The sequence below is a fragment of the Juglans microcarpa x Juglans regia genome, chromosome 3S (assembly GCF_004785595.1).
Source record: "Juglans microcarpa x Juglans regia isolate MS1-56 chromosome 3S, Jm3101_v1.0, whole genome shotgun sequence".
Classification (NCBI taxonomy): Eukaryota; Viridiplantae; Streptophyta; class Magnoliopsida; order Fagales; family Juglandaceae; genus Juglans; species Juglans microcarpa x Juglans regia.
The window spans coordinates 17115083-17176030 of record NC_054599.1 but is presented as its reverse complement, the minus strand read 5'-3'; the positions used below and the strand labels follow the sequence as shown (position 1 = coordinate 17176030).

The following is a 60948-nucleotide window of genomic DNA, read 5'->3' as shown; positions in this document are numbered from 1 at the left end:
TACCACCTCAAAACAACTATATATTAATGTATTAAGCAAAATAGACTCACCCGTAATATCTGACTCTGAAATAAGTAATATTGAAAACTAATTTAAAAATCTAGATCTATAGATAAACAAGATTAGAGGAGATCATATTAATAATTTTTCGGCTATAGATTCAAAACAGCATGTCTCTATTACTTGTAATTAGTATCCCAGACCTACTCCACCGTATATGCAATTCGAGGAAAGAGAACATATAGTAAGATCAGCCTTCGCACCAGATGTATTATACGAATGGAATATAGACGGATTATCTGAATATGTAATACTAAATAATTTTCAAGAAATGATTATGGTAGCCAACGTCTATAAAAGTAACAGAAAAACTGATCATCAGGTAGTACACATTATTGTTACAGGATTTACTGGCCAACTAAAGGGTTGGTGGGATCATTACCTTTCATATGATGAAAGGTCACGAATATTAACAGCTTATAAATATGATGAAAATATGCAAATAATTAAAACAGAAAATGATTTACCCCTAGAAGATGCTGTCAATACATTAATATATGCATTAACTAAACACTTTATTGGTGATCCCGTTCAATTTAAAGAAAGAACTAGTGATTTATTGATTAATCTTAAATGCCCTCAATTATCTGATTTTCGTTAGTATAAAGATGTATTTCTAACTAAAGTTATGATCATAAATGATTGCCAACAGCCATACTGGAAGGAAAAGTTCATAGTCGGACTTCCATATTACTTCGCCCAAAAGGTACGAGAATCATTATTAAGATCAGACGGTACTATTGATTTTTATAATCTCACATATGATGATATAATAAGTAAAATTAACGATTAACTATGTGCAACGATTTAAGATTAAAAAAGCAAATAGAAAAAGAAAAGAAGTTTGCTAGAAAGGAATTAGGTACTTTTTGTGAACAATTTGGTTATACTCCTTTATTAGCCCCCTCAAGAAGACACAAAAAAGGAAAAAGAGTTTATAAGAATTATTTCAATGAAAAATGAAAATACAGAAAATCTTATAAAAAGACAAAAGACAAACCAATATATAATAAGCCACTAAAAAGTCCTAAAAAGACTAATAAAAAGAAAAAGCAGATTGTTTGTTATAAATGCAGAAAAATAGGATATTATAAATCAAATTGTAAAGTCAAACAACAAATTAATGAATTAGATATATTCGAAACACTAAAAGACAAATTAATAGACATTTTTATAATACATTCAAGTGAAGATGAGGTTAGTTCTTCTTCAGAAAAAGAAATTTATCAATTAAAAGAATCAAGTTTTTCAGAACAATCTTCTGATAGTGAATTAGAAGAAAATGAAGTACCTATTTGTAATTGTCTAGATAAGGATAATTGCATTTGTAACAAAACTATTAATGTACTTTCAAAATAAGAAGACATTATACTAGAATTAATAGACAAAATCAACAACCCTCAAGAAAGAAAAGATTATTTAGAAAAATTAAAAGATACATTTAATTATCAAAATACTACAATAACTTCACCCTCAATACCTTACAATTTTTCAGAAATAATAGGAAGATTTAAAACTGACAAACAGAAAATTACGATTCAAGATATACAACAAGAAATCAGTGAGATAAAACAAGAAATTAGAAATTTAAAAACATCCAATCTTAAATTAGAAGTTTCAAACGAACAACTACTACAAGAAATTATATTATTAAAAATAGAAAAAAATGGAAAGAATCTTCAGGATGAAAAACATAAAATTGAACAGGGAGAATGTTCAACATTAGATGAAACGGACAATTTCATTAATATTCTTGATAAGATAAATTTTTAAAAATGGTATGTTGAAGTAACAGTTTCAATTAATCAAGAATTCTCTTTCACTACAATTGCCCTATTAGATATAGGAGCGGACTTAAATTGTATACAAGAGGGATTAATACCTTCTAAATATTTTGAAAAAATAAAAGAAACATTATCTCAAGCTAATGGAACAAAATTGAATATAAATTATAAATTATCCAATAAACATAACTGTATAATGGACTTTGCTTTAAAACAATATTCATTTTAGTAAAAAATATTAATACCAAAGTAATATTAGGAAATCCCTTTCTTGCACTACTTTACCCTTTCTCTGTAACAGAAGAAGAAATTTCTACTAAAATACTTGGACAAGAGATATAATTTAAATTCCTATTTCCCCCGGTACCAAAAAAATTAACTTTTTAAAGAAAATTTCATTAATCAGATAGGTTAATTTTTTAACAAAAAATAGAATTAGAATAAAGGAAAACCAAATAAACTTCTTAAAATAAGAATTAAAATATAAAAGAATTCGAGAACAGTTAAAAGACTCATTATTAACCCAAAAAATTGATAATTTCAAAATTACAATTGAAAATGAAATATGCTCTAATCTGCCCAATGCCTTCTGGAACAGAAACAACACATAGTTGAATTACCCTATAAAAAAGAGTTTTCTGAGAAAAACATTCCAACCAAGGCTAGACCTATCCAAATGAATAATGAATTACTAGAATATTGTAAAAAAGAAATTAATGATTTAAAAACAAAAGGATTATTATGGAAAAGTAAATTACCATGGAGTTGTGCTGTCTTTTATATCCAAAAACAGGCAGAATTAGAAAGAGGAGTTCCTCGTTTAGTAATAAATTATAAACCCTTAAATAAGGTATTACAATGGATTAGATACCCAATTCCTAATAAAAAAGATTTATTATCCCGATTATATAATGTTACAGTATTCTCAAAATTCGACATGAAAAGTGATTTTTGGCAAATCCAAATTGCTGAAAAGGATCGATATAAAACAGTCTTCACAGTCCCCTTTGGACATTTTGAATGGAATGTTATGCCATTTGGATTAAAAAATGCCCCTAGTGAATTTCAAAATATTATGAACGAAATATTTACTCCTTTTACTTATTTTTCAATAGTTTATATAGATGATGTATTAATATTTTCTTCATCTATTGAACAATATTGGAAACATTTAAATATTTTTGTTCAAGTTATCAAACAAAATGGATTAGTTGTCTTATCATCAAAAATAAAACTATTTCAAGAAAAAATTCGATTCCTTGGGCATGTAATTTATCAAGGAACTATTACACCAATTAGTAGAGCAATAGAATTTGCTGATAAATTTTCAGATGAAATAAAAGACAAATCAATTACAGAGATTTCTAAGAAGTCTCAACTATGTTACAGATTTTTACCAATCTCTCAGACTATTATGTAAACCATTATTTAAAAGATTAAAAAAGAATCCACCTCTTTAGACAGAAAAACATACTAATATCATAAAACAAATTAAAGCCCATATTAAGAAATTACCATACTTAGGACTTCCATCTCCTCATACTTTTAAAATTGTTGAAACAGATGCCTCTGATATTGGATACGGAGGAATTATGAAACAAAAATTATCATCCAACTTGGAACAAATAGTTTGATTCCATTCAGGATGTTGGAATCCTACTCAAAAGAATTATAGTACTATTAAAAAATAAATTTTAGCTATTGTATTATGTATTTCCAAATTTCAAGATGATTTGTTGAACCAAAATTTTTTACTTAGAATAGATTGTAAATCAGCCAAGAAAGTTTTAATTAAAGATGTGAAAAATATGGCTGCCAAGCAAATATTTGCCAGATGGCAAGCTATATTAAGTATTTTTTATTTTGATATTGAGCATATTAAAGGAGAATCTAATTTTCTTCCTGATTTTCTATCCCGAGAATTCTTACAGGGAAAATCATGTCATCTTCAAAGTCCAAAATAAAGTCCAAATCCTCATACGCACGCTCGCCATCTCCTCCTTATCCTTCACTTTATCTTTCTTCAACTCCAAGACCTTATACGGTATTGGGGTCATTACCACAAAATATTAGACCTTCTTACAATCCATTTTCACTACTAGCCTCTCCAAAATTACCAACCTACTCCAAAACTGTTTCTCCTTCTTCTCATTCTCCTTCCCAAATTATTAATCCCCCATTATTATCTCAGCCTTCTTCATCTCCTATTATTATCAAATCTCATTGGCATCCAGTCTTTCCTATTGAATCTGAAATTCAACATCTGTTTGAACCTCAGAAATTACTTGATGCCTTTCTCCTATCAAACTGGCATTATGTTCCACAAAACATTAAGAAAACCCAGCATTTTTATGAATTTATATTAGTAGATACTGACTCAATTATTCTCTCAGAAATTCCTTGTTCCCTTCAAACTCAACCTTCTCCACCTGCGTCTCCAATTATTGCTTTTCATAAAGTCACTATCAAACAAGTTCTCACCCTAGAACAATGGAAAAAATCACTATTTAACAAGAAAATTCTCTCATCCCTATGATCCTCCTTATTATGATTATTACGATTATCATCAAGCATGAACAAAAATATTTTTAAAACAAAACAAAAATTTGCATCATTCATGGTTCCTTCATTTTGATAAATTATAGGAAATTAAAACACTTCCGAAATGGTTTTCACTATGGTGGGAATATTATGGATCCGAGCCTCTTCTCCTTCCTCTTCCCCTTCAAGAAAGTCTCCAAAATTTTATTTCACAAAATGACATCCACTAGCATTAAACCGTTGTTCACCCATTTTGCTCTTCTTTCTCAAAACAAAATGAAATTGGATTATGAAATGAGAATACGTTATCAAACCTCATCCCTCTCTCAAAACCATTATGTTCCTAGCCCGCCAAGTTTCCATCAAATGGTGGGAAAAATACAATTATGATCATGTATTGAAGATGTTTTCAAAAGTTACCAAAACTCCGGAAGTCCTAGTCCAACGAAGCAGATTTAAAGCACAATTAGCATCCATTACAAACAAGAAAGATTTGAAAAAATTAGTTGATGTAATGTCACAAATATCAGACAGTGATGATGAAGAAGAATCACAACCAAGATTATCTCCACTACAGCAACCCGCATTATCACCAGCCCATCAGGCCTCTCCTTCTCAACAGGCCTCTCAATTTCAGGGTAATGAAGCTGCATCTCATTCTTAAGATTATTCACCTTACCATTCGGTACAACTGATGGATTCTCAAGATCCGTTTGAACTGGAATCAACAAATTATGATCCTTAGAATATGTGATTCCAAAAGATTATTATCTGACTAACCAGCATGACATGCAGAAATTGTCAGAATATTATCCCTCTAGAAAGTTATTCGTGACAGATTATTGCCCAGCAAAGCGACAAATAATTCTGTACAAAATTACGTGTTCTGTACTATGTTTGTTTTTAGCGTCGGTTGATACTGTTCTTGTCTTTAATGTCGGCCGGTACTGTGTTTGTCTTTAGCGTCGGCTGATACTGTTCTTATGACGGCTGGTACTGTTCATGTATTATTAAAATTACTGTTTTAGTGTCTATATAAAGGGGTTCACGAGGCAAGAAGGGCATTTAGAATTTCTAATCTGAAACCCCTTCCTTTCTCGCCTAAACCTCTCCAGTCTAGTCCTGTCCTCATCTCTTTATAAATCTTTCAATTGTCATTCCCTTATGTCTTCAGCTTCCAACTTTTTTGAGAATTAATCTCTTTGTAAGTATTATATTCTTAATAAAGAAGTTTATTTCATATCTCTTTTCTTCAATTTTTATATCCTCATGCATATGGTCGGTTATACCGCCTGCCTTCTTTGCTATCATGCATATGGCCGGTCTTACCGCCTATTATTTTAATATCATATTATTCTAAATTAATATCATATTATACTAAATTAATATCATATTCTTCTACATGGGAAATACGTCTTTGGTATCAGAGCCATTGGTGATAGTATTGTTATTGCTATAGTTATTGATAATATATAATATACTAGTTTAATATATAATATATTATAGATTATTAATATATTATTATAATTATCTATAATATATAATATATACTATAGCAACTAATTAAAAGTATAGATTACAATTTACTTATATGCTATATACTATACTAACTTTATAGATCACTAACTATATACTATAGATAACTATACTATATTATATATACTATAATAACTATATATACTATACTAAAAGTTTATATATTTATAAATATATATTTAGTATTATTATATATTAGTATTAGTAATATAATTAGAAATATATTAGTATAATCACTGTTTGAACCGATTTCTTGTCGGTTCAAACAACATTTGTGAGTATAATAACCATTCGAACATAGTTTTTTATTGTTCGAACGAGACGTTATGGACATCATATGCCCAGTTCAAATAGATTGTCATTTATGTTTCCAGTTCGAACAAATATCCCTCAAGAGCTCAGATCGCCCCTTCACAGCTTTGCCACTCATCCGCCACTCATCCATCGTAGCAAGCCCACATTTAAACTTCTAAGAGGTATGGGTCAAGTCTCTACATCTATTGTTTTATTTTTTGTTCAAATGGGTTGTGTTTTGGGGGGTATGGATTTCAAATCCGAAATCTCTCATTTTGGTGTTTCCTGTAGAACTAACACCAAAATAATCGGTAGAAATGATGGGGATTCAATCCTTAATCATTTTTACCGATTAAAACCAAGGATCCTCACTAGATTGCATTTTTTCGTTTGGGGCTAAGTCAACTCAGCCATGGATGTTTGTCGTGTTCCCTTTCAAACGGACTCTAAACCATTTGAACGCTCAATTGCCAAACATATATATTTCTGTTTGAACAAATTAATTTCATTCAAATGAACTCAAATTTCCTGTTCGAATGAACAGAACATTCCGTTCGAATAGAGATTTTTTTAGTTCGAACTATGAAGTTACAATTTAGATGGTTAGTTTGAAAAGATTATGTTTTGTTCGAACGAATTATTTCAATTCAGTTCAATATAGTATAATTCTTCAATAATATAATTACACAATTATTTTAATTATATTCTTACTTTCCTTGTGGTTAAACAGTATACTAATGGCAACAAGTGGAAGAAAACGTGGGAGAGATCAGACCAGCCAAAGTAGTGGAGCAGTTCATGCTCAAGAGACGAGGCCTATACTTGTTGAGCGGGAGATCATTCTGGATGACTTTTACGATCTTGCATGGAAGGGACGAAGCATATAGTCCATCATCATCGACCGAAGATGGACATCGATCTGTCAGCAGAGAGGGACTACATATCCGGAGATGGTCGGTGAGTTTTACCGTGCCATGAGAGAGCATGACGTTGAAGCTCTGTGTTACAGCTTAACGGGTCTGGGGAATGACTATTACTTTATCTCCCCGCATTATTGCTGAGTTTCTTGATCCTCCACAAATGGCCGACACATATCCTGTAGCAGTTGCAATGGCTACACCGGGAGCATCGGCTACATCATCTAATTCGGGCATACCGGCCGCATCCTAATCGCTAGCGCAGAATGTAGAGCTAGATGCTAGTTCGAATGATAGTGAGGACGAGAATCTACCTGATAATGGTCTCACAAACAATCAGGTTCGTCAGCTAGTGCAAGACCTTTCGACTCCTCCATATGATGGGAGCAAGGTGATCCGATAGGTCGACTGTATAGCATTTTTCATAATGCTTAATTTGATTATTGGGTATAACATCGATCCGAAAAAACACAAGACTAATTTTGAAATCGAGCGAGTTAGATTTTTGTTGCGGATAGCACAGGGGAAGTCGATTGATCTTGCATTGTATTTCTTCCTCTACATTCGATTGGAGTCACGCTATTCCAGTGGAAGTAGTCTATCATTTGCACTGCTGATATCTAACCTCCTATACTTCGATCGGGGGTTATAGTGTCTAGGACTAAACGGAGGTCGCCACAGATGGGGCCCTTTAACAAGATAACATTCATCAAGAGCAATGAGCACTTGCAGAAGACTGCAGCAGAACAACTTAGTGGCACGTCGACCGATCCAGTTTCTAGTAGTACTGTTGGTGTTGAGAGACAGCCTACTGGGGCTATTTTGGATCAGGTACGAGCTCTGTTTGTGCAATTTATTGAGCTCATCATGGAGAAACTTAGGGATCTAGATGGATGCATTAAAATGTTATAAGATGATTTTGATCTACTTAGCAAATAGATCGTTTTAGTTATTATTTTACTTTTTTATGTTGTATCGAACATTATATATTTGAGATGATAATGTATGGTTTTTATTTTTAGTGTTTGCTACCTTGTTTATTTTTTTCATTTTACTTACCGTTTATGATAATATAACAAATGACATTATCTTTAAAGTTATATTTATATAAATTTAACATAAAATAAATCACTATCAAATTTTGAAATTAATTACATAAAATTAATTTATGAATTTATAAATATTTTAACTTACCTTAAATAATAATATATAATATATACATGTCTTATATTTTGAAAATGATAACAATTTAATGGAGAAAATATTTATTACTTTAATGAAAAAAATATATACACAAATTAATGATGATAAACAATTTTTATATAATTTCCAACCAAATTAGTCATTCAAATGAATAAATGTGGTGTTCGAACTGGTTCGAATGATATTTTTTTGTTCAAACAATCCAGCAACCTTTCCATCACATTTTCCCACCAAATCTCTTTCATTCGAACAAATAAATGTAAGGTCGAATGGTTATGAACTTTCCCTAAGAAAAATAAATTAATTTTCCGCCAAGATTATTATTCGAATAGATTATATACTGTTCGGATAAACATTAATTCCCTGTTCGAATCTATTTTGTCATGTTCGAACGGTTTTTCATTTTTGAAATGATCTTGTTCGTCACAAAATATCTAATCCGAATGGATTTTTATCTGATCGAACAAATTTACAAACTCAACCAAGTTTTGAGATGAAATTCAATAATTACTTTTAGGAATGAAATCTAATTCGTTCCTAACAAATTTCATCCCTGAAAGTGAAATTTCTTGTAGTGATAATACATGGAATTGAACAAAATTTGTATCCATTTTCAACAACTATAGCAAGACTTGTTCTAGAACACATGCATGCATGCAGTTTCATCCGATCGAAACTTCCAATTTCAACCCAAGCGACCAACTAGTTCTATATTGGGTTCTAATATTATTCCTAGATATATATTTGTTTTAATATGATCATGACCATTCATTTCTCTCATGTAAAGTATATTATATTTCTTGTAAAATATATATCCCTGATCTGGTCTTCCATATGGAGCTCATGGAAAGATAAAATAGAAGTCTCATTCAAAAGTTAAATCCTAGAGCGCAGTGCGTTGATCATCAGACGGTCTAATTGAATTCTCTCAATGACCATATATATATATATGGTGACCGAACCATATTCTAGATTAGGCTATGAATGTAAATTAAAGTAGTACCTACTGCGCGCACTCGCGCGCAGCTGCTATGTATTCCGGCCTGTACGTACGTACGTACGTACTCAATGAAGCTAGATTCAACCAGCACTAACATATATACGTTATACAGATCAAGTTAATAATTTGTTATGGAAAATATTTCTCGAACCGAAAAAATTAGGACTGTTCATCTAGATTTCAACCTGAAAATTTAGGTATATCTGGACCAGAACCCGAGTTTCAAACTTGAGCTAGAATCCGGATTAAAATCGGTTTTTAAAAATCTAGAACTCGGGTTTCTTGCACATTTTTTTTTAAAAATCAAAGCTTACATATTATGAATATTTTTCTCATAAAAAAATGCTAATGTGGCATTCAAGCTCTATTTATTTAATTTTTTAAAATAAAATTATTTATAAAATAATATTACATTGTTTATATGAAAACCACATATTACATTAATGTTTATATGCATTTTGAATCTTCAATTAAATGATCATCATCTATTAGTTTTAGGACTGATATTTAATTTCCAAGAATCCCAATTAGTAAATAATTCTAACCGAATTTAATTTTTTTACTTCCATAGCCCATCATCCCCAAGACCATGTACAGCTAGAAGCACAATATATATATATATATATATATATATATATATATATAGTAATTCACATGATGGTATGCATGCTGTTGAAAAGTAATAGAGAAGTAGTGACATATTGCCAATACTTTAGGTTAAACATGATTTTAACTCATCTTTCGATTAATGGATATAATGATCTCACTTACACTATTTTTTGCTTCTAAAATTACTAAAAAAAAAAAGAGGTTTTTATGGAGAACATACTTGAATTACAGTCTTTAATTAACACAATGTGAAAAGTAAAACCACATCCTTTAAATGCATCAAAACAGTATTGTAAAATCCCTTTACAGGTTGTACCCACGTCTCCTCATTCCATTATAATGCATGTAAGGCTTGAAAGAAAATTGGTAAGAAAACAGGCAATGGGTCAAAGTACATGTTCATGTTCCTTGACCACTAATAAAAAGTTACATGGAGAAGAGAGCGAAAAAAAAAAAAAGAACCATAAAATAGATGATTAATTTGACATAATATACATTTTCCTTTGGAGTTTCTATCCATTTAGTTGCTAGAAAGGAACAAAAAAAAAAAAAAAAAAAGAAACATAAAAACATTCAAACCAAAAAAAAGGTACTGGGTTGTAAACCTAGGTTCTGACTTTAAAATCCAGTACCCGGACCGAGTGTACCCAAGTTTTTCTATGTGGGTACTGGCCTGAATTTGTTCTGAACCGGAACCCGTGATCGAAACCAGGTTATCCAAGTTTTGGACCGGACCAAGAAAAACCTCGGCCCGGATGAACATGCCTACCTCCTGCAGGGGTGAAGACATTAAGATTTTGCCCCAATGGTTTCAATGTTATAAAAAATTACGCGCACTAGATATATGAAAGAATGTGTAGCCCTAGAATCAAATAGTACAACATCATATCTAGAAAATAGTTGTAAGTTACAGTGACCACATCTGCATTTTCCTCCATTTTGCTTGGGGTGAGATAAATACTCGTTGCTTGATTGTCTCTATGAGGCGCCCTCGGCCCTCAATAGTTCCTTGGTAAGGAACTGTGGTCCCCGAGATGCCAACAAGTTAGCTAGAACCCTCGTCTCCTCGAACAAGGTGCACGCCTATAAGCTATGCCCTCATGAGTAACAATGGATCACAACGAAATTATTGTCGGGGGGATTTGTTAGAGACTAATCTATCAGTACCAAAGATGTACAAATAAAATCTCTATTAATAATAATAACTATAAATCACTATCATTTCATCCAAAATAAAGTTACAGACCATCATAAGTTCCTAACTTATATCAACATGCATTGAACCATAGAAGGTTTGTCTCCTAATTATAATAATCATCTTAAGTTACAAGATAAGCACTAATAGAGACATGCCTCCATAGTTACTTCTTAGGGTGGGTTGGTCTTTCTTCCTTGGAATAATTCTCCTGGACTATATTTGCATCAAGGCCCATGACTCCAATGAATGAAATTGTATGTGGGACCACAACAATGAAATTTCTATAAAACCTCAATAAGATAAAATCCACGACAGTATTAATAATGAGAGACATTGGCGATGAATATGCATATACCATTTCATACGAATAAAGTTGAGGACACACATATTTTGCCTATGGCGAGGAATCATCCTCTGAGTGGCCAAGTTGGGAGCTACAAGGGAGACAAAGATTTATAGTTGTTGGTCGGATGTTCCATAGAAAGGGCGAGGGTAATAAAACAAGGCAAAATAGGTCTACCATATTTTCGTTGTAAATGATCAATCAGTGGATAATATTTTTTTATAGTTTTGGTCGAGGTGTAACCTTTAAGTGATATTTGATACTACAATTTTTCTCCACCACAAATGATGTAATTTTATATATATTAATTTATTTAAAAAATAATCACACTCTAAGCAAATGACACGTATACATAAGCATGACGAGGAATCATCCTATTAAGCAAAACACTTATATTACCAAGTACTCATAATAGTTTTATCAACAGAGAATCACTCCTCCCATTCGGCATGGGAAATCTCTTTACCTGGCTAATACGTGAACTCATTCACCAAAACTGATAGAGAATCACTTCACCCATCCAACATGAGGAATCTCTCTACCCGATCCATATGTGGAACACCAGACACCCACTTGGTCAACATGGGGACTCTCTCTCTACTTGTGGTATCACGTGAGGTTAATACGGATCACACCCCGATCATCACAGGAAATCCCTCTACTGGTATAAAATTAGTGGCAACAGGCCGCTAGAATGGTAAATGGAATCCTCAAATCCATCCTATGAATTTAGAATGCTTTGAAAAACCCATCTCTTCAAATCACCTAATCTCAATTCGCATCTTAAAGTCATATCTTTAAGATAACCAATAAATATAATGGAAAAAGATGCACTTTCATGCAAGAAAATGATGTGATATAAAATATGCAAATCCTGAACATACCTACAAATATTTACCCCACATTCCTACTGTAGTTGTAGGAGTGAACCTACATACATGGTATTTCTAATACTAAAGCTGCATTGACACCGGTCCTTCAGTTGTGAAGTTCTTTAGTTCCTTGCTTCTTTGAAGACTTCGAGGAGAAATGCTTTATGATCTCAAAGTGAGATGTTGACTCTTGTCCAATGCCTTTTATACGACGAAATTGCCAGTTACAGTCCTGACTTTCATCTAACCTATGTCTTACTTGAATGAGAGATTTTCAATCTCGACCGTCAATTTTCCCTCTAGATTTGAAGAATTGTAGAGATCGAGTGATTAACGGGACAAGACATACACGACCCTACAACTTGCCTTCAGTCCAATCTTGTAGTCATTTTCTTAGCAAGGGTCTCTCACGTGGCATTGTATCATAGTTCTAAGGTAAGATAATATGGCTTGCAGGTCCATATTTTGACTTCCCTAGGCGTACTCCAGATATGGCGTCTTTGATGGAGCATGGGCTTTGGGTACGACACCTGTTGCCCGCTAAGCATCTCCATGTTATCTCGAAGGGTTTCCATCTCTACATCGAGCTTGTCCTCGCCCTTTCCTCGCATTTGTACAGTCAGCACATCCTTTACTCGCATGTGTAGGTCAAACCTTCATTTGTCTCCTTGTGTTCTTCTGTATTTTCCAGGCTCTCTACAACATGTTGCTCTTCTTACTCCTTGTTCGGCTACATGTTGCCCACATAGCTGCCACCTTATCGCTAGTATTTTGCCCGTTGGAGGGAATCCCTTTCCTTGGTTTGGCACAGTCCTTGTCCTCCACGTACAAGTGGTGCTAGATCCAGAAGCCTTCCTTGTTGAGTAGTTTCCATAGTTAGGCTGTGTGCCAAGTTTTTAGGGTATTCTCTAGAATAATGCCCTAGCTTGTGACACTAGTAGCAAATAGGGTCGTCGTTCTAACACTCACATATATGGGCCTTGTTGCATTTGGGGCAACTGGGCTTCTTGTTTCCTAAGTTTGAGTTGAAGAAATTCCCTCCTCGCCATGAACTTTTACCCTTGTTAGACATCTATCCGTGATGGAATGCATGCGTTTTCTTGTTTTGAGCAAAGAATGTTGAATTCCTTGTCATGCACTTTTTCAGGATCATACACCGTTACACCAATTCCGTATAGTCCCTCAGTCGCAAGCTACATATGCAATCATGACTTCGCGAGTTCAATCCTTTTTCAAATCTCATGGTCCCTTGCTCCTCGTTTGGAATTAGGTAGAGTGTGAATCTAGATAGTTCTAAAATTTTGGCTGCATATTCTTCCAACTTGATAGATCCTTGTTTTAGATTGGAAGATACTGCCCATGAATTATTAGAGAGAATTAGGAATGCTAAAAAAAAATAAAAGAATTTTTTTATTGTCCATGAGATGTTCCCTCCCATCAGGGTACACACCAACTGCTTTTTTCTAGAGATCCACCACCTCTTTGCTTCTCCCAAGAGCTCGACAGTGGCAAAGTTGGTCTTTTGCACCTTAGCACAATTTAGTATCGTGAATATTTCTTCTATGCTAAGGATCCAATTTTCAGTAGCTAACCATACATACAGAAAACCATTTGGTAAAATAAGTAAATACATATTAATGTAAACCTTGTCTAGGAATTATGCTCTAATACCATAAAAACATTCACCTACCAAACAAGCTCTATCCCTATGCATGTTCCTCACCAAGATGGTGAGTACTATCATTCTCTACATTGTTCGCCGAGTGGCAAGTAACGGAACCTCGTAATGCTCACCTATTGGTAGGCACTTTACCTGCAATATTTCTTTACAACACACACTCTATTCCTTGCCAAGATGGCTAGCACTATCACTCCCTAAGTTACTCATCAATTGGCAAGTAACTGAACTCCGTAATGTTCGCCTACGAGCCGAGCACTATCCCTCCTTATATTTTAGCATTTCTTCGTCTGGCAATTGGATGTGGTTTTCTATAACAATCATGATTGGTGTACTTATAAAGTTTTCAATTGTTGTCCTAATGTATAGTGGAATCTAAAAACTAATTAGGTGAACGAGTTGGATTAGTAACTTAGTAAGAGAAAAAAAAATACCGGTAGTGTGAACAAATGAGCATATTATAATGAGCAGTTTATAATAAACACAAATTAGTGTACAAATAATATAATGGTGCCACGATGGACATATAGGTATTTAGTATGTAGAAATGAGCTTTGATCCAAATGAATTATTACTAATAATTGCATCAATTGTTAACCCAAAATTGGATATACCTGAGCCATAGTCATTTGTAGAAGACATCAAATAATCCAACATTTATCAACGGGCTCATTTTTTTTTTCTTTATCTTATCTTATTCTAATTTTTCACATTTATCATTATTCACTATTCACGACATCTTGTAACATGCATGCATGGTTTCACCCCCCAAGTGGGTTGTGCATGCCTTTACTCCTCTTCATCACATAGGGTTGTTTGTCCTCTCACAGAACTGTCCCGTTTGGATAGTGAAAGTGTTTCATTTCATTTCATTTCATTTCATCTTATCTCATCATTATAATTTTTCTAAATTTTCATATAAAATATAATAAACAATTCAACTTTTTCAAATCTCAAAACAACAATAATATTAAAAAATAATATTCTAACAATATTTTATTCATCTAAAACCATCTCATATCATCTCACCATCCAAACTGCACCTTAGTGGTCTCTTGCCATGGGGTTGCATTCCCCAAGGACTACATCTATCAACATTGAATGTATTGCATTGTCCCATAATCAGATTTGATACCAATCTCTGGATCGGAACATCTCTGGTTGAGTCTTTTAATTATAAAAATTGACTGACATTGTCTCCACAATTCCATGAGCTTGTTATAGAGATATGCTTAAAGTAATATCATTTTGTCTCATGGAGTGCCTCTTAATAGTTGAACATCCATTCAAATAAATAATGTCATTCAAATGTTATGGATGGAGTACACGTCTATGAACTCTAAAATCAACATCACAATGATGAGGTTGCTGAACTTTGTCCCAAATATAAGGCATCGAGGTTGCCAAAGGATACCCAATTTGAGTTTATTGAGGAGAAAACATGGATCAAAGAAGCTGATGGACTTGGGCTTACAATTCATTCAAATATAGCATATTACAAAGCATGCGAGTGAATGCTATAGAAATTGCCAACAATAAGATCACATTTTTCTTGTACATCTATATCATTGAGTAACTGTCTCATATATCCAAATCAATGCTTAAACTTAAAAAGCTTATCACTTACAAAATAAGAATCAATGAGATGTGTCAGCAAGAAATCTTTTGGCACATCTATTTTCCATGTTTTGATGCCTGAGTTAGGGTATTTTATATATATTTGTGAACCCTAGGTATCGGATTTTGTAACCAAGGTTTTCCTTTGCCACAAGTGAGGATAATTAATAAACTTGGGGTACCATCATTTTCTTTTAAAAAATAATAAATAAAAGCTTACTTTTTAACGGTGATAATACACGGTGTTGATGCGTGTTTTGTAGTTGCCGGCAGCGACGATTCTCTTACCTCTATGTTGAAGAGCCATTTCAAGTAGTGGGCTTCCCGGATGAAGCCCATGGTCAGTAGCCAGTCGACCTCCTTTACTATCGTGGGATACTTCTCCGTGCTGAAGCTTCATCTCTTTTGCCAAAATTTCCTCACGTCAGGACTCACACTTAGGCGGTGCTCAATTATGTTCCTATCGATCCTGAGCATATCTGTGCGATGCAAAGCAAATACTTCCTAGTGCTCAACAAGGAGCCTTATTAATTGAGACCTTGTTTCATTACTTATCCTCATTCCTATTCTCAGTCTCATCTCCGAATGAGCGATACCCAAGGATACCAATTCAAGGATCTTGTCAGTTTCTCCCTGTTTCAGGTTATGTTTGTCAAGAGTCTCCACTTCTTGATCAATGAGCTCAGGGGGCGGGGGTAGAGCTTTCGGTGCAGTACAAGTCATTTTTGCCACCCACTCCCCCAACCCAGTGTCTCTAAGCTCTTTTGCACTTAGGGGCTGCCTCGACGCTCACTCCCTAATCTCGGTATCGGGTCTGCCGCTTGCTCTTCGGCATCTTTAGGTACATCCTCTTGATTAGCCGATGTGGTCTCTCAGTCGTTGGCCATTCAGAAGCAGGCCACGACTAGCGTACACATGCTAATGCTATTAGACCAAAGTCATATTGGATCACATAGATAGCTCCAACTGTTGATGCATGTTTTGTAGCCACCAGTAGTGACGATGCTCCTATACCTATGGAAGAAAGGGTGGTAGGTGGTAGCCGTGTCACCTCCGATGCCAAATTCAAATTCTCTCGAAGGAAGCAAGAAATTATCCAAAAAGGTAGAGAAAGTGCAATAGTATGTAATCTGCATTTTTTCGTCTCCAGTTCTCCCCTTTTGGGTCCTCTCTCCCCAGACTGCTATGTTGTCGCATTTAATGGGACAACGTCCTTGTTGGCAACAGAATCTCCTGTCAGGATTACTGCTCGTATACCTTGCTGGCGCATTTAATGCAACAGACCCTCCTCACAGGAGGTCTAGGCTGGGGCCTCGCCTGCATCTGCTATGACCGGATCCTTTCTTGCAATAGGTTGGGTCGAGTTGGGCTCATTCAGGCCTCGGGCCCTAAGGCTTTTAGGTTGGAGGCTAGGCCACCAAAGAGGGAGAAATATCCCTTCCACTTGGTGATAATACTTGGAATTTCTTGTCCACAACATAAGGATATTCTTGACCTTGATGGTTGATTTGAAACTTGTTTGTTGTATACGTGCATGTTTCATGTTGGATCCATTATTGGATTGATATATTTTTAAAGGATAGGCTGCATCATTATGTCAAAATATTACATGGATTCCATTAACCTTACTCAGATTGGTGTTAGACTAGTCTCACAAATCTTTAATTTAATTTGTTTTCTAAAAGCAAAACATAAATATCTAAATTGTCGTCCCCTGTTTCACGTGTGTCTACCATAACTTGAGAAAATCGCTCCAAACAATAAGTTTAAAGATGCAGATTTCTCAGTTGCAACAGTTAAAGATAAACATGACCAAAGATAAGATGATAAGGATAGAGGCAAGTTGTTGTAGAGATAGCTCCTTATCTTATATTAGGATCAATCTAAAACCTCTATATGTAGAGATGGAGTTTATGTAACCACTGTAACAATCCAATACTCGTGTACTTCTATTTATATCAATCAAATATATACAAAGCAGCAAGCTGCTACATTTCTCTTCAGCATTATTTTATTAGATCTTCCATGGTACCAAAGCTCTCCTTGGGTGAACACCTCTTTTAATCCAACCATGCTTTCCTAAGATGCAATCTCTATCACCACTACATTGAATGCACAAACTTTAGCCCCACTTATCATAATAAAACTTGAACACACCAATTATCATATCTGGGTATTGAAGTTCGCACCCGTACTATGCAACCTTCATTTGTTTGGCATTGTTGATGGATCTAAATCTTATCCTCCCAAGTCTGTATTTGATTCCGAGGGCAAGGAGACCACAACCATCAATCCTAACTTTGCCTTATGGTAATGGAAGGATCAGTATATTCTCAGCTAGTAGAATGCCACTTTCTTCGAGATAGTTTTGTCCTCAGTCTATGGCCTTACCACTTCGAAGCAAGTTTGGATGCTCCTTGCCTCACGGTTTGCCTCTCAATCTAAGTCTAGAGAGGCTCATCACAAGAGGCAACAACAATCTCTGCACCAAGGAGCCAAAACCTGTAGCGAATTCTTGTAGACTACCAAGTCATTGGCTGATCAATTGGCAATTGTTGGAAAGCCAGTTCATGAAGATGACTTGACATCCTAATTGATCAGTGGCTTAAATCCCTATTTTACTGCATTTGTTACTTCTTATTCTTTTGCAACTAATCAAATTCAACTCTCTTTTGATGAATTTCAGAAAGAGTTGCTCAACTATGAGATGATGATCAATAGCCACAATTATGCCCAAGATTCAGGTGGCTTTGCTTTATATTCTCAACAAGAGAAATACAACTCCAACTCAAACAGAAGAAATTCATTTGCTAGTTCATTCAAGCAAAGTCAACACTCTCAATCCACTGAAAAGAAAACTGACACACAATGAGTATCTCAAACTGAGTCTTCCACCTTCTCCAATCAAAATAGACCTCAATATAAGATTTCTACCAAGTTGGGCCACCAAGCTCTTAATTGCTAGCACAAGGTGGATTTTTTCATACAAGGGACGCCATCCACCAGCTCAACTTGCTGCCATGGCTACTACAAGTGGCTACTACAAGTTAAGATGTTATCCCTGATAATCAAACTTGGCTAGCTAACAGTGGTGCCAATAATGATATTACAACTGGCTTAGGTAATCTTCATATTAGTGAACCTTACCTAGGTGAAAGTGAAGTTGCAGTAGGTAATAGCTCAGGTTTACACATCTCAGACACTGTTTCCACTCATATCAAGTCACATTCTTTACCCTTGCACTTGAACAATATCCTATACTACCCCTAATACTGCTTCCAACCTTCTTGCAATTCAAAAATTTTGTAGAGACAATAGGTGCTAGTTGAAACTCAATTCTAATTACTTTGTTGTGAAGGAGAACCTCGTGGGGCATATTCTTTTACAAGGGCTAAGGAAAGATGGACTCTACCCTATTGATCTTGCCACATCTCTCAATAAAGTAGCAAAAAATAAAACTCATGCCTTTACTGCCAAACTGGTGTTACAGCAGACCTCTCCACTAGGCATCTTCGCTTGGGTCATCCACACAGTGGCTCCATTTATGAACCATGTCCATTGGCCTAAAGTAAAAAATTGTTTTTCCTATTTCTAATTGAATGTATCATTGTCCTCTTGAAACAATACATAGTGATTTGTGGTGTTGTCTTATTCCTTCTATTAGTGGTTGTCATTAGGATATCATATTTATTGATGATTACACTAGGTTTTCATTGCTTTATCCATTATATACTAAATCAAAGCATTTTCTTGCTTTCTTCAATTCAAAAGCTATGCTGAGAACCTACTCAATAAGAAAATCAAATGTCTTCTATCTGATGGAGGTGGTGAATTCACCTCTCATCGGTCTCAAGATTTTCTTCAAACCAGTGGTATAATCCACCACATGTCATGCCACATACTACTCAGCAAAATGGTGTTGCTAAGAGGAAACATAAATATGTGACTAAAACTGGTTTAGCAATGTTGGCACATTCTATCCTTCCTCTAACTTTTTGGGTTAAAGCTTTTAATACTGCAATTTTGCTCATTAGCAGGCTTCCTACAGCAGTGCTCAACAACATGGCTCCATTCCAATGCTTGCTTAGTAAACCTCTTGACTACTCCTTTATCAAAGTTTTTGGGCATACATGTTGACCCCTACTCAGACCCTACAACCATCACAAGCTCCTTTATCAATCCAAGAAGTATATATTTCTTCGATATAGTTCCAACCATAAGGGGCATCAATATCTTGATCCTACCACAAATCTAGTTTACCTTAGTCGACATGTCATCTTTGATGAGGCTCAGTTTCCAGCTAGCTCCATAGTCGCATCTTTATCTCAGTCGAATGAGAAAAATATTATCTTGCTACGAGGAACTTCCTCCCCAACATCATTAGCAATGGTCCAAGTACCTCCTCTCTCCCCTTCTCTTTATGTTAATTACCCTATGATGACACTTTCTCACCCATGCAAACTACTACTCCCATTTCCTCCCCTAGTTCTAGCGATGACATACTTGAGAATCCACCCCCATTACTAGATAATTCACTTGCCTCCACCCACTCTCATACAATAGATTCACCAAACACCCACCCTATGCTCACATGTCATAAAACAGGCACCTTTCAGCCCAAGGCCTTCCCTGGCTTCCATCTTTACTATTCCACCAAAATCCCTCTTTGTGCAATCATCTCACATGTCATACCTAATGCACCTTCTACCTTTCACCAAGCTGTGAAGGTTCCTGCATGGTGTGTTGCCATGAGGGAAGAATTTCAGGCACTACAAGCTAATGGTACATGGTTACTATGTCCAAGGCCAAGCAACCACAATGTGATTCAAAATAAATGGGTTTATAAGGTCAAACAAGGGGTAGATGGGTCAGTTGAAAGACTTAAGGCTCATCTTGTCGCCAACAGCTTCCAACAATTAGATGGGTTGGACTATTCAAAGACCTTTAGCCTTGTCATCAAACCTTCCACCATCAAAATTATCTTGGCACTTGCTATTCACAACAACTGACACCTTAGGCAATTAGATGTATCTAATGCCTTCTTACATGGGACTTTGGAGGATGAAGTCTTTATGGAACATCCACCTAGTTTCATTGATGCATCATTTCCCAACTATGTGTATAAATTGTATAAGTCTATTTATGCCTTGAAACAAACACCTAGAGCCTAGTTTCATCGCCTCTCTAAGATTTTACTTCAATTTGGTTTCCGCGAATCTCATGTAAACTACTCTTTGTTCACTTACCACAAACCCTAAGTGTATATATTTATACTTGTTTATAGGGACAACTTGATATTGATAGACACACGCTTATCTCAGATTATGAATCTCATTTCTTACTTAAAGAAAGATTTTGCTATGAAAGATTTGGGACCACTCCATTACTTCCTGGGCATTAAAGTCACTAGGGATTAGTTCGGTCTTATTTATCACAATCCAAATATATTTCAAATGTGCTACATTGGGCCAATATGGCTAGTGCTAAACCCTGCTCTACTCCTTTAGCCACTAGCTCTAAGCGTTCACAAACCAAAGGTGATTCCTTACAAGATGTCACCAGCTATAGACAAGTTGTGAGTGCTCTTCAGTATTGTACACTCACATGTCCTGAGCTAGCTTTTGTGGTTAATCAACTCTGCCAATTCATGCATGCACGCACCTCTCTTATTGGTTTGCAGAAAAGTGTGTGTTGTGCTATTAAAGGGCACTCTTCATCATAGCCCCACTTTGCAAAAGGATCCTTGCAACTTCAGGCCTTCAGTGACTCTGATTGGGCAGTTGATATGATTGACCATCATTCTATAACAGGTTATGCAATGTTACATTTTCCCTACCTAGTGTCATGGAGTGCCAAAAAGAAACCTATAGTCTCTCGCTCTAGTACAGAATCATAGTACCGAGCCATGCCTTTGCACCTACATAACCTTATTGGATTCGCATGCTTCTCACTGATCTCCAAGTTCCACTCACTTCTCATTGAATTTTATTCTTTGGTGTGACCATCTTGGAGCCCTCTCTCTTGCAGCAAATCCAATTTTCCATGCAAAAACAAAACACATTGAAGTGGATTATTACTTGATTCATGAAAAAGTTGCTCAAAAAGACATCATTCTTAGATATCTATCCACTTACGTTCAAATGGCCGACATATTCACCAAAGGACTTACTTCCTCATGCTTTCTCTATCTTTGGGACAAGCTTTCAGTCTATGAACTTCTTATCAGCTTGAAGGGGGATGTTAAGGTAGTAACAGAAATCCTAACAGATCACACTATAGTAAACAATAAGTTTAAAGATGCATATCCTGCTCCAATTTCAATTGCAAAAGATAAAGATATAGATGATCAAATGTTAGATGATAAGGATAGAGGCCAGTTGTTATTGAGATAACTCCTTATCTTATATTAGGATCAATCTAAAACTTGTATATGTAAAGATAAGCTTTATATAATCACTGTACAATACAATACTTGTGTACTTCTATTTATATCAATTAAATATACACAATGCAGCAACATGCTTCATTCATTTTCATCATTATTTTACTAAATTTTTCACTTAAACACGCTTTTGAAAAAGCATTTACAAAATGAAAGGGGGGTTGGAATTTTGAGGATCCTTACCAAAATTTGTGGAAGAGAAGATTTGGAAAAGAGGAACGATGGAGCATGCCTAAAATCTAGAAAGAAAATTGTTAAAGCCTTTAATTATAGCTATGGTTATTTATTTATTTATTTTTTTTTGTGAATTCCTTTTCTTCACTGTATAATCTATTTTTTTTTTCCAGGAGACAGAAGTAAAGGCGGCAATGAATTTCATTCAATTCAAGGGAGAGATGTTTGATTAAATGTATAATATGGGTGTGTGCGGTTTAAGACTTCATTGTAGAAGTTTTCGTAATGAAATGATAGTTAAATGATTTGAGTTAAGATATTTTATTGAGTTTTGAAAAATGTGGGAGAAAAAGTTGAATAAAAATATTATAAAGTTAAAATATTGTTGAATATTTTTTTAAAATTTAAAATAATTGTATTGGTTGGAAGTTTGAGAAAGTTGTAATAATTAGATAAAATAGTTGAGAATTTAAAATTAAAAAAATGTTTGAAAAGGAAATTGTGAAAAGTTTTTTAGACATTTAAGTGTCTTTCTTTTAATTTAGTGATTTATATATTTCCTAGTTTTGCTTACTAATAGATTCTTTCTTTTAATTTACTACCTACTTTAACAAATTCCAATAAATAAATATATCAAAATAATGTATCCAAACAATTTTTCCTTTTTAGCCCACTTTGACAAAACTTAATAAAAGCACATCTCAAATTCTTTTCTTTTAAAAAAAGAAAATTACTCAAAAAAATTTTAAAAATCAATTACGGGCAGCTGACATTCACTCTCAAGCCTCAAATCCCATTTTAATATTAAATGACGGATAAGGACACAAACTGTACGGTGGGAACAAACAAGCGCCATATGTAATTCAGTCAGACCGAAAGAAGATTGCAAAGAGATAAGCCGTTGGTGGCGGTTGGAAACTTTGGAAGCCAAGCCATAGCCAGCCATGCTCGCATCCACAGCTTCTCAACTTAGAACTTTCCACTCCCTCTCCCCCTTACCACCCCTAACGTTTTCTTCTCCCTTCAGACTCTCCCTCAGTTTCCGGCAATCTAATAGGAAATGCACTCTGCAGGCCTCGGTTCCTCCATTCCCTCTGAGAGTCTCTGCTAGTTCCCAAGCCGCCCCTGCTTCCACTGAAGCGGCCAAAGCCTCCTCCGTAGCCTCCGAAATGAAAGCTTGGGTTTATGGGGAGTATGGGAGTGTCGATGTTTTGAAGTTTGACTCTAACGTTTCGGTGCCGGAAGTGAAGGAGGACCAGGTTCTGATCAAGGTTGTCGCGGCGGCGCTTAACCCAGTCGATTTCAAGAGGAGGCAGGGAAAGTTCAAGGCCACTGATTCGCCTCTTCCGGTAATTCTGTTTTCTTCAGGGGATGTTTTGTTGCCGTGAAAATTCGTCGAAGAGTATAAACGAACAATTTTTATAGAGAATCTTCGCTGGTTATGGACCCAAAAATACATTCTCTGATTAAAGCCAAACAGAGACCTTGAAGCTGAAATTTGGTTTAAATTATTTTGGGGCATTATGTTGGTGAGCTCGTGTGGTTTTCCAGGGATTTTTTGTTAGAATTGCAATGTTTGTTGACGTTTTGGTGGGAAAAAACAGTTATAAATGGTCAATTTTATGGATTTTTCTGTAAAGCAATGGCTAATTACTAAAGGGAGTGTGAATTAGTGGATGCCTTGGTCGGGGTGAGATTAGATGAATAGAAGTAAAATGGTTTGTAAATAGTAGTAAAAGTGTTTAAGTTATGATATTTTATGAGATTTTAGAAAAAGAGAAAAAATTGAATAAAAATATTATAAAGTTAAAATTAGAATATAATTTTTTTAATATTATATTTGTTTTAGAATTTGAAAAAGTTGAATTATTTTTTGTATTTTGTTTGCAAGTTTTTAAATTTGAAAAAGTTATAACAATTAGTTTGAAAAAGTTATAATGATTAATTTTAAAGCGTTTGTGCTTTAGTAATGTTTGAAAAGTAAATGAAATGGAATAAAATGAGATTGGATGAGATGAAAAATATTACCAAACATCCCCTTAGAGTCGTAACTCGCAAGAATGTTAAGAGTTATGGTAAACTTTCTGATGCCTCTCACAAATCATGCTAGCAAGTCGGGTTATTTTATTTATTTATTTTTTAAAATCATAAACTAAGTTACTCTTCAATTTTTTTTGGGGATAGACTGTTCCTGGCTATGATGTTGCTGGGGTGGTGGTAAAAGTAGGCAGTCAAGTAAAGGACCTAAAGGTGGGGGATGAGGTATATGGAGACATACACGAGAAAGCATTGGAAGGGCCTAAACAGTTTGGCTCTCTTGCAGAGTACACAGCCATCGAGGAAAAATTGTTGGCCCCAAAGCCAAAGAACCTGGATTTTGTTCAGGCTGCTGCGTTACCTCTTGCAATTGAGACTGCCTATGAGGGTCTAGAAAGAACTGGGTTTTCTGCTGGTAAATCCATTCTTGTTTTAAATGGTGCTGGTGGAGTTGGAAGCCTGGTTATTCAGGTACGTGTTTTTCTTGCTAATTACATTTTCTGTTAATGCTGAAAACAGAAAAACAGATGCTTGAGAAATAGGTGGGAAACTTTTGTGAATATCAAAGTTCATCCGAAGAATACCTTCTGATCTTTGTGGCTGTGCATAATTTAAAATTCTTTCAATTAGAGGATGTAACAACCCCTTCTCGTAAGTTAGGAGACGTACTTTCTTAACTGTGCCTTATAAAGAGACCAACTTAATAAAAATATTGAAAATAGTTTTCTAAAACTCATAACATTAAAAACTGATCTCATAGCATGAAAATTTAACCAAGTCTAAAAAATCTCTTGAAATAGGATCTACGCCAGGTACTATGTTCTTTACCTGTACAGTTTAAAAACATAAAAAAAAAACAAACAAACCAACAATCAAAATGAGTTGAATACTCAATAAGCAATGCATCATACCGTAAACATAATAAACACAAGGCTTTCTTAAAAACGTGCATGCTTAATACTTATCATAACATAACTATGGTAGACCATGCTTAGGTCCGTGCACATTCACCCCAAATAGCATAGCCCGTCGTAATAGAAAATGAAAACATATCATGATGCATGTAAAACAAATAATAACATGACATTGAAATTCACGTTCATCATAACATAACTTGGTACGTAAATAGGGGCTTTCAATAAAGGGTCCTACATGCAAAACACTTTAAAAACTTTGTTTACCATATACTGGCTAGAACACGTCAATAATCACCTATTGTAAGTTGCTGAAAATGGTTGGGATTGATAGGGTGAGAGTGGTTTTCCAATTTCCTGAAATTGCAGCAACTTTCCTAGGGTTTTCTTATAAAAATTAAGCAAGGATCTCAAGAAAATAAGCCTGATTGGTATTTGCAGCAGTAATTTAGGGTTAGGGATTGATGTCTTGAAGAACATCTCGTGGGATTGCTATAGAAACTTTCTAGACTTGCAGTAGCCTCTGTTTTTTCTAGTTTTTAAGCCATACAATCCTTTTAATGAGACCTAAAAATTTAATAATATAGGACTGCACGAATTTAACTCATAGTTGTAATAAAAAATGGTTCTAAGAATCCTAATGGCTAGGAGTTATAGCCTATAAGTGCGGTTGACTTCTCCTTCGCCAAGATTGGAACAGCTCAAATCCTATTTGAAAAGAGTCCTAAAGTAGGCTGCAACAGACTCTTATTGGTGCAATAATTCTTCTAAAACAACCTATATAAGTGTGAATAGCCTTCATCTAGAGGGTTTCTTGGCACCTAATCCTATTCTAACTTATCCAAAAATGGTTGATTTCCAATTCTCATGAGTTATCCATATATGGGCCACTAGGCCCGACATCCTGTTGGGCCTAATGGGCTGAACCTACTCTATTTTGAATATAGGTCCATAATTTCAAAATTATGGGCTAACGGGCCCAATAAAATAATCTTCCTTCTGACCTTAACAAAATTGAGCCTGTGGCCTAAACTTATAAAATCTTTATCCAAGCATATAAAACTTGGGTCTAGGTGTTATAGTTGTTCAATCTGCATATTGGTTTGAATTTCGGATCAGGATCACTCATGTAATCTCTTGTACCTTTACCACATTATATCCCCCCTCATATTCTTCCAGAGAAGGGGTCAATCTCAATCTCAATCTGTCAATCAATCTTTTCTTTCATTTTTAATGACTTCTCCCCTAAAATTTTCTATTGATGCAGTTAGCAAAACACGTGTTTGGTGCATCAAGAGTTGCAGCAACTTCAAGCACTGGAAAACTGGAGCTGTTAAAGAGCTTGGGTGCTGATTTGGCTATAGATTACACTAAGGAGAACTTTGAAGATTTGCCAGAAAAATTTGATGTCGTCTATGATGCTATTGGTGATAATTTTTATGCAAATTGATGGTCTTCCAGGTCTTGATCTTTGCAGTAATTCATGATACACGAATATCTTATTCGTTTTCTTTCTTCGTCTTCTTCTTCTGTAATGACAGGGCAGTGTGAAAGGGCAGTGAAGGTAGTGAAAGAAGGGGGCAGTGTGGTTGCCCTAACTGGTGCTGTCACACCTCCTGGTTTCAGATTTGTAGTCACCTCAAATGGAGCTGTTCTGAAGAAACTGAACCCATTTTTAGAGAGTGGGAAGGTGAAGCCAGTTATTGACCCCAAAGGGCCATTCCCATTCAACCAGGTTGTGGAGGCTTTCTCATACATTGAGACAAATCGAGCAACTGGAAAGGTAGTTATACATCCAATTCCATGAGGAGAATGAAAAACTGGGAAGTCTTTAATTTATTTTAAATAATATTCTCTATGCTCATAGTAGTGATGATGATGATGATGATCTTCTCTATATTAGACTGACAAGATGTGTTAAAACTATTTATAATACGTGAGAATTTTGTTTGCTGGAGTCTCTATTGCTCATTTATGTGAGAATTTAGCTGTGATGATGATGATGATGTTCTCTGTATTAGCTTACTGTTGGTTTAAGTCCAGTTATGTTGTATCATCTATACCAACAAATTAGCAAAAAAGAGCGTATCCTCCCCAAGAAGATGCATTCCCATCAGCCTGCTATTCATGCCCAAGAAGGACCCACCTACCCAACATTTTACTGAATTAATAGGCCTGTAATAGTAGTACATTCCTAATATTTGCCTAAAAAAAATCTATACCAACAAACCGCTGGTACCTTGTACCCAGCAAAAGACAAGTAAAAAGTAGCTAAGATGAAATAAGTACTGTTAAAATGGGCATGAAAACTGATGAAAGACCCTTTGCTACCGGCTTTGGGCATGAAAACATGAAGTAATTACTTTCACCAATTTTAATGAATCATAATCTATGTATCTTATGTCAAGATCTGTCTATATTACTTCTTTGATGAGGGGTGAGGCGTTGGGTATGGTAACTGGATTCTGAACATCTTTCAGTAGTAGTATTAAAGTCACGAGACTATTGACTTCCAATATCATATTGTACTTGTAACAATGATTGATGTAGATGTTTGTAATTTTCTGTTCTTTTTTTCATCGAGATTGAGTCTGTGTTAAGTGTACCTTAGTACAACAATGAAAAGAATACATTAATAGTGTTATATATAATTGTGAAATATATAAGTATTGTATAATGTTTTTAAAAGATTGTAGGGTTTATTATTAAAAAATTATTATTTTTTTTTTATTTTGAAATATGTAAGCATTTACGTATTTCACGACTATATGTAATATTATTTAATAATAATGATTTAAAATGCTGGTATAAGAAGAATAATTTAAAATGATAAAATTTAAAATAAGCAACATACAAATATTGTGGGTTACATGTCGGGGACCAGACGACAACTGATGGGGAGTCCTTGCAACACAAAAACAGTGTAACCAAAAGTGGATCGGACCACGTGCAAACATGAATTCACTCCCGTTTAACCCAACAACCGTGGGTGGACGGTTGTAGATTTGAATGGAAAGGATAGCAATTGTGAGGTCGGTCGTACGTGTTTTACCGTGAATATATATCGGTGATCTGCTTGCGGTCCGAGAAGCAATAAGTACGTTAGTGTCGTATATATTTTTTAAAAATGAACAGAATTTATTATTAAAAATATAATTTTATACTGTAGATTTTATATTTATTTATTTTTTTAAAAAAGAGTACACAATAATTATATATTCTATAACTATAAATATCATTTTTCTAAAACCAAACACGTATATGAATTTATGATTGGTTTAAAGTAGGTACAAAAAGTGATATTTTAAAAATCAAATTAAGATTAAAGAATGAAAGAGAGAATATATTAAGATTCGTTTAAATAATGAGTTAAGATGAAAGTTAAAATTTAAATAAAATATTATTTTTTAATATTATTATTGTTTTAAAAATTAAAAAATTAAATTATTTATTATATTTTGTATAAAAATTTAAAAAAATTATAATAATAAAAGATGAGATGAAACGTACACTTGTTATATCCAAATAGGCCTAAAATTTCTTTTCAAAAGCCAAGCATTTTTAATTTTTCAAAGCGAATTAATGGGTGGCATATGTAGATTGATTATTCAAATCTTATTTTTTTATTTTTTTGTAAGAATTCTTCAAAAATTCTATTTTCGTTTTTGACCGTTTCGTTGATTTTTGTTTGGTAGTTGTAAACTTGTACAGATACCTTTTCAAATTTTAAAATATTTATTCAGTTTGTCAGATTTATTCAAAATGAGAAATGCTTGGGGCCGAGCATTTCTACCAAGGTCTTCTTTTATTTAATTTTTTTATTTAACGATTAAATAAATATTTTTAATGATTTTGTTAGATTTTTTTAAAATATTTAAGAATATAAAAATATATATAAAAATAAATAAAAAGAGACATTTAGCGTTATCAGACCATCCTCATAGTCATAGCACCGACTCATTCAAAATATATTACCCTAATTCTTCACGTGCACATATATATATATATATATATATGAGTACAATCATTACGTACTAAAATGGACGTGTGGTGCCAGAGTCCTATGTTTGCATAATTCTGGCCTCCAAAATGAGGTCTTGAATTCAAAACCCCTTATTCCAAATGTAAAAAAAAAAAAAAAAAAAAGAGAGAGAGAGACGTGGTAAAACTGAGAGAAAGTTTTGGTAGGGGCGTAAATCGGTATGGTCCGGTTCAAGAATGATGGACCGAAATTAGTGAATTGGATCAAAATGGATCATTCCTAGTGAACCGGACCTGACCATTAACTATTAGTTCGGATGGTCCATATCAGTTCGGGCTAGTTCAAATGGGATTCAATCATACAAAAAAGTCTATCATTTTTGAAATATACAAAAAAGTCCATAATGTGTATTTTCGGCCCATTAGTATAAAAAAGACCCACAATGTTTTTAATTTTGAATTATATAACTATTTAACTGTATTTGCAATGTTTTTACTTAAAAATAGCTTTAAAAAGTAGTTATTATATATTAGGTAATTGATATTAGTTAATTAATAATTATGTATTTTATATTGTCAATAGTCATAAGTTAGATGAAAATTACATAATTCACTTATATAACTACTATATAAAATAATATATATAATTTATAAAAAAAATTAAAAATATATATTTGTAGTTCCGTCAGTCCGGTCCGGAATGAAAAAACCCCACCCTAGGACCAAACCGAAAACCATTCGGTTTAACAAATGGAGGACCGAAACCAACCAAACAAGTTTTCAATCCCGTCCAAATCGAAAATTTTACACCCCTAGCTCCAAGAAAAAATCAATGCTACTCATGCCATAGCCATAGGAGTTATAGACTTAGAAAAAGGTTAGCTGCTCAACATGTAAACATACACAAGCCTAGGTGTGACCCACCTTAGCGGGGGGAGGTTTTGCTCCCTAGACTCCAACCTCCTACCCTTTAGGCGGGCCCTCGATCTGTATGTTGGGAGCCAGATTAGTCCATTGTTAATGCATAAAATTGCGCCACAGTTTGGAACGAAGGAAAGATTCATTCCTAGTCCACGGAAATGGGCGTTATGATGCAATTGGAACCCTACAATGGTAGTTCAGAGGGTTGATACGGTGCCCATACATGCATCTATATTGAAAATGAATATAGGCAATGTAAATAGAGAATGAGATACACATATTTAAGTGGTTCAGCACAAGACCTTCGTCCAAGGGTTGTTTGCAGGGGCAAATACACTATGATGAGAGTGCTTTACAGTCTCTTATGATCTCTCGTACCTCACTGTACAGTCTCTTACAGTCTCCTCGTCGTAAGGTTGAAGAAGATCTCTTCATTATTCCAGTCTAAGTCCCCCTTATCTTTCCATCAAATCCCTTTTTATTTGGCCCCTTGGGAGTGGTAAGGAAAGGCAGATTTATGTCACCTCACTCTTTGTGTGTCTTATTTCCCCTCTTATATTGTCCCCTCCTTTCTCCTCTCTTGCTTCCTAATGATAACTCTCTCATGGACTGGGCCTAGAAAGTTGTATTGGGCCTGGTAGATTTGTCCCCAACACCCTTGGTTCGTTCGCCCCTTGTTGGGTCCCATCGGACCATTGGCTCAAAACCTGTTTCTAAGCTAAAAAATGGTTAAAAACTTGTTTTTAGACCATTTTGAGCCCATTTGCCATCCTAATTTCATTGCTTTACCTAATTTTAAAAACAAAATTAAATACATAATATAAAAAATTAAACTTAAAGGTTAAAGCATAAAACATAAAATTCAATGATATCTAATAAAGTTTCTAAATTCTAAGTTCTAACTACTAACTTTTGACTTATAACTAATAATTCTAAGCTATTATAAATTAATATAAAAATATTACAAATTTTCAAATAAATTGAATAAATAACAATGTTTCTAAAATAATTCTAAGTTTCTAAAATTGAAATACATCTTAAAAAAAAACAAAAAAATGAGATCATAAGCTTGTAGTTGTAGACTTGTAGCAAGATGAGATCATTTAGATTATAAAACCTAAAAAAAATAGAAAAAACTAGAATTACAAACATTATATACATATGTAAAAACATTAAAAACTTAAAACTACAAACCAATATGAGATCATAAGCTTGTAGTTGTAGTAGTCCTTTCTATCAGGATAAGGTCATTGGTATTAGGATTGGGCAAGTGAGACTTCAAAACCTGGAAAAAAAATAGGAGAAAAAACTAGAATTGCAAACATTATATACATATGTAAAAAAGTTAAAAACTTAAAACTACAAACCAAGATGAGATTATAAGCTTATAGTTGTAGGCCTTTCTATCAAGATGAGATTATTGGGATTAGGGTTGGGCAAGTGAGACTACAAAACCTGAAAAAAGAAAAATAGAATTATAGACATTATATACATATGTAAAAAATTACAAATAATTAAGAGACAAAGTTAACAAACCAACAACAACTGTGGATCAAAGTCATATTGCGGCCAATGTAAATTGAGACGTTGCCTCATTTCTCGAAGTTCTCTTTAAAACAATTGAATTTGAAATTAAGTGCGATCATATAAATCTAACATAATATATTATAAGCAAAATCAAAATAATGAATTAAGAGCAACTAACGGATTCAAGCTGATCACTACCTCCTCCTTCACAAAGTCTACCACATCTGAAATATGAATTGACTTTCTTTCAATCCAATTCTAAGTGCAAACCAAAGCCTCTATAGTTTTAGAAGACAATGAAATATGGAATGGATCCAATATGCGTCCTCCGGTACTAAAAGCTAACATTGAGGCTACAATAAGAATGTCCAAAATATTGCAGGCTATGTCTCCAAGGATAGGATACTTGACGATATTAACCTTCCACTAAGTTAAGATATCAAATTGCTACATAAATGGGTGCATCTCCGCAGCCAAGTGTCCATCCAACTTCAATTGGCTGCATGAAGTCTTCTTAAACTTGGAAATGTGCTCATACCTCTCAACCCACCTACGCTTTTTCGCGATCCTGACATCGGGGGAAGGTGATGTGGTAGGTGTAGGTCCCAGAATATTACCACCCTTGGATGCAACAAACTCATCAAAAAATCTATTGAGGGTTTTCTTAACCCTTACCGCAATATGATTTGCCTATGCCTTCCCGTTGACTATTTTCAAGTCATACACCATGCCATTAATTTCGTATTCCAGGTCAAGAACAATTGCCACATATAGGAAAATGTTGATCCTACTCAAATCTCCAAAACTCTTCTTATACTTAGTACTCAAGCTCATTGTCATATTCTGCAAAGTAGGATCCTTACTCCCATACATTTCATCAAATTGTTCTTTTACCTAACATGCTTGCTAAAAATATGAATTGGATGTAACGTACAAAGACCTAGAAAATGTGTATGTGACCTCATAGAAAAGCCTAACACATTCTACAAAAACCTGCAATATATCCTGATCATCATCTTTGGGCTACCCCAATTCCCATCATCCACAAAGTGTTTGACATATTGCATGTCCTCGTCAAGCAAGAGGTCAAAGGGCTTTCTATACTGTTGGACTATTTCCAATATCAAGAAGGTTGAGTTCCATCTTGTAGGAACATCAAGACACAATCCCTTCTTACATTCAATACCCGCAAAATGAATAGACACCTTGAATTTATCAAACCTAGTCGGTGAAGATCTCACAAACCTTACCAAACTTATAACTCTTCCAACCAAATCATGAACATCCTTCAAATCGCCGGTCACAATAAGATTTAAGACATGAAGCACATCGAACATGTAAACACTCACTATCTATGATTGACTTATTGTCCTCTCTAAGCTTATTCTTAAGATACTAAAGTATGATATTGTTACAACCCACTCCAACCTCCTCTCCTTTATTGCGGCCTCCAAGGCCTTTCTAATGGTCTCACATTTGGATTGGCAACTAAGCAAAAATTGAGAATCTTTTTGTTTATTTTTCAATCCCAATCTACAAAATGAGTAGTCTAAGACATATAGTTCAAGTTTTAGACCAATGTCCGTGTATTAGTGATGAGGCAAACTCTTTGACCCCTTAATTGGTTTCTTAACAAATATTTCTGTACGCTGTATAATTTAATAATATCACACCACCATGTGGCGAGAATGAATGTTAAACCTACATTTCAAGAACTTAGAATATACTTGAAACCCTTCAACCTCCATAAATCGAAAGGGTAGCTCTTATGTTATGACTATATGAGTTAGGTGACTCCTATACCCCTCCGGATCATACTTGCTATACCCCTTTAATGTTCCCTCACTATTCTCATCTGCCATCTTTTTAAGTTCAATCTCTAATCAAGATTGACTATTTTCTTGTAAAGAACGTCTATTTTGATTCTTCTTCCATTCTTCTTCTAAGTGGACCTTCAATTGGGATGCACCATGTCTTTTGTAGTAACATCCATACACCTTACCACAATGGTTATACTTGGCTTGTGGTTCATTGGGGTCACCCTTTCTAACTTGGTGAAGTGATTCCATATAACTGAAGCTAGTTTCTTCTTTGGTGGGCCCATGGGTGTAGGGCTAAAGGTTGGAGTAGGGCTAGTGGTAGAGGTATGGGTACGAGTACAGGAGCTAGCAGTGCTAGTATTCATACTTGATCCATTGTCCATGGAGTTGGCTCACAAACTCACAAATACTTGACATGATGCAAAAATCACATAACAATTAAAATCATATCATCATACAAATCACAATTGATTAGGGTTTCAATTTTGAAACCTCACAACATATTAGGGTTTCAAAATTGAGACCCCAAAATTAATTAGAGTTTAAAAATTGAAACCCCAAATCATATTAGGTTAAGGGTTTCATTATGAGCTCCTAACCTAATTTAGGATTTCAATAAAAAACCTTTACATAAATCAGGGTTTTGAATCAGGGTTTCAGATTGAAACCCTAAACTAATTTAGGGTTTTGGATTGAAATCCTAAATTAATCCTAAATTGAAAAATTATAATCAACCATTCAAAATTCAAATCAATACACACAACCCAATCCTTCATAGCACACAAAACACAATCTCATCCTCTAAATCTATTGATCAATCCTATCCTCCATAATCCAATCCAATGAAAACATAAAAAATAAAAAATTCGGGAGGGGTTTCAGAATTTGGAATACTTATAGTGATGGAGAGAGAAGAAGGTTTGGTGGTCAGAGACGACATGAATTAAGGATGGTGATGGCAATAGGGATGGCGAGAGAGGCTGAGATTTGAGATGAGCGTGACAAGCAACAAGGAGAGAGAGAGAGAGAGAGAGAGAGAGAGAGAGAGAGAGAGTATGTCTGGGGGTGGCGGAACATTAGTTAGGCTTAATGAAACAACGCTGGTTTGGTGAAGTGATTCCATATAACTGAAGCTAGTTTCTTCTTTGGTGGGCCCATGGGTGTAGGGCTAAAGGTTGGAGTAGGGCTAGTGGTAGAGGTATGGGTACGAGTACAGGAGCTAGCAGTGCTAGTATTCATACTTGATCCATTGTCCATGGAGTTGGCTCACAAACTCACAAATACTTGACATGATGCAAAAATCACATAACAATTAAAATCATATCATCATACAAATCACAATTGATTAGGGTTTCAATTTTGAAACCTCACAACATATTAGGGTTTCAAAATTGAGACCCCAAAATTAATTAGAGTTTAAAAATTGAAACCCCAAATCATATTAGGTTAAGGGTTTCATTATGAGCTCCTAACCTAATTTAGGATTTCAATAAAAAACCTTTACATAAATCAGGGTTTTGAATCAGGGTTTCAGATTGAAACCCTAAACTAATTTAGGGTTTTGGATTGAAATCCTAAATTAATCCTAAATTGAAAAATTATAATCAACCATTCAAAATTCAAATCAATACACACAACCCAATCCTTCATAGCACACAAAACACAATCTCATCCTCTAAATCTATTGATCAATCCTATCCTCCATAATCCAATCCAATGAAAACATAAAAAATAAAAAATTCGGGAGGGGTTTCAGAATTTGGAATACTTATAGTGATGGAGAGAGAAGAAGGTTTGGTGGTCAGAGACGACATGAATTAAGGATGGTGATGGCAATAGGGATGGCGAGAGAGGCTGAGATTTGAGATGAGCGTGACAAGCAACAAGGAGAGAGAGAGAGAGAGAGAGAGAGAGAGAGAGAGAGAGAGTATGTCTGGGGGTGGCGGAACATTAGTTAGGCTTAATGAAACAACGCTGGTTTGGTGAAGTGATTCCATATAACTGAAGCTAGTTTCTTCTTTGGTGGGCCCATGGGTGTAGGGCTAAAGGTTGGAGTAGGGCTAGTGGTAGAGGTATGGGTACGAGTACAGGAGCTAGCAGTGCTAGTATTCATACTTGATCCATTGTCCATGGAGTTGGCTCACAAACTCACAAATACTTGACATGATGCAAAAATCACATAACAATTAAAATCATATCATCATACAAATCACAATTGATTAGGGTTTCAATTTTGAAACCTCACAACATATTAGGGTTTCAAAATTGAGACCCCAAAATTAATTAGAGTTTAAAAATTGAAACCCCAAATCATATTAGGTTAAGGGTTTCATTATGAGCTCCTAACCTAATTTAGGATTTCAATAAAAAACCTTTACATAAATCAGGGTTTTGAATCAGGGTTTCAGATTGAAACCCTAAACTAATTTAGGGTTTTGGATTGAAATCCTAAATTAATCCTAAATTGAAAAATTATAATCAACCATTCAAAATTCAAATCAATACACACAACCCAATCCTTCATAGCACACAAAACACAATCTCATCCTCTAAATCTATTGATCAATCCTATCCTCCATAATCCAATCCAATGAAAACATAAAAAATAAAAAATTCGGGAGGGTTTCAGAATTTGGAATACTTATAGTGATGGAGAGAGAAGAAGGTTTGGTGGTCAGAGACGACATGAATTAAGGATGGTGATGGCAATAGGGATGGCGAGAGAGGCTGAGATTTGAGATGAGCGTGACAAGCAACAAGGAGAGAGAGAGAGAGAGAGAGAGAGAGAGAGAGAGAGAGAGAGTATGTCTGGGGGTGGCGGAACATTAGTTAGGCTTAATGAAACAACGCTGGTTTGGGGATACCCAAAACGACGTTATTTCATTATAACTATTATATATATATATATATATATTTATATATATATATATATAAAGCGGGCATGCTTGGGCCCAGCTTGCCCCCATCCCCCTTGGGCTCACAGATGAAGGTTGATACCCCACCGCCCACATCTGATAGATAGGGCCCCCGTCCTTCCTAGGTGGGGGCAAGATGGTGGAGGGCGGGTGAACAGGGTGCAGGGCCCCGCCGCTCACCGCTACACAACCCCATGATTGTTTTGTGTTTTAAATTTACTTTTTAATTTCACTTTGCACTTGAATTATAATAGTTGATGTAGGAAATTATAGAGAGATAAGATGCCTTTGTTTGTATATTCAATTACTTTGCAAAATTAAAATGAGTAAGATGAGACAAATTGATTACTTTCACGTTTTCAAGCGAACAAATAAACATCTTGATACTTTGAGAATATTCAAGATAAATTTAGAGAATGTCACTTTAGGTTGGCAAGAATGACTTACAAGAATCATATATGAAGTATTTGCACAACTTCACTATTTGAGTCCTAATAGATCAATGGATGATATATTCATATGCCCTTGAGCCAAAACTATGTTATGAGATGAAAACTTGATGTCACTGTTTTACTATGTTATCTTAGGATTACAAATAATACGGTCTCACGAAGTGTGTGTAGAAAAATAGTCAAATCTAATTGATTGACATGAGTGTTTAGGGAAATGGTGATGTCATTTTGACTCGATATGATCATGAACATATTATATAATGTGAGGTCAAGAACTGCTTTAAATTATAAACTCGTGAGGGATTAAGGACCCTTGATCTAGTGAGATCAAATAGTCTGGGGCATAGACGAGATGTTAATGAATGATGTACTATGTTAGTAAGATGAGGACTTGATATAGAACTCCTATCATTTGCCTTCTCGTCGAGTTGCTTGCTTTTTTTTTTTTTATATGAGGGATAATTGATTAAGAAATCACGAGAAGATTAATAATGGGTATGGCACCCCAATGTAGAGAAGTGGGAGATGTTAGTAAATGGGTAACCCATGACCCATGTAGTCTCCACATGGGTAGAGAAGTTATAAACATTTAATTAACTCCCCACCATTGACAATTAATTAACTTCTAAGAAAATTAATTAATGACTCTTTAAATAAGAGTCTTATGTATGTCAATTGTGGGTATGTGGAAAAAGTGAGTGAACTTACAAATAAAGGTTTCTCCTTTTTCTCTAATATTTCCTAGAGCAACCATGTTAAACTCTTGATCTTGAAGTGTGTAATCATTTCTGAAGACTCTAGTAGCCTCCTAAGTGACATAAATGTGCTATCACAATAATTTGATTTGGACTATAAGACGAGTAAAGATCCAGACTTAGGAAAATTCCACTCCACTTGAGATAATTTGAATTAATCTCATCTAACAATACTCATGGACCTATAACTAAGGAGACTCATAATTGGGTTCTCACAGTCAGAGATCTATGGATGATCAAGCCATAGGGCTCAAGGCATGAGTTTGATGTGGAACGTTGATTTGGTGAGTTTTTTTTCTCTCTCTAATAATCGTTTAGCATGATTTTGACCTTAGGAAGGACAATCAAAAGAATTTCGTGTCATAGATAACCTAAGGATCCTTCTAAGGAATCCCTTGTGTGGCATCTGATATTGAAGGGGAAAAAATAGAGGTGTGAGACCCGAAAGGAAGAGAATCTCAATATTCCACAACTCCTAGGGCTTTAATTAGGGGTGACAAATCATGTTTTCATGTCATATCGTGTCGTGAACATTCGACTATATAAGTCAACCCGAACTCAATCCGTTAAGCTAAATGTGTCAAACTTTTAAACCCTAATCTAACCCATTTAGATAACGAGTCGTGTCATGTCACCCGTTTTGACCTGTTTAATAATTAATTATAAATATGTTAATATGACATGACTCATTTAAACCCGTTTGTTTCATGTAAATGGGTTGAACTCAAACACATAACTCATTTGACGGCTTGATTAACACAATTTCACATGAAATTTAAAATCTATATTTATTAATAACCACAATATCTTAAAAAATATATATCATTATTTTTCAAATTTTAATATATAATAAAACCAATATTACAAATCATATAATGGCAAATATAAGTATATGTCTAAAATTATAATTTCAATAATTTCAATAATAAAAATAATAAAAATATAGATTTACTGAGAAATATCAATATTTTAACTTAACAATAATAAAATTTTAATTTTGAAATAAATTTTAAAAGGTCAAAATGGATTGATTTCGTGTTAAGCAGGTTGACCCGTTTATAGGTCGCGTCTTTACGGATCAACCCATTTTGACCCGAATCTGTTAACATTAAACTCAAATTTGATAATTTTATATCGTGCTCGTATTGGATTCAAAGGTCGTGTCACATGCATATTGCCAACCCTAATTTTAATATATAGGTCGGTTGGGTAATTCATGCATGCTTTTCAACTTTAGAACAAAGTATCACATTTTTAAACAGATATTGACGTACCGAGCTCTTGTAAATTATTTATTATTCACGAGAATCCAGTTTCAAAAGGAAATAATACTGGTTTTGGGAAAGGATCAGCAAATACCGATAGCTAGGTTATTTGACCTTGTACCATCGTTGATATCTAGCGTTTTTGTTAGTGCATGAAATCTTGATATGTGTACCTACCCATTTTCTCCCAACAAAAAATCATAAAAAAAGAATTAAAATCAGTATACTAGTCTTTGTTTTACACAAATTATTATGTATCTTCTTGATTTTTTCAAATGAAGGCCTAGCACTCAGCAGAGTCAGCACCATTACAAGTTACAACACCGTTGCCATGTATAAAACCCAAAAAGTTGAAGGACTTGGTTGACAAAATTTACCCATGTGCTTCGCACGCCGCCCAAGAACTGAATAAAGAGCCAGAAACATAGACACATACAAAGCCTTTCCAACAGGAGCAAAGGAAGCCTAGTACTTCACAGTAAAATCTCTCTTCCTCTGTTTTGAGACGAGAATGGTCGCAGATAATCAGTATAAGAAAGGGCTATGGACAGAGGAGGAGGACCGGATTCTACTGGAATACGTTAGAGTGCACGGTAGAGGGAAGTGGAACCGCATCTCTAAGACTACAGGTAATCAAGAAAGAAACATTGATCATGTTTAAGCTTCGATCGCAATATTCTATACATTTGTTTCAACAGGAAACAAAGAGCAGTAGGGTTTCATTTCTTGTTATATATGAGAATGGTTAATTTGTAGGTTTAAAGAGGTGTGGAAAGAGCTGTAGGTTAAGGTGGCTTAACTATCTGAGCCCCACCGTGAAACGAGGAGGCTTCTCAGAGGAAGAAGAAGATCTCATTATCAGACTCCATAATCTTCTTGGAAACAGGTTCTGATCATCATCATCATCATCTCCTTTTTGTTTTCTTTTTTCATTTCTGTACATTTAGTGGTCTGTATATTGCTGTAGTACTTTCAGATAAGCTTGTTTTATTGTCAGACTTTTGTTTCAGTCAAATCATGCTTTTGTATTTGCTTTTGTATATGCTAATTTTGAAGCATCTGATCCAATGGACAAATATATCAAATTCCACAGCTCATAGTCGATTTCCCAGTACTGGACCATTACTCTCTCCCTAGCTATAAGTACTGCTTCCTTGCTCTGTACATTATGTTTCCTCTTTTTTTTTTTTTTTCCCCTTTTTAATTTGTTTATCAAATCTATCAACATAGCCTGCAAACAGTGTTCAAAACTTCAAGTGTATATATATATATATATATATATATATTTATATGTTACCTCTTCCTTTTGAGAAAATTGAAGCAACTTTCGAGTAGAACCTGCATTAATTTCTGGAGAAGACACGACTTACTACGTCGAATGCCTTCCTGCAATCAGTGCTGATCAATTATGTTTGATAATTTATGTACAAAAGTTATGGGCCGGGGATTCAATTATTTGACATTATGTTCTGTACGTACGTAGATGAGAGTAATGTGAAACATACCAATATAGAGTCCCAAGAAAAGAGGAATAAATAAATGCTTTCAAGGAGGTAATAAATATGGCCGACAATTAATGATCATTTTTATATATTTATATATAGGTGGTCACTGATTGCTGGGAGGGTGCCAGGAAGAACCGACAACCAAGTAAAGAACCACTGGAATACACACTTGTGCAAGAAACTTGGCCTCAAAGACCAAAATGAAAATACAAAGCAGCTTAATATTGTGGGTACCTCCAAAACACAGTACTCTACTCATCAGGTGGAAGATGATCAGACTCATAAATTGATCCAAGTGATCAGGGCGGATCAGAATGCTGATGAAAACCCCATGACTACTACTGTCAGTACTCATGATCAGGAATTATCTAACAATGAAGAAACAGCACGGTGGATGAGCGAGCTGCATTTTGCTGATCAATCTGAATCATTGCATTTGTCACCAGTTCATGATCATACAATTCTGGACAGTCCCGGATTCTGCAGCCTAGATCAGTTTCTAGATCATGGGTTCTCTTTTGACCTAGCATGGCAAAACTTTTGATTTAATTTTCCCAATCTTCGATCTGAATTATGAATAATAGTTTTCTCATTAATAACCGGTCCATGATCACTATGATCGGGATATATATTTTCTTTGCTAGCTATAATTGAAAGTAATAAAAGATATAAATTATGATCTAGAGCCACCGGATCGAAAAAAGTGAGATCCATTAATTCCAGTACCTTAATTTGATGGGTCTTATCTTTTCTAAATGATTTGATGGGTCTCATGCAAATGATAAGATTGCTCTAGGTCGGCTGTTCTAGGATTGCGTGGTGGTGGGACGTGTGCCGACTATTGATTGTGCGAGTGTGATAAATTTAAACAAAATGTCCAAAATTGAGGAAAGAATAAAAACATTATCATAAAAGCCAAAACATATACGCAAAGTATTTATGATAGTGGAACAACTTGCTCTAGAATTTATAACACTATCATAAATAGTTTTTGACAAAAGAAGTAATTTTACAAGCAGGTCCCTATCATGGTATCTCCATATGGCTAACAAATTCCATTATAAGATAACGAATGGTATGAGCTGGTTCGAAGCAATTGGAGGCGATAGACTAGTCATAATTACCGTGGTCAACAAATTGAAATGTAATACATTGAACATTCAAATTTATAGAAAATGGCACCTAATTCTGGCCTAATTTTCCAAGCTGCTAGCTACTTGTTCTGCGATTATGTACGGAATTATCTTGGAGGTCAAATCTGCACGTAATATATCCATGACAATCCAAAAAAATATTTTGGGGAATGAAAAATACTCGTCTTAAAGTCGTCCCGCTATCGTTGTTTCAAAATATTTTTTTAAACAAAAAATTAAATTTTATTTCAAAAAATATATTTTAAGACGAAATTAAACGAAATCGATTGATGGCATTCGAACGTAAAGCTGATTCTAGGATGAAAAATTTTCATCCCAGATTCATGTTTGAACCGTAAACTAATACATTCAACCGTCAAAGTATATCCAAACGCATTTCATTGAATGGTCGATCGAATTTTAATATGTTGGATCGTATTATTAGGAAGATACGCTCGAACGCTAAATTTAGTGTTAGAACACATAGAATGTTCGACGTAGAAAGAAAACATTTGAATGGTTATCATGTCCGAACGCAATGTTCATTACATTCGAAGATTGTATCTTTGTTTGATCGGTACGAATCCGTTCGAACTCCAATTGTGTACAATGTTCGTTGAAATGTACTATATAATTGTTCGAATGGTTAATAATATATGTTCAAACAGTTTTATGGCCTTCAAACAATAGGAAGTATTTTGCTCAAAAAATAAAAAGAACTTTAATAGACATGCATAAGATCTTTAAAAATATATTAGAATTTGTTCAAGAAACATAGAAAGTAGTCTCGTTCTTTATAGAAGTGCAAACAAATAGAAAAGAGCATAGTTCATATAGAATCATTAGAAAAATTATAAAATCAATTGTTAGAGGAATGAATTGTTGCATCATCATCTAGTTTTGTTGTAGCATCTATTCTTGTTGGAATTGCATTTCTCTTCTAAACTTCTCTTGTTGTCGTTGTGGTTATTGTTTCAATCGCATCTTTATTTTTTATCGTTGTGGTACAATATTCTCTACCTTTTATTGCTTTGTCATCAATTGCTTGATCTCAAACCTCGCTTCCTCTTAGGACTTGTTTGGAATATCTCAGAATATATGTGAACGATAGTGAAATGGTTTGAGTTAAGATGTTTTATTAGATTTAAAAAAATGAGAGAGAAAATATTAAATAAAAATATTATAAAGTTAAGAAATATTTGAATATAATTTTTTAATATAACAAAGAGAATACCTTGCAGCCGGTCGGGCTTATAAACACATAAAAATAGCCCACCAATCCTGTGATGCCACGTATGAGGCATACATATTCACCTGTGTGACCGAGATGTATACGATGAAGAGCCTCTATCTATCCCTCTCGTCTCCCCCCCGTGCCCCCCTCTCTTCAGTCTTTTGTGTCGTCTTCCCCTCATGCCCCCCTCTCTTCTGTGTGACCTAACCCCCAATAGCATGAAATCGAAGCCCCTCTCAGCCCACCCCCATTCTGTGATGGCCAATACCTTTTTCTGTGTCGTCTCCCCCTCGTGCCCCCTCTCTTCTGTGTGACCTAACCCCCAAAAAAAATAAATCGAAGCCCCTCTCAGCCTATCCCCTTTCTGTGACGGCCGATACCCATCCATCTCGCAATGGTGGTGGTGAAACGACCCGCCCCGTGGAGGCCCCGCGAGCTCGGCAGAACCCATCTCGCAACGGTGGTGGTGAAACGACCCCATAATTTCGTGAAAGAACAGTAAGTAATTTCTCTTATTTCTCTCATCTTCTTCTTTGATTTTCGTTGAGTGGAGTATGATTTTGGCGGTTGAGCATGAGTTTCGTTGAGTGGAGCAGTTTTGAGCATGATTTTGTTGAAGAAGAGAGGCTAACTGATCTGTTAGTGTTGTCGTCTGCTGAGCTTTTGGCTGAATATACAACAAAATCTGGAAATATGGTGCGGAATGAGTAGGTAATTCATTTATGGAACTCTTCATTTTTACTTAAAGTGATTAAGTTATATAAGCTGTAAGGATGTTAGTAGTTTTTTTTTTTAATTAGTAAGAATGAATCCATTGTGTATTTTTTTTTTTTTTTATCAATAAGGATGTTAGTGATTGATGCTTTTATGTAGGAGAGAAATTGATCTTTTTGATAGTGATTGCTGCTTTTCCATGAATAAAATGGATGCTTTCCGTGTGAGTTGTTTACACAGTGATATTGATATGTAGTTTGCACAGTTGTTCCCAGTTATTGAATTGTTTTGGTCTAAGTAACACATACAGGTATTGGTAATTTGTTTGGCCTATGGGTACCATGGAATTTTTGTGTGAATTGTTTTGGGCTATGGGTACCAGATGCTGGGGTTTGATCAAATAGGGTTGTCTCTTGTATATGTATATATACTATCAATTGTACTCACTTGATCAACTTTTAAAAACAACCTCCCTCAATGTACTATCAGAATATCTTTAGAGTATCTCAAGTATAAAAAAGACCATTCTAAATTTTTACCAAGCAGTCTCCAATTAAGCTATTACATGTAGAAATCCGTAGATAATACTATCTGAAAAAATCTGTTAGTGCTTACTTTTTTCCACATTATGACAGAAAATAACATCTTATAGTTCTCATTTCAGTTCAAGTTCTTGGACTGCAAGAGGGGAAGACAGAGTGCCAATGGAGAGACCATTTTGCTATTGTGGAATTCGAGCAAAACTACAGATTTCTGGAAAAGCCAATAGTTTTGGTAGAAGGTTTTACAATTGTCCAAACTATAAAAACAAATCACAATGTCGATTTTTTGAATGGATTGATCTTCAAAATGACCAAAACAACTGCTGTAAGATGACGTTGGAGTTAGCTGAATGAAGGAACGAGAGGGTACTTCATGAACGTGTAGGCATCGAACAATCCAAATTGCAAGAAATGGAAAAGAAGTACAAGGGAATGTTAAAAGTGTTGATCATATCAGGGCTATTTTTTTTCATATTTTGTGCTGTATTTTTTATGTTGCCAAAGAACGACAATGTGTGTCGGCCAATGCTACAACTAATGTATTGAATATGTGATTAATGTATTGGTAAGTTTTGGACATGTATTGACTGTTTGGAATGTATTAAATGTATTGGTAAAAGCTTATGAATTTAGTTTATGAATGGCTGTTTGGAGTTATTGTGCAGTTTTAAAGATTTTACATGAATTCTTATTGTTGTTGGGTGTGGTAGTGATGCCATTATGTGTGTGCATGTGTGTGTAAATGGAACATGAATTCCATTTACAGTTCCAATTGATAAATATGTGTAGAAACAATTATATATATGGACCAATCCAATCATTGCTAAATCAGTGGTTCATGTTCCAATAAAACAACTGTGGGAAGGCAGTAACTCAAAATGGCTATTGATACAACTGATACATGGCTACCAGGTGCAAAGCTTGGAATCAATAAGGTAGGAAAAGTACCGAAGCAGCTTATTTCATGGAAAAATTTAGAAGAAACTCCAACTACTTATAACACCAATGAAATTAAAGTCCAACTGTTTGAACAATACTATTAAACCAAATTCCAGTAGTAATCAACAATCAAACCAACACAATTTCTTGACTTTCCCACGTGACTTTCCCATCTACCATTTGGTAGTCCATAAAACTATATCAAAACTTCTTTTTGGTACGTAGGAAAAAAATACATAATAAATTATCATGAAAAATCGATGGAAAAATGCGTGTCATAGGTTGCTTGATTATATTCTAGAATAGCCCCATGCAAAAATCCCAATAGAGAAATGCATGTCCCAGATTGCTTGATTATTCTAGAATATATATATATATATATATGTAGCTCCCTATGCAAAAATTCCATGGGGTCTGCGTCACTAGCTAGTACTATTCCACTGTAATACGTCTAATTTTCCCAAACTGGTGAACTATGGTATTACCTTCTCTATGAATGAATTGAATCTTCCAACAAGGCTAACTTCATCAAACATCTTATATCAGATATTATTTGGCCATAACTTGTCCAGTTTGACAGTTCTAAATTTCCAACAAGAATACAGCTAAAACAAGAGTAAAACAGCAAAACAACAGAGTGCTACACAATTCTCTCTAGATGCATACAAAAATACTTCTTTACTGCATTCAACTTCTATACAAAAATAAATCACCACCTACATTCAAGTTCTCTAGATTCATACAAAAATAAAAGCTGCAAAATCTTCAATGCTACTCTTCAAAGCTCACAATCCATTGCGTTGCTGCCTGTCACAATAAAAATAAACACGGGTTAAATTAATATGGATGAAACTAGAGGATAAATTATTTCATTATGACATGAGAAAAGATAAATATTGCACATACATAGTATAAGATAATTTGCACTAGGAATCCAAATGATGTGATATGTTCTCAGTTGTTGGCCCAAGATCCCTACATGAATAATAACAAAACACAAACTTTTTTAACTTCTTCAATTAAAAACCAAGAAACCAAAAATAATTGCAAAACTACTATACCTTATTGAATGACAATTGTTGTTAGAATGTCCCTCATTCTTGCAAATACTACAGCGTCTTTTCTTTGATATTTGCGTTTCCTTTGGGTTTTTCGCTGTCAAAGCTTTGGGTCGACCTTTTGTTGGCACCCGTGGAGGATCCTGGACGGTTTGTGAAAAGTTCGATACAACTTGACTTCTAAGCATTTGATCATCATTGCAAGTATCACATCTATCTGAAAAATGTGTTTCCTGAGTATTGACGTGATCTTCCATTGCAAGTAATTATTGGTGAACCTTCTCCAGTGCACGGGTGAGGTGATTGTGTTTTACTTCTGACTGCGATCCAAGTTCGACAATGTCATAAAGTTGTATCATCGTCTTGCTTTTTCTCAGCATAGGATCATCTAGTGATTGCTGAAATTGCCCTTCAGGCATGGTATGTCATGAATGGATCGACTCTTAGCAGTAATAGTCCATCTTTCCAAAACATAATGCTGTGGTAATCTATTTAATTTAGCTTTCTTGCCAAAAACATACAAGATATGCCTACAGAGAATCCTCATAAATTCCCACATATGGCATGTACATGTGGCATGTCCTTCATCATCCTCCAATGTCACGTGGTAAAGAGGTGTTTCTTTACTATAAGCTGCGACTCCATATGTCTTGCTCTCACCCTCTTTAGACAACTTTCTTGCTAGGTACAGTAGACTATTGAACAACTCATCCTGAAAGATCATAAAAGACTTTCTTGTATAAACTTTTGCTGACTCCTCTTCAATTTTAAGAGGTGTCTTTAATATCGCACGGGTAGATTTCGTCTGCACATCCTTCTCTTTCTCTTTAAAATAATGTGCATCTAGAGCTTTTTCATACTGATGAACAAAGTCACTAATCATAGGTATTGAACGAACATAGTCTTTAAAGAATTTGTTCATGCTTTTACTCCTTTGAGTTGTTGACATACCAGCACAGAATGTTGAACGCAAATAGGCCGGAACCCACTTATCTCGTCAGATGTAGAGATTTTGTAGCCAATTATTTTCTCCTAATTCATACTTCACTAATATCGAAGCCCATTCCTGTTCGAATTCATTAGTGGTAATTGTCTCATGGATGCAATGACGAAAATCTTTCTTAAAGTCCGGAAACTTGTTATATACATGAGCCAAGTGTTCGGGAAACTTTTGTAGAATATGCCATAAGCACAACCGATGAGTTGTATTTGAGAGTATCTTTACAATGGCCTTCGCCATCACTTTGTCATCGTCGGTAATTATGGTTGAAGGGGCACGCCCAAGCATTGCCTCTTACCATGTTCTCAGTAACCATGTATATGATTCGACTGTTTCATTAACTAACAAAGCACAACCAAACATAATGGTCTGATGATGATGGTTAACTCCTGAAAATGGCACAAATGACATTTTATAAATATTAGTCAGGTAGGTGGCATCAAACGTGACAACATCTCCAAAATATTGGTATGCCGCTCTTGAACGAGCATCAGCCCAAAAACAACTTCCCATACACCAATCCTTATCTATTTGCATGGAGAACACAAACCCAGGTTCTTTGAGTTGTCGTTCCAGAAAATAGGAATATAACCGTTGCGCATCCCCCTCTTCAAATACTTTTCTCCTTTTGTTTTCCAAGTAATTTTTAACATCCTTCCCGATATAACTAACATTGAAGTCACCACCTGATTCTTTACTCAACACCGACATAATCTTCCTTGTCGGTATACTGGACTCATTCAAAGTCATTATAAATTTTTTTTAAACCTTAGTAACTCTCCTGTGTCCACGGAGGAAACTAGCACTTCTCGGTGTAAGTAGAACATGATTATGTCCAACCACAAATTTGTTGACTATCCACTTTTCACCATTTTTTTTATACCCATCAAAGCTTTACATCCAATCTTAGTCTCGGCAAGTTCAGGCATAGTTCATTCTTTTGCTTTTCGAGTTACCTGCCGAAATCCTTCCCTTGTACAAACATAGTCTATTATACATAATTTTTTATCATCTTTCGACAACCGAGTATGATTCGTCCAAATTGCAAAACCTTTTCGTCTTGCATATGCCTTATAAAATGCTTGGGCATCTTTCACATCGTCAAATAACATACCAATGACTGGCTCCAGCGGACCACTAACTGGATTGACTTCTCCATCCACATTCACTCCATCTTCAACATTTATACCATTTTCAGCATCAATACCGTCTTCAACATTCATGCCATCTTCAACTTGTTGACTATCATCTTCAACATTCACCCCATCCTCACGTTCTTCACTATCAAACCAATAAATTTGTTCCTTCCATACAAAACACAACATTAAAAAATCATTATTTATACAAGAGACATTCTCTAACAATGTGAGATTTTAACACTAACATACTAACTATTCTAACACACAGTAATGATAGATATTCTATTTCAAATTACTTTACATGCAAATCTGGAACTGCGCAAAATAATGAGAAAATTCCTCATCTAACACGCACTAACGATAGATATTCCCTCTACTCAATGTAATATCCTCGCCAACCTATTGAAATTTCCTCGTGGTAATTGGGAAATAAGAATAGTACTAGAATTTCTGGTTTTCGAAATTACAAAAACCAAGTAGAAGAAATTTTTGGATCTAGGAGAAAGCACTGACATTGATTAAAACTTACTTGTTGGGATCTTTTTCTTGCATGCAGGGATATGTTTTCCATGGAATATAGAACCAAGAATTTATAGTTCAAATGTCATAACATTCTTGATATCCTTTGAACTATATATCGTTTACCTTACCAGATCAGATCGAATCCTACATTCATTATATACAAAAACATCAAAATGTGCTATTATGCCTATGTGGTAACTCATTCGTAGTATACCCAAAAAAAAAAAAAAATCACTCATACAATAGCTTTGACCAATGCTTACTAGTATATGATTTTCTAAGGTATTCTCTATCTTAAAAAATTGTTTTTTCTTTGAATGTGGGCATGTCTGATTTTTCTTAGCTTGGAGATTTTATGATAGTATTTTCTAGGATTCTCTCTGTGTGTGTATCAAAACAGGGCATTTCAATAGAACGAATCAATGAAGATTAACAATAGAATAGCTTACATTACTTCCTTCCCATGTTTCATCCAGCCGATTTGCCATGACAAATTGCTATGAATGGGAACAACTTCTGAAGATGAGACGTGTGGGCGTCGAGGTGGGCGTCGGAATGAGAGGTTGGCATCTGCAAGAGATGGACTGAGGAGTCAGGTGGGCGACGGAACCATGGGAGTCGGAACTGTGGCGTCGTCTATACGTGAGCTAAGAGACGGATTGAGTATCAAATTGTGAAAGAGGGCTGTGTGAGGTTGTGATTCTCTGTGGGTATACCTTGTTTCTATTATGTGTAATAGCTGATGTGGCATATAATTAGTGGAGGGCTGTTTTTATACTAAAACCAGCCGGACCGGCTAGAAGCGCCTCTCATTTTTATTTTAAAATTTGAAAAAATTGTTTTTTATTTTTTGTGTATTTTGTTTGAGAGTTTGAAAATTTTGTAATGATTAGATCAAAAAAATTTAATTTTTAAAATTGAGAAGTATTTTGTGTTTGAGTAGTGTTTGGAAATAAAATATCTGAGAATATCTGAAAATATTTGAGAACATTTATGTTCCCAAATAGGCAAATCTCTAGAATTATTGGAGGCATTATTGCTCGATGAGGATGAGTTAGAAGCCCTGACACAATGACCAAAACCCCTCAAATATCCTGAATATGGACCCAAAACTTTTTTAAGTGTTCTCAGATATCTGAAAATACTTGTTGAGGAATTCTGATAGGATGTTAATTTAACACACAGAGCAACCATTTTTTCCTGCATTTAAGAGAAAGAATTAATATTGCCACAAACACACCAATCTTTAGTTAAAATAAATAATAATACTTACATAATTTTCATGTGTGTCGAGATGAGTCCACTCTCCATTATGATCAATAAATCATCCAACTTATGATTCTATCAGATTGTAATTGTTATATAATTCTTGCTACAAGATACACATTTTATAAATATAAACTCATTCGAATATGAAAAATATCAAACTGAGCAACCCATTAAAAAAAATAACATTACCAGTTTCTTAGAGAGACGATAGAAAGATATTAAGCTTGCATGATGATGAATCTTTAAGTTCGATCTATTTATTTTTTTTTATAGAACTCTGCTCTTGCAAATAACTAGTAAATATTTACAAAAAAAAAAAAAGAAAATTTATAAAATATAACAAGTAAAATAATTCTTTTACCTTATATGCATGATCTTCAAACATGTCACAATTTTTTTTTAATTGCAAGGTCGAATATCTTAAAAAGGATGTTGGCGCACTTCATCCTTGATCTCGAACTTATTATAATGCTCATGAAATCTCGGTTTATATTTGTAGAATGCATTAAACATCTCAACAATCTTATGCCCCTCTCTCCACCTAATTATTTTTTTTTTTTGATAGCAAACATATCACTTTGTATTCATTAACAACTGCAAATTACATCATAGATTCAGACCAAACAATTTGAGAGATACATTTAGGGAATGAATCCCACCAAACTTTCAAATTATCTAGGCTTAGTATATCTTGCTAAGGTATCAGCTGCACTATTTGCCATGCGCCCCTCATGATGAACTAAACATCTTGGTATTCTTTTCATCAACTCTTGCACTTCGTGAACTAGATTTCCCCAACCTGACATAGATTCTGAAGCATTATTCAATTCTTGGACCAACAATAATGAATCACTCTCAATGACTAGCTCTGAAATGCCCATTGGTATGCAAAATTGTATTCCTCTCAGTATTGCTAGTAACTCCACCTCCTTTGGATCAGTGACACCATTTTCCTTTTTACTTGCAGAAAACAAAATCCCACCTCTATTATTCCTCAACATCATTCCTACACCTGCTTTATCCTATTCTTCAAAAATTGCACCATCCACATTTAGCTTCAATACACCTTTGGATGGAGGTTGCCAACATGAACTTCGAATCTTCCTCTGATGCCTAACATCTCTGACCTCTTTATATTCAGCTGCAGTGGACAAGGCTTTGTCAATAATAGTTGTAGGTTGTATGTTTTTACCTTAAAAAATCGGTGGGTTCCTCCTATACCACATACCTTATCTATAAGAAAAAAATTTTCATGTTCACCAAACTTGCCTTCTTCCATTACATCCATTTCAACATGTAGGAAATCCTTTTGCATATCAGAATTCAATAATCCTTGAAAATGTTGGTGCCATGACTGAATTATTGATGGACAGTAACATAAGGCATGCCCCACATCTTCCTCATTCATGCACCAAATACACCGAGCTTCATTAATAATTTGCCTCCCCTTTAGGTTCACACAGGTTGGAAATCCATTCTTACAAGCTCTCCATGCAAAAATTTTAATTTTATTAGGCAGCTTCATTTTCCACAAATTTCTCCACAGCTTGCACTGACCCTCAGCATTTGAACACTCCCCTTCTTGTTTAGCTAGCTTCTGAAAATAGTTATAAGCACTCTTTACACTGAATACCCCATCTTTCTCATGATCCCATATAATGCAATCAGGCCTCATCTCAGAACCAATCAAAATTTTCAGCACAGACTCTGCTGCAGCAGGTGGTAATAGCCTTCTTACCTTATCAACATTCCACCATCTGGTACCCTCATCAATTAGATCATCAACTGTTTGAGCCTCATTTATAAGTCTTTACATCGAGTTCTGTAGCAATCTATGACCAGGTATCCAATAATCAGTCCAAACCTTAATTGACTTACCATCCCCAACTCTCCATCTGCATCCTTGAAGCATATGAGCCTTTGATCCCCAATACCCCACTAGACATATGAAAGAGTAGATCCCAACCTTGAATTACTAAAAGTAGATGATGGAAAGTACCTTGCTTTGTATAGCTTATGCAGTAGTGTGGATTCCTTTGTCATGATCCTCTAGGCTTGTTTTGTAAGGAGAGCGTAGTTAAAAAATTTCAACTCTTTGAATCCCATTCCTTCCAAAGACTTAGCCTCACAAAATCTCTTCCATCCTACCCATCTTGTTCTCTGTTCCTCCTATTTCTGCCCCCACCAAAAGTTTGCTATCATTTGGTCCAATTAACTACAAAGGGGATGGCCATTGTAACAACCTTTATCAACACTTATTTACCTCCCTGGGACAATAGTTTCTCTTTCCACCCCTTAATCTATGCCATACCTTCTATTTGAGTTCTAAAAAGGCTTGCTTCTTCCCTCTTCCAACCATAGGAGGTAGGCTAAGGTATTTGTCATATTGCTGGTATTGTTGAACTCCCTATAAATTCAGAATTTCGTGTTGGTTGCTGGTAGTGACATTTTTACTAAACACCATCAAGGTCTTTTCTGTATTCACCTTCTGGCCAGATGCCCTTTCATATGTACCAAGTAGGAGGTGTATATTCAAACAGGTCTGCAAATTTGCCCTGCAAAATAACAAACAGTCTACAAACATAATATGGTTCAACTTTGGAGCACCAACACAAATTTTCAATCCTTCAATCTATTTTGATGTTTCAGCCTGCTGCAAGAGGGTAATCAACCCCTCACTACATAGTAGAAACAAGTAAGAGGATAATGGATCCCCTTGCCTGAACCCTCGAATTGGAAACAAAGGACCATTTGGTTCACCAATCACTCGTATAGAGAAGGAAACAGATTTGACACACCCCATAACCAACTTAATCCACTTCTCATGAACCCCATCCCAGTCATCACAACTTCTAAAAAACTCCATTTCACCCTATCATATGCTTTGCTCATATCAAGCTTTAAGGACATAAAGCCTTTCCTTCCACTCCTTTTCTACCTCATAAAGTGCACCAACTCATATGCAACTAGTATGTTATCTGTTATCAATCTTCCAGGTACAAAAGCTGATTGTGATTTAGAAATAACAGTTGGCAAGATCCCTTTAAGCCTATTAGCTAAGACCTTAGAAATCAGTTTATAAATGACATTACATAAATTGATTGGCCTATAATTTGTAATCATCTCAGGCTGTTTGTTTTTAGGGATCAAAGTTATGAAAGTGTGATTTAGTTTATAAGGAAACTGACCTTTATTGAGAGCCATGAGAACTGTTAGAGTAACATCCTTTCCAACAACAAACCAATGTTTTTTATAAAAGATAGGTGCCATCCCATTAGGTCCTGGGGCTTTATTAGGATCCATTTGTTTAAGAGTCTGTACCACTTCCTCTTCACTGAACTCCTTCACCAGAATCTCATTCATATTAGCAGTCACTCTTCCCCTTACACCATCTAAGAAATCCACCTACCCCATCTTAGCAAATGCCTTGAACAAAGTACTAAAATATTCAATAATCAACTCATCCCTTTCCTCATTGAATTTCCAACTTCCATTCTCATCTCTTAGTCCATTTATTCAATTTTTCTTCGTTCTCAGAGAGGCTTTGTTACGGAAGAATCTAGCATTAGTATCCCCTTCTTTCAGCCATAAGGCTTTAGACCTTTGTCTCCACATGATCTCCCCACTCTCTAGCCAGATTTGCATTTATGTTCTTGCCTCCTTATGTGCATCCATTTTTAGATAGCAGGGATCACTAGTTTGCAACCACTTTAGTTTTGACCTTGCTCATTCAATTCCTTGCTTCACATGCCCAAAGCTAGACTTGTTCCATACAATAAGCTTTTCACCACACCTCTGGAGCTTTCTCATCACTGCATTGCATCCAGCAGCACCTTGTTCCTCATGCCAAGCATTTTCAAAAATATTCTTATAATCAGGTGAATCCACCCACATAGCCTCGAATCTGAATTGTGTCTTTTTCCTTCCTTTGGATCTGTTCCTCATGAGTCCTTAAAATAAGAGGCACATGATCTGAATAAGCAGTTGTACCATGTTGAACTCGAGCCATATGATAGCATAAGCTCCAACTAAGTTTTGACAAAACCCTATCTATCCTCTCAATGATATAATAAGCAGGCTCTCTTTTGTTACACCAAGTAAATGGGGAACTAGTGTAACCAAGACCCCTTAACTCACAATCATCCATTACATCCCTAAAATCTTGCATCTACCTCTCTGACCTCTGTTGACCCCCACACTTCTCATTACACCCCAATATTTCATTAAAGTCCCCCAATACCACCCAAGCTTGAGAGGACAGCACTTGCAAAGCTCTTATTAAAGCCCAAGTTTATGCCTTTTTGAGGCATTAGGATGTCCTTATATGCCAGTAAGATACCAAATAGTAATAGCTAAGTCATCTCCTATAATTCGTGCATGAATATGTGATCTAGAGAAACTAAGAACAATAATGTCCACTTCCTTCTTCCATAATAAAGCAATGCCTCCACTCCTTCCTTCACTACTTACGGCCAAACAATTAGTATATCCCAGTCTATGTTTTAGTCTATCCATTTCCTTAACATGTAACCTTGTTTCTTGCAAAAATAAAACCTCGGGAACTTCTCTTCTGACCAAGTCAAAAAGAGCTTGAATTCCACATGGGTTCCTAAGCCCACGTCAATTCCAACTTAAGAGGATCATTGATCCCAGTAGGGTTGTGTAACAACCACTACTGATTCATTTTGTAGGGCAACAACCTCTCCCACCTTCTTTTTACCCTTAAGCTTCTGTTTCTTCATTGGACCACCATTTAAGCTACCTCTAACACTTCTCCTCTTACTATGAATCTCAACAAGAAGATTAGAAATTGTACCTTGCACTCGGGCACGTTTCTTCCATGATCAAGTATTGTGTGGACCATTACTACAGTTATTGGTAATTGGGCCTGAGGTTGTGATATAACTGGATCCTAAAAGACAGGCCCAGCAAGTATAACACCTTGACATGCATCCACGTCATTAATGGCTCCCCCCAAAGTCATTACCAACTTTGAACATTCATCACCTGCTTCAGCATTCTTATCAGTTACCTGTATTTCAAGCTCCCCCCTTCAGTAGCTAACGTATGCATGCTATTAATAGCATCTTCAATGTCGTCTTGAATATCACCAAGACCAGAACCATTTCCGTTACAATGGATTGGACCACCATCAGCCACCGCACTACCACCCCCAACCACCCTATTCTTCAGCATACTGGTTCTCCCCCAAGGCCTTGCACGTAGTCTTCTTCCATCCATGCCCGCACGCAACCACGTCCCAAATTGAGAGGGGACAATATCATCTTTTTTCACCACCCCACATAAACCATTCTCATGCAATATTCTTCCACAATCAAAACAAAATCGAGGCAACTTCTCATACTAGATTAGAATCCAATATTTCATGCCATTCAACATAGTTGTGCCGCCTCTAGCCAACGGCTTGAACAAATCAAGCCTGACTCTTACTCTCAAAAAGTTGCCCCATGCCACATTATCTTCCTCCATATCCACATATTCAACCACACCTAGTGAACCTCCGATCTTCTCTCCACAATCCTTATTCATCCCCACCAATGGCATATTATGGAGTTGTACCCACAAAGCTGCCGAATCAAACTTCATAGAAGTCAATTGGGTGAAGCCATCAAAAGGATCAATCACAAAGATATGATTATCAAATAGCCATGGGTGCCCTTCAAATACACGTCCGCGACCAGCATGATTAGCAAAGGAGACGATAAATACATTTGTGCCAACTTGTCTAAACTTTGCCTGCTTACTCAGCCTCCATATCTTTGTCATCATAGCTTCAAGAACATTCTTCCCAATGGATCTTTCCATCCAGATTTTACCAATGAGACATAACTCCCCCTTCCGTAGAACCTCCCATGATACCTCATTCTCCAGATCAATCGTTGTATCTTCCTCTTCGCTCAATTTGAGATTCCCCCGCAATGCTTGTAAATTCTCCATGATGGAAACCACCCAGATAACTGAAACACTCTTGCCATCCACCAATGAATGGAAAGGAGATTGTTACACCACCTCAGTCCTCCAAAATTTAGTTCTAAGTCATCCATGAAAAAACTTTTATGCAAACAAATAGTTTGCATATTCTATATTTTGGCTAAACATATTAAATAAATTAATAACTAAATTAAGTATTACGAAACAACGGTTAGCCATGAACTTGTAGCCAAAGGTGCATAAATTCATATAAGAGTACCCGCGTGTGAAGCAAGCCAAGCCACTAGTTCTCCTCCACCTCCGGTGTGATCATCAGGAATGTCAACCTTAATCTTACACACTTTATGAATTTTTTTCTAATGTGATGCCTCTAGTAATGCCTCGATCTCGACAAGACTATACTGTTAACTCTAAACAAGATCATAGTTATTTTAGAAACGAAGAAAATGATAAATTAGTAAATATTTAATATTATGATTCGACTTAATTGAGACAAAATTGGATAGTGAATCTTTACTTGTGAGTTTTACCTCATTATGGATAGTGAATCTTTACTTGTGAGTTAATTGGAGAACTAGGAATGGGTAGAGATGTGATGCGAGATTCCTTTCATTTGGGTGGCAAGATTTGAAAGCACTGAAGCATACATCGACATAAAAAATCTGCGAGGTCATGTAATGTGAACTCAAAACACATCACTTAGCAGTATTAGTTCCAGATGACCATTCACCCTTCTCATTTATAACTACTTTAGATCATTCACCATTTTCTTAAATTGTTATATCAAAAATTTCAATCTCAATATCTTTCCTATATAAATGCATTATGTCATACTGGCTGAAATCCACAAACAAGTTAAAGATGGGTTAACTCTCTTGGTATACTTCTTGTGTAAAAGGACCTTCTTCTTCTTCGTCTTGTCCCTCTACCTCGGGGATAAGATCATATATATTTCTTAGAGAAAACCTTTATACCACTCACCATTGATTTCCTAAGTCAAGATCATCAAGGTAGAAGACTTGAGATACTTGAGAAGCCAAAACAAAATGATCATCATCATACAATTTTCGCAATGTATTAATACTAAAACAATACTTATCATTGCGCACTTCTAATCAAGGATTGCTTAAATTCCACCAATCGCACTTAAACAGGTACACTACATGCTCCCCCAAATGTTTCAAGCCAATTATTTCGACAATAACCTCATACAAATCAACGTTTTGTATTTGTTTTACAAGGACACTATTATTTTGTGTTTTTTGGTAACGTTCTCAATATAGTGTGTGATGCCTACTTCTCTAAGAAATACATGCAGAATATCGAATTATACATATCAATGAGTCACACATCAATGCATACAATTTGTCTGAGATATCATTTTGATTACTTACATGTATTTCTACAACCTACATTGCGAAAGCATAAACATACAATAAGTAAACAATCATAAGTGCAAGGTCATAATTCAAATTTGGCATCTATAATGTTATTACTCGTTGTTCAAACCATTTTGGGAACTCTTCTTTTAGTTTCCATTTTATACCAATTACTCCTTGTTCTTTGAGTATGTTAATAACATAAAATGAAAATTAATGTGTACCTTATAATTTTTTTAATATTTTAATGAGATTATAATATTAATTGACAAATAATGATATAATTACTTCAAGTGCTTAGCATTTACCACTGAGCTTTTCTAAACTTTCTTCCGCATAAAGCATAACCACCTAAAGCACCAATTGGACGTATGTATTGGGAAAACACACAAAATCCATTTGTTTTTCTTGCTTCGCCACCGTCAAAGTTTCTTTCCAATCTATCTAACATTTTGTCAACTCCATAGAAGTACTTGGAATAAAATATATGCCACTCATTATCAATATAAGCTTTTGCAATTAAACCTTCAAGGCAGACCTTGTTATCCACTGTGCATTTCAGCTTTCCAATGAACCTTTCGATGGGGTACATCCATCTTTATTGGATTGGTCCTGCAAGTCGAGCATCTCATGGTAGATGAACGGCTAAATCCATTACATCGAAGAATGATGGTGGGTAAATATACTCCAACTTACACAATATTAAAGTAATTTCCTCTTCCATTCGTTCTAAAGCTTGTACATTTAATGTTCTAACACATAAATCTTTGAAAATGCACCTAACTCAATCAGAGTCATGCGCACATCCTTGTCAAGTAACCACGGATACCAACTGGCAATACACATAAAAAAAATGACAATTGTAACTTTTTAATCTAGTGATCTTACAATCATGTGTACATACATGCATAAGGTCAATCATGTGTACATACATGCATAAGGTTCTAGGCATACTGTCTAGTAACTTAGTTTTATTAGTCACTCGTAAGATTTATCCTTCTCCTTCCTTGATAGTGATACCAACCAAGTGGCAAATAGATAGATGAGCCATCTTGTTGCAAGTACATTTTCGGTCTTATTCTCAACCGTTTCAAATTTTCATGTGAGTTTATTGTATATTATGTTTTACCTTCAATTGACATCAATGTTCTTAACACTAAATCATATATATATTTTTCAATATGCTTAATATTGAGACTATGCAGTAGTTTTAACATTGACTAGTATGGTAATTAAAAAATATGTTATTCCTTGTCCAATTCAATTCATTCGGAGTTTGCTTTTGCTTTCGTGCTTTTTTTCCAAATTCATTATTAGAGACATCCACCAGTTGTGCAACTACATCTTACCCAGATAAATATGGTGGATGGTACTCCCATTCGACAGTGCCATCAAACATTCTAATATTTCCACACCATCTTTGGTATTCTGTCTAGTGCTTCAACTCCATTTATTGATTCCCTGGGACCAATAGTAGCTACATAAAATTGTTTAATTCTCTTTCTGATTTGCTTTCCCTCTGCTAAGGGCGGGCGGTCTGTCTCCCAGAACCAGGTTGATCTCATGATCAACACCTTGACGTGGTGGCAAAGACTTGGGGAGCTCCTTGGGCATAACATCTTGGAACTCCTCAAGAACTTGAAGTGTAGACTCCAGGAGAGGAAAATTATAGACAACTTCAAATCTTCATTTTCGAGAGGAATAATCAACTCTGCAAATATCGATCGAAACTTGAACCCTTGTATAGGTATGCAGTTTAAGAAAGCACAACAATGGAAATGGGTAGTCCGTATTGGTATTAGATCTATTCCCATGTTCGTATCTTTCCATTCTTTTTACCTATTTCTTGAGGAAAGTATCCCAAGTATATTTGAAAATGGATTGGTTATCCATAAAGATAAAGAAAGCTTTCTTGTAGTTCTGATTCTTGCTCTAAAGATTTAGAAAGACTTGCAAAAAGTTGTTGGTTCGGTTGGTCCAACCAAGAAAGGCATAGAAGTCTTTGGGCATTGCTTGGGTTGAGTTAAGTAAAAACTTACTACCTATAAAGATCTATCACTGCACACTTTCTATATTTATGTCTTCATTATGGACTGCATGTTATCAGAGATGTATCAATGGGACGTTACATTTTTTAATCCACTATTACAGTCTTTCTTTTTTTTGTCAAAATGGTCTTTATCCATGGGCAATGAGTTTCTAATGTATTGGGCAGAGAGACACAATCTTGAGTGAAATAAATATTGTTATGAGTTTACTACATTTATTATTATAATCTTATAATCTTTTTATTTTTATATAATATACAATAGTAAATGTAATATTTTAGTATATCATTCGTGTTTCTATTACAATAAGGCAAAACTACATGGTCTAAATGAAATCCAATGAGAAACAAAGAATTTTAAGGTTGTACACCTCATTTTCCTGGGATTGTAGTTCAATCGGTCAGAGCATCGCCCTATCAAAGCAGAAGCTGGGCATCGTCTCGATTCGTCTGGTCGGCCACGTTCTTAAACAATCTCTTGACATATAGTTAGTTGTTTTGTATGTCGAAGTTTCGGTTTCAACCCACAGATGACTGCTTGCTACCACTGCATCCTTAGATCCAACCTATTATTCTCAGGCCAAGCGAGAGCCTCTTGGCATCTTGCTATACAAGAAGGATTTAATGTTTTGCTATGCAACAACACAATAACTATTGTTCCACGGTTCCTTATCAGAATAAGACAAACCAATAGAAGAAGTAGAAGAAGAATGCTTCCAACGTGTTCCCTTGAAAACTCAACAGGTAAGAATCGTCGATGACCAACGAAGTATAGTTTTCTCTCATTTGTAAGTCACTCAGAACGGGTCTGTTTGCTAAAAGTCAGACATGTCATTTTCTCCTTAGTGCTCCAATCTTATAAATTTTCATATGTGAAAAAATCATTTATTGTCTATAATAATGTAGCATACATATTGAATGACTCACGTATTGATGCATCAAATGTATGGAGTCATGGACCCCATTTTCACATAAAAATTTCAACTCTGCAATCAATGGCGATGTCTATCTCATTTCTAGTTGATTTCGAACCAAGAATGAGCAAAATCATTATGAAATATGGATAGTTCATGCACTTCCATGGTGTTAAATTATATGGCATGAGTACTACTGACCAAGTACAATTACTAGTACCCAAGTTTCCAAATGAATTAAACCTATCTAATGCCAACCCAAGTCACACATTACAAGGTTATTTAGCAAACCATGGATGTTCCAAATCAAACTCATTCTAGACTTGAGAATCAAAAAGATGTGACAATACATTCTCATTCCTAACTATATCTAATGAATGTCATATCATGTCTATAGCCATTGCATGTGACATAATTAACCGTTGTAATCTCGGTATCCATCTTGATTCATGGCACACTAGACACTCGTTCAGATGCTCATTCTTTTGCCAAAATAGGACATAACATTATTGCATGCATGAATTATATTTTAGTCAAACCCGAGTCCTTGCTTCATTTGCTTAGCTTCATAGAATTTGTAAGGCAAAATATTGTCCGATGGAAGTGCCTATTTAACTAGCTCAAGTAACATATTGATAGACTTAATAGATATGAGGCACATGGATTTTATATTAAGCAATCTGATTGTAAATGACAACTTATATTCCTTCTACATCTTGGATATAATTCATGCTATGAATCTTCCC

The 60948-nt window shown here is 35.1% G+C and overlaps 2 protein-coding genes across 2 annotated transcripts; both read left to right on the top strand.

Moving 5' to 3' along the window:
• The first annotated feature begins 23054 nt into the window (after positions 1-23054).
• Positions 23055-27176, top strand: LOC121258020 (2-methylene-furan-3-one reductase-like). The gene is made up of 4 exons (XM_041159339.1): positions 23055-23617; positions 24453-24776; positions 26487-26646; positions 26761-27176. Exons 1-4 carry the CDS (start codon positions 23213-23215, stop codon positions 27024-27026), a joined length of 1155 nt encoding a protein of 384 aa, XP_041015273.1. The 5' UTR covers positions 23055-23212; the 3' UTR covers positions 27027-27176.
• Positions 27177-39278: 12102 nt separating this feature from the next.
• On the top strand, positions 39279-40956 carry LOC121256928 (transcription factor WER-like). The gene is made up of 3 exons (XM_041157736.1): positions 39279-39484; positions 39612-39741; positions 40460-40956. The coding sequence occupies exons 1-3, from the start codon at positions 39367-39369 to the stop codon at positions 40902-40904; spliced, it is 693 nt and encodes a 230-aa protein (XP_041013670.1). The 5' UTR covers positions 39279-39366; the 3' UTR covers positions 40905-40956.
• Positions 40957-60948: the final 19992 nt, after the last annotated feature.

Bases quoted from the DNA above. Each gene is read 5' to 3' on its own strand.
- LOC121258020 (XM_041159339.1), top strand. From the start codon at position 23,213: ATGCTCGCATCCACAGCTTCTCAACTTAGAACTTTCCACTCCCTCTCC. The intron at 23,618-24,452 runs GTAATTCTGTTT...TTTTGGGGATAG, and splicing joins CCACTGATTCGCCTCTTCCG to ACTGTTCCTGGCTATGATGT. The intron at 24,777-26,486 runs GTACGTGTTTTT...CTATTGATGCAG, and splicing joins TTGGAAGCCTGGTTATTCAG to TTAGCAAAACACGTGTTTGG.
- LOC121256928 (XM_041157736.1), top strand. From the start codon at position 39,367: ATGGTCGCAGATAATCAGTATAAGAAAGGGCTATGGACAGAGGAGGAG. The intron at 39,485-39,611 runs GTAATCAAGAAA...GTTAATTTGTAG, and splicing joins CCGCATCTCTAAGACTACAG to GTTTAAAGAGGTGTGGAAAG. The intron at 39,742-40,459 runs GTTCTGATCATC...ATTTATATATAG, and splicing joins CATAATCTTCTTGGAAACAG to GTGGTCACTGATTGCTGGGA.